General features: G+C 44.2%; 2 protein-coding genes across 12 annotated transcripts; both read right to left on the bottom strand.

The window, feature by feature from the left end:
- Nucleotides 1-1,131: 1,131 nt before the first annotated feature.
- TCP11 (t-complex 11) lies at nt 1,132-30,365 on the bottom strand. 11 transcript variants are annotated; one of them, XM_032141620.2, is made up of 10 exons: nt 30,222-30,365; nt 29,753-29,890; nt 19,212-19,308; nt 12,186-12,306; nt 5,180-5,400; nt 3,967-4,103; nt 3,486-3,703; nt 3,216-3,397; nt 2,286-2,449; nt 1,132-1,562 (listed from the first exon to the last, which is right to left on the bottom strand). In XM_032141620.2, exons 2-10 carry the CDS (start codon nt 29,874-29,876, stop codon nt 1,330-1,332), a joined length of 1,497 nt encoding a protein of 498 aa, XP_031997511.1. In that variant the 5' UTR covers nt 29,877-29,890; nt 30,222-30,365; the 3' UTR covers nt 1,132-1,329. The 11 variants fall into 11 exon arrangements, with proteins under 11 accessions (XP_031997511.1, XP_031997510.1, XP_058288130.1 ...); XM_032141619.2 differs by having other exon boundaries at nt 19,212-19,323; XM_058432147.1 differs by having other exon boundaries at nt 1,132-1,364; nt 19,212-19,323; nt 30,222-30,346.
- An 18,224-nt stretch (nt 30,366-48,589) lies between these two features.
- On the bottom strand, nt 48,590-51,054 carry LOC131382157 (uncharacterized). Its single transcript, XM_058432610.1, has 2 exons — nt 50,952-51,054; nt 48,590-49,470 (listed from the first exon to the last, which is right to left on the bottom strand). Exons 1-2 carry the CDS (start codon nt 50,956-50,958, stop codon nt 49,184-49,186), a joined length of 294 nt encoding a protein of 97 aa, XP_058288593.1. The 5' UTR covers nt 50,959-51,054; the 3' UTR covers nt 48,590-49,183.
- Between the last annotated feature and the right edge of the window lie 21,035 nt (nt 51,055-72,089).

Here is a 72,089-nt window from a genome sequence, read left to right on the forward strand (position 1 = left end):
TTGTAAGACTAGAAAAATGCAAATCATCCAGGCCCTCCAGCTTTTCTAGTCATAGTAAAAGTCACATTGTGTTGATCTAGCTCTGTCACCTACCTAGGATCTACCCTCTAAAAAAAGAAGTCAATTAGAAGGAAACTCTGGGCCTAATGGAACTCAAATCCCCCTTCTGTTATTCTTCCTAGATTAGGTGTATAACACTCAGCAACTTCCATCACCTGAAATGATGAGAACATTGTTTTTCTTCACCTTGTCTTGAGAACACACAACTGAATTTCCACTTTCTAAATCTGAATTGAACATTTTCTTCATTTCAGCCATACTAGGTTGGAGCTGGTCTGCTGCAGTCAGCCTGAAAATGAGTTGGTCTCTACAATCTCAGGAGACAAGCCCAAATCCTTCCTAGAACACCTCTCATTTGTGATGCCAACAAGAGCTTACGACCACAACTGCCCAGAATGGAGAAGCCAGAAGGATGGAGGCTGCTCCACCTCTGAATGCCCACATCACCTCTGTCTGGAAGAACTGGGTGTTCTAAGCTTAGAGATGAGGGAAAGGAGACTTACTGGGCTAGAGAACAAGACCGGAATAAACTTGATACAAGTGAGTCACAGACCTAACTGTCCAAGTCTGAACTCTGGATAACTTGACAGGTCCCATGAACTCTGAACTTGTCCTCAACAGAATGCTTGCTTGCAGCCAATATCCATTTCATCCAACCCCGGGTTTGCATACTGCTTCAGACCATGCAACAGAAGAGGAAACTGAGGCTCTTAATATCCCTTGACTCTTGTTGCATTCTTTGAAACCTTTAGGGAAATTTGGTCCTAGAAATGAGCTAACTTCCCTAAACCATGTCCTCTCCTGAGGTGAACTGGACAAAACAAAGGCTTCCAAAGAAACCCTTATATTCACAATTTGGATAATTCCAGAGTTCTAAGAACTCCCCGGGAGTAATGCTTTACCCTTAAAGAAAATAATGCTAGCACCTGGGTGTCTTGGCTGCTCGGCTCTATATGTTGAAAGGTACACATAGCCAGAGAGGGGAAAACTGCGGGCTTGCTGGCTTCTCAGCTAGTTGAGGGCTGAAGTCATAGGGCTTGGCCTCAGCGGCAGCACAGGAAAAATGGAGGATTTCTTGCACTTAAGAAGTTTATTAGTGAATGGGTTTGGGCCAGTTGGTGTTTACATGCTTGATCCCTACAGCCTTGGTGTACTGGCTGCAGGGCCTGGGATAGAAGCTCACTGTCTGCTGGTCACTGGTGATGTTACTCCAGGAAGATGATGGGCCTCCTCTTGGGTCCAAGGTACCAGGGCTCTGAGCCAATGCTATCAAACAGACTCCACTTTTGTTTCCAGTGCCTGGGCTGGGGAAATGAGGGTTTTTAGGATCTCAGTGTAGTAGGGACCAAACACCTGCTGATTGTGATGTGTCAAGTTGACAAACTTTTGGCCCAGTTCTGCCAGTTCTGCTTCAATGAGAGTAAGGCCTCCAGGAAGGTCTAACACAGACCGCTGCACACCAAGAACCAAACAGCATTTGAAAAACAAATGGATCCGCTGATCTGTGAGCAGGAAAAGATAGGGATAAGGGAAAGGGCAAACAGATTTCAGGGAGAAAATTCCCCCTGCACTCTACTCACCCACATTCTAAGTTAATGGATACGTACCAACCTGCCCATTTACCTATAGATAAGGAAATTTGTTTAGTTTGGAAAGGGGCTGCTATCTTGCTCTCAAGGACAAATATAAAAAATTAGTGTGTTAGTAATTTTCAGACTATTCAAAGATTGTTTAAGTAGCCATCAGTTACATCCTAGTGAGTGTTTGACATAACAGGAGGAACTTAGACTGATCCTTCAGATGGCTAAGGTTAGGGGCAAGCTGGCCAAGTTCATGGCCTCCACTCCAGCATGAGGGTAGGGGATTCCCCACTATAGGAACATGTCTTCCAGCTAAATTCAGCATTAGTTTCTTGTTGGGAGATGGGAGAATGTCAGATTTCTTGGGTGCCATCAGAGAATGACCTGTAGGCCCAAGTGACTTAACCAGGTTGGTTGGACATATCCCACATCCAGAAGTCATGAATTTCTGGGTGCAAATCCTCCTGAGAACCACAGTTAGTCTTTAACTGAGATGGATATGATTTCAACCCAGCATTTTGAAAAAACTCAAGGCTAAACAATGACGTACCTAATGACCATGCTTCATGTTGTTAAAGGTTGGGGTTCCACGGTTGGGATCTATCTCTTCCCTCACCATTCTCACTATCCCACAAGGATACTCACCAATAACACTGCGGACACAGTTCTCCTTCTTGGCAATGTTCTGGAGCTGTCCCATCAGAGATGCTGTATTGTCACTACTTAGAGCAACAAGGCCCATATTCTTGAGGCTTTGATGGATTTCCTGAGATACATGTTCACTCACAGTCAGTATAGCTTCCTCAGGCCTAGACCATGAAAGAAAGTAAGCTGGCACCCACCAGGTAACCCTGGCATAGGCCCAGGACCCAGAATGCTGTATACCAGATGCCAGGCCCACTTGAGGGAGAATGTTGGCCATCCTCTCCACCCCTAAACCTCAGCCCCTGGCAGGCTATAGGGCCCAGTGGGTAGGTACAATGTCCTCACTGTAACCCTCAAGACACCAGCTATTCTCTATAAGTGGCACCGTGTTCTACTTCTTAGCAAACAAATGATAAAATCAACTCTGGAAAAGTGTTTAGTTGTGCTCTTGGATCCACTCAGCATTCTTTAGTCCCATGGACTTTATTTTTACATATACATGTTTAAGACTTTCTTAGGCATTTTCCAGAATCATCTGTCCCACCTCATCAATTATAACTACAACCTGGCCTTCTGATTACTCTTTTTCCTCTGGTGTGATGGCCTGCACACAGCGGGATGTTCAATCAATATTGCTGACCGACTGACCAAGTCCTGGATATATGTGATGATACCAGCCCATAGTCACCACTCAACTAGATAATGACCCTTTTGCAGCAAACTATCTTCCACACTACCCTTTTTGGAAGAAAGGTTTTTTTTTGTTACAAGCCTCATGACCACTTATGGAAAGAAACCAACAATCTTTGTAGATGGTTCCAAAGGGCCTTTCTGTGGTTTGTGGTAGACAGTAAGCAATCGTTCATTACCTGCCTATGTTCTAAATACCACAGATCACCTTCTACTCTAAAAAATAACTATGCAGCTCACCTGGAGTGAAAGTCTTCCAACAGGGATTTGGTTATGCGTTTCAGTTTATCTACAAATTGGGGTGAGCCAAACAAAACACTGCCAGAGAAACTACTGGCCACCAGCAAGACTGAGGCCATGATGGTTAACTGGTGCAACTGGGACTTCAGCTCCTGCAGCCGGGTTCTGTCCATCAGCAGGGTCTGGGAACCAGGGAAGAACAGGCTGTCAGGGGAAGTCCCGATGGAAGCGCTGAATACAAAACAAGGCAATGCCCCCAGACATTCCTACCTCAGGGAACTCTTCATTTTCAGGGTCCCAGAGAAGGAGGTTCAGGAAGCCCTGACACAGCACCATTGTGGGGCTGAGGGGCTCTGGGTTGTTGGCTGCCTCACTGGGAGAGGGGCCAGCCACGCTGGAGGAGTCAGAAGTGTCTGGGCAAGTCGGAGGTGACATGGTGAGGTCTGCTGCTGCTTGGGTCAGCCATTTGGTGGTGTGATTAAGAAGACCTATGACAGGTAATGGAGTGTGTAAGCATCTTTAGCATCTTCATCTCTGAGGCTTCAAGACCAAGGTTCTTTTCAAGATATACTCTTGGTCAATAAATAAATGCTTTGAGGGTCTTTCTGTCTTAGATAAATGTTCCTTCTCCCTCCCCTCACCTAATAAGCAACTTTCTATTCCTAAAAAGAGATAGAGTACTCTCTAACATTATAAAAGTCAGACCCAAGGTAATACCTTTCCCACTCCTGCCCTCACATTATATACATACTAGGCTGCTTATTGAGGAGCTCCTGGAATTTAGCCCGTTCACATTGAATGGAATGTTCCTGCAGGTGGGGTTGAAGGCTCTGGATAGTGTAGTTCACCATGTCCATTTTCATCAGGCCCAGAACCTGGAAGATCCCTCTGACACAGGGGGAAAGAGAATATTTATACTAGTAAGCTAGAAACCTACCCAAGGAGTCATTAAATCACTATATTTTAGAGTTAGGAGGGGCCTGAAGACTAACTTAGTCTTACCTCCTATATTTTCAGAAGATGACATGTGGCCCAGAACCCAATACCCAGGGTGAGTCAGTGGCAGAATTGGGAACAGCTAAGTCTCTGCACCTTGAAGCCTTCAGTCTAGATCTCCTTCGCTACGGTCATTCTGTTGCCTCTTAAAAAGGGTAGTCAGTGGAAAGAAATACACCAACATGCTAACAATTCTCTTCAGGAAGTAGGATTATAGGTGATGCTATTTCTGACCCATTGGGCCAATTGTTTTTTTTGTTTGTTTTTTTTTAACTTTCTGGGTCTTGGTTCCTAAAGCTGTGAAATATGGATGACCACCCATCACTGTCTCCTCACAGTGTGTGAACTGGAAGAGAAAACCTGGGAAAGGGCCCAAGGGCCAGGCATGGTGGCTCATGCCTGTAATCCCAGCACTTTGGGAGGCCGAGGTGGGTGAATCACCTGAGGTCAGGAGTTCGAGACCAGCCTGGCCAACATGGCAAAACTTCGTCTCTACTAAAAATACAAAAATTAGCCAGGTGTGGTGGTGTGCACCTGTAATCCCAGCTACTCGGGAGGCTGAGGCAGGAGAATCGCTTGAACCCAGGAGGGAGAGGTTGCAGGGAGCTGAGATCTCACCACTGTACCTGGGCAACAAGAGTGAAACTCCGTCTCAAAAAAAAAAGAAAAAAAAAAAAAAAAGAAAACCTGGGAAAGGGATGTTTTAACTCCTTAAAAGAAAGAAGTACGTACTGTAGTGTCTTATGGTATTATAGAGGGGGGGCCCAATCAAGCTAAGGATAACCAAAAGGCCCTGTGGGGCCATCTTTGGAAAAGAAGAGTGAATTGACCAGAGGAGAAAAAGGGTGTTAGTCAGGTCTTTAGCAGGGAAGAGCTGGTCAAGACAATGGCTATAATCTAGGTCTGGCCCAGCTTATCCTGGCTCAGGGGCTAAAGCAGGTTTTTGGGGGCAGAACCAAGTTTCATACCTCAGTAGCCAAACAGGATCTGTAATGTTTTCTAGTTTCTGCACCGCTTCATCTCGAACTGGTGCACACAGCAAAGCCATCATGTTGAGAACATACTTAGAGAGATAGAGGACTTTCAGGGCCCCAAGTTCTGCCTCCTGCCTGAGCAAGTCCATGTCCAGAGCTTCTTCAATCTCAATTCTCAGACGGTTCTGGCGTGGTAACAGCAGTGATAGCAAGATCTGCCCAGGAAAGTAAGTCAAAGGAGTTGATCTGTTTAAAGCTCCAAACTTTATCCAATGGGCAACCCCTTTAGCTAAAGACATACCAGCCTATGTTTTTTAAGGATCAAGAAGTTGGGTCCCTAAATTTCCCATGGAATATTATTTATCTTTGTTTAGAGGCCAGTGATAATTCAAGGCTCAAGGGGATCAATTACAGGAATAGTATATCATTTTCTAGGCAGAATGAGATATAGAGATGAATAAAATCAAGGAGTGTGGTAAAAAGACATACAGGGTACAACAAATATAAAATACCCACCATCACATGGTGATGAGGTCTCTTAACTTTAAAAGGGAGGCATTTTTTAGATTATTTTACTTCAAAGGGCAAGGATGAAATAGGCATAGGAGCTGTTGCAAGTCACTGAAGTAGCCTATTAACCCCCAAAACAAGTTCGTGGTAAACAGGGACTCTTATTCATCCCCATGCCTCTGTAACACACAGGACATGGTGGGGGCCTAGGGTATAGGATTCAATGAATATTTAATTGAATAGAATATGGTGTTGTCATAGCAAGATCTCAACTGTTTACCTTCATGTTAAACAAATAAAATCAGAGTTGCTCCATACTATCTATTTTAATTGCCAAGCTCTGCCAGTTACCAATTTGGAGCCTCTCAGTTCCAAATCTACCCTTCAGTGCCTACTCTGCAAAAACGGAGCTGGGCCCTTGAGTTATTTTTCCTTTGCTAGCCGGCACAATGTTAGATTTTGTCAAACAAGGGTGGTAAAAAGAAACTGCAGGAGAAAAGGGCCTTCCTTCTTGGCTCTGGTATGCTCCTCTCAGCAAGCTCCTGCATTGTGGAAGCTTCTCTTTGTTCAAATTACTGCATGGTTTCTGCCTCTTGATTGGACTCTGACTGGTAAAAAGTTGGTACCACGAGTGAGGTTTGATGACCAGCAAGTTTCAAGTACTTTAGATGCCTTAAACACATGAAAACTTGAGGATAGCAGATGATCTCCACAAAAATTCAGGGGCCTGTCACCTCAGTAAAGTTTCTAGAGTTTCAGTGGTCAGGGGCTTTTCAAGTGATACCTTCCAAGGTGAAGGACAAATTGCTGTACCTGAACCACCCACCATTAAAAAAAAAAAGGCATAACACTTAGTGGGCCTTTTAGAATTTTTTTTTTTCTTTTGAGACAGAGTCTCACTCTGTTGCTCAGGCTGAAGTGCAGTGGCATGATCATGGCCTCCAACTCCTGAGCCCAAGTGATCCTCCCATCCTCCCACCTCAGCCTCCTGAGTAGCTAGGACTACAGGCACATGTCACCATATCCAGCTTAGTTTTCTTTCTTTTTTCCTTTCTTTCTTTCTTTCCTTCCTTTCTTTCTTTCCTTTCTTCCCTTTCCCTTTCTCTCTCTCTCTCCCTCTTTCTTTCTTTTTTTGGAGAGACGGGGTCTCGCTATGTTGCCAGGCTGGCCTCAAATTCCTGATCTCAAGCTATCCTCCTGCCTTGGCCTCCCAAAGTGCTAGGATTATAGTCATAAGCCATTACACCTGGTCCTTCTTTTTGGATTCTTTTGAGACAGAGTCTCACTCTGTTGCCCAGGCTGGAGTGTAGTAGCATGATCACAGCTCACTGCAGCCTCAACTTCCTGGGCTCAAGTGATCCTCCCACCTCAACCTCCTAAGTAGCTGGGACTACAGGTATGACTACCATGCCCAGCTAATTAAAAAGATTTTTTTTTTTCTAGAGATGGAGGTCTCGCTGTGTTGTCCCTGCTGATCCTGTTGTCCCGGGCTCAAGCAACTTACCCTCCTTGGCCTCTCAAAGTGCTAGAATTATAGGCCTGAGCCACCACAGCCAGCCCCTTTTTGGATTTTTGAGGCAACATGCACCACATTTGTGTTTGCTACTTTGACATTCATTTGAGTGATTTTTATTTATTTAGAATCACTCAAGGTTACCCATATGTTGTGGGGGATGAGGGAGTGCTAACTAACTAGAGCGAGAGTAGGCTCTGCAGCAAGTTTAGACTGTAGTACAAGCCACTCTACCATTTGGGCTTTATGATCCTGCAGATCCAATGACACTTTAAGTGTCCATAGCCAATAAGGGTGCTGTATAGAATGTCTTGCAAGCACCAATAAGAGAACCACACATGGACCTTTAGGAATTGGGAGCAAATCTATTTCTTCTTTACTGATAATTATTCACCTTTTGAGAAACAACTTCTTGGGCCTTGGTAGAAAGTAAACACCTTACTATAGAACACTGGGTAACCATGTGGCCTAAGCTTCCCATCAGGAACTAGGTATTGTCTAACTTACGTAGCTACAAGACTGGACATGCGCAGCAGCAATCTATTATCAAATGAAAATGGCTTATAAGAGACCAAGCATATACTGGTAATAAGAACAGATACACAGACCAAAAGAATAGAGAGCTGATAAATAAAACCTGGATATATGGTCAAATGATTTTCAACAACAATGCCAAGAACCAATGGGGAAAGGACAGTCTTTTCAACAAATGGTGCTGGGAAAACAGGATATCCACATGCAAAAGAACAAAGTTGGACCTTTACCTTACCCCCATAGAAAAATATTAATTCAGTTGTGCACATGTACCCTAAAACTTAAAGTATAATAAAAATATATATATATTAATTCAAAATGGTAGTGACACGTCTGTAATCCCAGCACTTTGGGAGGTCGAGGCAGGCAGATCACCTGAGATCAGGAGTTTGAGACCAGCCTGGGCAAAATGGTGAAACCCCATCTCTACTAAAAATACTAAAAATTAGCCGGGCATGATAGTGCACACTTGTAATCCAGCTGCTACTCGGGAGGCTGAGGTGGGAGAATAGCTTGAACCAGGGAGGCAGAGATTGCAGTGAGCCAAGATCGCACCATTGCACTCCAGCCTGGGTGACAGAGCAAGCCTGTGTCTCAAAAAGAAAAAAAAAAAGAAAAAAAAAAAGGACCTAAACATAAGAGCTAAAACTACAAAACTCTTAGGAGAAAACATAGGTGTAAATATTCATGATCTAGGATTTGGCAGGATTTGACACCAAAAGCATCAAATTCAATAAAAGACAATCCAATTTAAAAATGGACAAAGTACCTGAGTAAACATTTCTTTGAAGAAGATGTACAAATAGCCAACAAACACATGAATAGATGCTCAATATCACTAGCCATTAAGAGAAATGAAAGTCAATGAGATATCACTTCACACCCATTAGAATGGCCATTATCAAAAATGGAAAATAGCAAATGCTGGCAAGGATGTGGAGAAATTGGAACCCTGGTACATTGCTGGTAGGAATATAAAATGGTGTGGCTACAACAGAAAACAGTTTAGCAGTTCCTCAAAAAGTTAAACATAGAATTACCATAGGATCCAGCAATTCCACCTTTAGGTATATACCCAGAAAAATTAAAAGCAGGGACTCAAATATATACTTGTACACAATGTTTACAGCAGCATTATTTACAATAGCCAAAAGGCATAAAGAACCTAAATGTCCATCAACAGATGTATGGATAAACAAACGTATTCTATCCATATAATAAGAATATTATTCAGCCATAAAAAGGAATTACATTCTGATATATGCTACAATATGGATGAACCTTTAAAACATTACACTAAGTTAAACAAGTCCAAAACTAAAAGGACAAATATTGTATTCCACTTATAAGTAACTAGAGTAGTCAAATTCATAGAGACAGAAGGTACAGGTACTAGTGGGAGAGGGGAAAGAGAAACTATTCTTTAATGAGTACAAAATTTCTGTTAGGGAAGATTCAAAGGTTCTGGAAATGGATAGTGGTGATGGTTATATTGTAAATATACTTAATGCCAGTGAATTATAACACTAAAAAAATAGTAAATTTTGTTATGAATATTTTGCCATAACAAAAATAAATCCTAAAAAAAATTAAATAAAATTTTTTAAACCCCCCAATATGGCCCATTCCCCATGATTTCACTGGACCTCTAACAGTTTAGAGAGGGAGAGATTCATCCTTACTGGGATAGACACATATTCTGGATATGGAGTTGTCTTCCCTGTTTGCCATGCTTCTGTCAGTACCAGCATCCACATAATCACAGAATGCTTTATCAGCTGTCCTGGGTCTTTGCCTACTCCACTGCATTGCATCTGCTCAAGGAACTCATTTCACAGCAAAGGAAATGCAGTGAATTCATACCTACTAAATTAACTGGTCTGACCAAAAAGCTTTCACTGAGAATCAGCTGGCCCTAACTAAAAAGCAGAATGGCTTCTTTTAGACTCAATTACAGCATTAGGTGAGCAACCATACCTGAAAGGAAGGGAATTGGTCTTATAGGATGCAATATATGCTTTGAATCAAAGACTTTTTTTTTTTTTTTTTTTTTTTTTTAGACAGAGTTTTGCTCTGTTGCCCAGGCTGGGGCACAGTGACACAATCATGGCTCACTGCAACCTCTGCCTCCCAGGCTCAAGCAATCCTTCCATGTCAGTCTCCTGAGTAGCTGGGACTACAGGCATGTACCACCACACCCGGTTAATTTTTCTATTTTTTGTAGAGATGGGTTTCACCACATTGCCCAAGCTGGCCTCAAATTCTTAGACTCAAGCATTCTGCCCACCTCAGCCTCCTAGAGTGTTGAGATTACAGGTGTGAGCCACTGTGCCTGGCTTCAAAGACCATTCTATGGTGCTGTCCCCTAATGCCAGAATACATGGGTCCAGGAATCAAGCAGTAGAAATAGGACTGCTTCCTCTTACTAGTACACCTGATAACCCACTTGCAGGATTTTTGTTTCCCACCCTGCCAACTTTGAGGTCTGCTGATTAGTATGAAATACTTGCATTGGTTCCAATGAAATAGAAGATGAAACTGTCACCTGGCCATTGGGGGCTCCTTACACCACTGAACCAAAAGGGTAAAAAAAGGAGTTACTGTACTGGATGCAGTACTTGCTCCTGAGTACCAATGAGAAATTGGATTGTGGCCACACAATGAGGGTAAGAAAGACTATGCCTGAAACTCAGGAGATTCTCTGCGTTGCCTCTTAGTACTTCCAAGCTCAATATTAAAGGTTAATGGAAAACCACAGCAAACAAATAAAGCAAAATGTCTCAGACTCTTTGGCAATGAAGGTTTGGGTCACTGCACCAGATAAAGAACCCCAACCAGCTGAAGTTCTGGCCAAGGACAAGAGAAATATGGAATGAATGAATAGTGGAAGAAGGAAGCCATAGATAACCACTATAGCCTTGTGACCAGTTATGGAAACAAGGACTACAAATTTTATCTTTGCTTATTATATGTATGTTTATTTATATATGCCAACATTTTGTCCTTCCTCTTTCTTTTCATTGTTATTTTATATACAAGTTGTTAGAAGCTAATTTTATGATTCAGCCTTTAGGTAACAGAATATTCAGTGAAACTGGCTGAATTTGAGGAGCGGCCAGTGATGGATACAATAACTATTTGGGCCATGTCTCCTCATTTGCGGAGGAGGATAAATAATAAATAGCTATCTGTCTTGTAAGAGTTCTTTTCAGGAATTCAAATGTGTATAGAAGAGTGCATGTGGAAGCTGAGTAGCCAAAGGGGTGGACTGTGCCATTTATCAATATGTTGCCTCACAGATCCAAATCCATTGTTCTTTGCTCTGTGAAAATGGAGCTAAATCCTTTCCATAGCTTTCCTTTGCCAGATGGCACATTTTAAGCTTCATCAGCAGAAGGTGTTATTTAGTTTTCTGTATAACATACTGCCATAATCCTAAGCAGCTTGTAACAACACGTTTATTATCTCAGCTTCTGCGGGTCAGAAGTACAGACGCAGTTTAGCTGGGTCCTCTGTTCAGGGTCTCACACGCCTGCAAGCAAAGTGTTAGCTGGGCTGCATTCTCATTTGGAAACATGACTGGGGAAGATTCTGCTTCCAAGCTCATTCAGATTGTTGGCAGAATTCAGTTCCTCACAACTGTACACTTGAAGGCCCCAGCTTCTTACTGGCTATTGTCTGGATGCTAACCCCAGGTCCTAGAAGCCACCTGCAGTTCCTTGCTATGCGGCCCTCTCGAAAGGCAGTTCACGACACAGCTGTTTGCTTCTTCAGGGCCGGCAGGAGAATCTCTCCCTCCAGTCTCCTAAGACAGAGTATTATATGATGAAATGTAATCATGGGAGTTATATCCCATCACTTTTGCCATACTGCTTAGAGTTGCAAATCTCATCCACTCAAGGGGAGATTATACAAGGGTGCAGAACATTGTGGGTCACCTTAAGGTATGTCTGCCACATACTAGAAAGACATTGCAAAGACAAGAGCTTTTATTCCTGGTTCTGGTATGTTCACTCGGCAGGCTCCTGCAGTACTTGGCTCCTGCAGCATAAATAGCTTCTCCAGTGCGTGGCTCCTGCAGTGCACTGTGGTCAGCAGCATACACAGGCCAGTAACTTCTCATGGCATAGCTATGCCCTCTCAAATGAGGTCCTTGGTTGGCCTCTCTCAGCCCTAAGGGTATGATAGATGCCCTTTTATCTGATATTCAAGGATTCTTTAGTTTTCCTTACTCTTACTACCCAAGCCCTCATTTCTCCTATTCTCTGTTATAATAATTTTTATATTAAACCCTCCCTGCTGAAATTACTGTATGATTTTTGTCTATTGCTTAGTCTCTGACTGATTCATGGACCATGTTCAGTTAAGATTTGCTAGCCACTGACACTCCAATGAACTGGAGATGTCTAGAAACTTTACATTTACAAATGGAAGGTCACTCACCTCTTTAATTTCTTTCAGAAGTTCAAGAGCACAACTGAAGTCAGGGGGAGTTGCTGATAGTTGCTCTTTAAGATGGTCCCAAAAGGCATTGTGCACTGTCTCCTTGACCTTGCCTTCCAGACTATAAGAGGGTTAAATGAGCAGATTACTCTATCAACCCAAAAACAGTTACAGTGTCATAACCTCCTAAACCCCAAACTGAATTTGATATGGTAAAAGGCCATTATAATAACAGGGAAAGGCCAGGAATTATGTTGGAACTGCAGCAGAGTTGAACAAACTAGGGTTAGATTTGTATTTCAAGGGCAATGGCAAAACCTCGCAGAAGGGCTCCTTGTGGTTCCAGAGCAGCCCTCCCTCTGCAGTAGAAAGAACCCTGAATGGAGAGAAGTCAGGCTGACTTTTAGCACTGACTGTGCCTCTAGCCTAGATATATAACTTGATTTCCATTTGTGTATACACATAGCATTGAGCTAAATGATCTTTCATTTTCTTATACTCCTGAAATCTAGGAAAGGATACTGCTTATTTGAAAATACCAAAGGTCCACAGATATTTCCAAATCAGCATATCTAAAACTAAATTCATTATCTTCCTCCTCCAAACCTGCTCCTCTTGTACCCAATTTCAGTGGCACTACCATCTATATAGTAATGGAAGCCAGAAAGAAGTCTTTTTTTTTTTTTTACCTTGAAAAAAATATAAGGAGCAAAGGAAATTTGTTTTATTTTATTTTTTGAGACAGGGTCTCACTCTGTTGCTCAGGTTGGAATGCAATGACACAATCAAGGCTCACTGAAGCCTCAACCTCCCAGGTGCAAGCAAACCTCTTGCCCCTGCCTCCTGAGTAGCTGGGACCACAGGCATGAGCCACCGTGCCAGCTAATTTTTTTTTTTTTTTTATGTTTAGTAGAGATGGGGGTCCCGCTATGTTGCTCAGGCTGGTCTTGAACTCCAGGGCTCAAGAAATCCACTTGCCTCTGCCTTCCAAAGTGCTGAGATTACAGACGTGAGCCACTGCACCCAGCCAAGGCAATTCAATTTAGAAATGAGAGTCTTTCAACAAATAATGTTGGAACAACTAGGAATCTACATACAAAAAAAAAAAAAAAAAAAGAATCTAAACACAAGCCTTAAACCCTTCACAAAAATTAACTCAAAATGGATCACAGACCTACTTGTAATATACAAAACTGTAAAACTTGTAGAAGATAACATAGGAGGAAATCTAGGTAACCTTGAGTTTGGTGATGACCTTTTAGATACAATACCAAAAACATAATCCACAAAAGAAAAAATTGCTAAGTTGGACTTCATTAAAATTAAAAACTTCTGCTCTGTGAAAGACGCTGTTAAGAGAACAAAAAAACAAGACACACACTACGAAACAATCTTTGAAAAACACATATCTGATAAGGATATGTATCCAAAACATACAAAGAACTCTTAAAACGCAACAAAAAGAAAATGAACAACCATTAAAAAATAGGCCAAAGACCTTAACAGACATCTCACCAAAGAGGATGTTCAGATGGCAAATAAGTATATGAGAAGACACTCAACATCATTTGTCATTTGGGAGTTGCAAATTAAAACAACAAAAAGAAGAAAAAAAAAAGACACCGCTATATGACACCTATTAGAATGGCCAAAATCAGAAAACTGACAACACTAATGGCTGACCAGGATGTAGAGAAATAGGAGCTCACATTCACTGCTGGTCAGATGTAAATGGTACAACCAGTTTGGAAGGCAGCTGGGCGGTTTCTTACAAAACTAAATATACTCTTACATATGATCTGGCTATCACGCTCCTGGGTGTATACCAAAATGAGTTGAAAGCTTATGTTCACACGAAAACCTGCACACACGTTTATAGCAGCTTTATTCATAAGTGCCAAAACTTAGAAGCAACAAAAATGTCCTTCAACTGATAAACTGTCCATAAAATGAAATATTATTCAATGATAGAAAAAGATTTGGGAGGCTGAGGCAGGTGGATCACTTGAGGTCAGGGGTTCAAGACCAGCCTGGCCAACATGGTGAAAACCCATATCTACTAAAAATACAAAAATTAGCTGGGTGTAGTGGTGTACATCTGTGATCCCAGCTACTCAGGAGGCTGAGGCAGGAGAATCGCTTGAACCCAGGAGGCAGAGGTTGCAGTGAGCCAAGATTATGCCACTACACTCCAGCCTGGGCGACAGAGCAAGACTCCATCTCAAAACAAAAAGAAGGCCGGGCGCAGTGGCTCATGCCTATAATCCCAGCACTTTGGGAGGCCGAGGTGGGCGGATCACCTGAGGCCAGGAGTTCGAGACCAGCCTGGCCAATATGGCGAAACCCCATCTCTACTAAAAATACAAATATTAGCAGGGCGTGGTCGCACACGCCTATAATCCCAGCTACTCAGGAGGCTGAGGCAGGAGAATCACTTGAAACCGAGAGGCGGAGGTTGCAGTGAGCCGAGATTGTGCCACTGCACTCCAGCCTGGGTGACACAGCAAAACTCCATCTCAAAAACAAACAAACAAACAAAAAAACCCAATGAAAAAGAAAAGAAAAATAAGCCATCAAGCCACAAAAAAACATAAAGGAAACTTAAATGAAATTACTAAGTGAAACAACTAATCGGAACAGGGTCCATACTGTATGATTCCAACAATATGACTTCCCAGAAAAGTCCTCCTGAGCAGCTGGGTTTACAGCTGGCTCACTTTTTAAGAATGTTTAGTACAGACAGAGTTTTGCCACGTTGGCCAGGCTGGTCTCCAACTCCTAGCTGCAAGTGATCCACTTGCCTCGGCCTCCCAAAGTGCTGGGATTACAGGGATGAACCACCATGCCCGGCCCCCTCCTACCATCATCTCTTACAATTAACTAGTCTCCCTGCCTCTAGTCTTGTTCCTTTATAATCTGTTTTCCACACTGCCACCAATTCACTCTAAAAACAATGCTTTTTCTAAGATGCCACATTCAACATGATGTAAGGCTTATTTAAAGTCCTTTGGGGGCTCCCCCATCACCAGCCAAGATAAATGGCTCATGTTACCTTATATCATACTGCTCCGCCCTCTCTTTCCAATGTATTTTCTTCTACCTTGTAACACCTTGTGCTCAGCCATTGCAAGCTTCTTGTAAAGAACATACCATGTTCTACCACCATTCTCTGCCTCTGACATGTTGTCACCACTACCTGGTGCAACCTTTCGCACCGAGACCACCTGGAAAGCACTTATTCAACATCCAAGACTCAAGTCTTCATAGGCCTAACCTTCCTCTGTAGGCAAATCTTCCCTGATCTTCCATAGGTAGCTGAACACTCTCATTAAACTCTATATATGCACAGCTACAAGTGAACTTATCAGTCTAATCAGTCATTTTCTATTATTCAACTGTCTCCCCTACAAAAGCTTCTTGACAGCAAAAACTGCCTTATCTATATCTCTATCCCTAGCACCCAGCATTTTGCCTGTGACATAATAAGGACTCAATAAATGCCTGGTAAATGAATATTGAGAACAAAATTTCCCTTAGGAAGCTACAATTGTAATTAACATCATCCTATGAACCTAAGGTAAAGCCAACTGCCAATAATGAGTAACCTCAAACAATTTCAGCCTTTTTCCCAACATAATTTTTTTATATCACCATACTTGGAAAACCAGTTCTGAATACTATTTCTCCGGCTTCACTTCTCCCTCTCTTGTTTCTTCTACCTGCCATACCCCTCTATCCCTTCATGCGCCTCCAACTCCCTCACCACCACCCTATCACAGACCTTATTCTCCTAGTTTCAGTTTTCTCTCCTTCCCTGTGAGCAAACAAACATATCTAAACAGTGAGAGAGAAGCTGAGAGACCTGAGTTTGGTGAAAACCTGTTCCCAGAGTTGTGCCTAGCATGGAAACTTGCTAACATCAGTCAAGAACAAATCAAAGGAGCATGAAGACCAGAGGAGCAACATGTGATGGAGAAAGGCCCTTTAATAACACCCCACAGTGGCCCTCTGACAAAAGCATTTAAGGACGCAAATGAATCACAAGTTGTTATTATTTAATTGTCTTTTGGTGGAAAATTAGAACAATTTTATTTTTCAATTGTTTTTTCTTTTCTCAGCCTCATCTGTGATACAATATTTACAATTTTTTTTTTAGAGACAGAGTCTTGCTCTGTTGCCTGGGCTGGAGTGCAGTAGCACTATCACAGCTTACTGCAGCCTTGACCTCCCAGGCTCAAGTAATCCTTTCACCCTAGTCTCCTGCACAGCTAGGACTACAGGCATGCACCATCACATCTTGCTAATTTAAAAAAAAATTTTTTTTTTGTAGAGATGAGGTCTCACTATGTTGCTCAGGTTAGTCTTGAACTCTTGACCTCAAGCGATCCTCCCACCTCAGCCTTCCAAAGTGCTCGGATTACAGGCATGAGCCACTGTGCCTGACCAAGAATTGTTTTAAAATATAAAATCTGGGCCGGGAGCAGTGGCTCATGCCTGTAATCCTAGCACTTTGGGAGGCCAAGGCGGGTGGATGACAAGGTCAAGAGATCGAGACCATCCTGGCCAACATGGTGAAACCCCACCTCTGCTAAAAATACAAAAATTAACTGGGCATGGTGGCACGCACCTGTAGTCCCAGCTACTCGGGAGGCTGAGGCAAGAGAATCACCGGGAGGCTGAGGTTGCAGTGAGCCAAGATTGCGCCACTGCACACTCCAGCTTGGCGACAGAGAGAGATTCCATCTCAGAAAAAAAAAAAAAAATCTGACACTGAAATTTACCCACTTAATTGTCAATAAACCAGCACAGCCAATTCAATTCACACGTACTGAATGGTTCTTCTTTACCACAATGTCAACATAACTAAGAATAATAAAAATAAAGCCTGGTGTGGGTGTGGAAGCATTCTTTATCAACAGAGTTCAGATTTTGATAAATAAGCTGAGTTATGAAGCCGGGGGGGAAAAAATCCCAGGAGTCAAAACACCACTAACAGAAAATCTTTATCTGTGCCTGTTTAGTGTGAAGCCACTTAAAAGGGTAGCTGATAGAAGCTATATGATAGGCAGCTGACAAGATGACCCCAAAGATCTCTGCTTCCTGATACAGTCATCCCTTGGTATCCAAGAGGGATTGGTTCCAGGATCCCCCTCAGAAATTCACGGATGCTCAAGTCCCTGATACAAAACGGCACAGTATCACATATAACCTATGCACATCCACCCATAAGCTTTTTTTGGTTTTGTTTTGTTTTGAGATGGAGTCTCGCTCTGTCACCAGGCTGGAGTGCAGTGGCGTGATCTTGGCTCACTGCAACCTCTGCCTCCTGGGTTCAAGCACTTCTCCTGCCTCAGCCTCCTAAGTAGCTGGGACTACAGGCTCGCACCACCATGCCCGGCTAATTTTTGTATTCTTAGTAAAGACAGGTTTCACCATGTTGGCCAGGATGGTCTCGATCTCTTGACCTTGTGATCCACCCGCCTTTGCCTCCCAAAGTGCTAGGATTACAGGCATGAGCCACTGCGCCTGGCCCCATAAACTTTAAATCATCTCTAGATTACTTAAATATCTAATTCAATGTAAATGCTATGTAAGTAGTTGTTATACCATATTGGTTTTTAATTTTGTATTATTTTGTATTTTTTATTATTGTGTTATTTAGTTTGTTTTTCTAATATTTTCTATACGCAGTTGGTTGAATCCACAGGATGCAGAGCCCACAGATATAAGGGCCAACTGTATTCACATCTTTGTGGAAACCTCTCCCCTTGAGGGTGGGCAGAATCTAATAACTCACTTATAGCAAACAGAATGTAGCAGAAGCAGGCCAGGAGTGGTGGCTCACGCCTGTAATCCCAGCACTCGGGGAGGCTGAGGCGGATCACCTGAGGTTGGGTGTTCGAGACCAGACTGACCAACATGGAGAAACCCCATCTCTACTAAAAATACAAAACTAGCTAGACATGGTGGTGCATGCCTGTAATCCCAGCTACTTGGTAGGCTGAGGCAGGATAATTGCTTGAACCCAGGAGGCAGAGGTTGCAGTGAGCCGAGATCGCACCATTGCACTGCAGCCTGGGCAAGAGCAAAACTCCGTATCAAAAAAAAAAAAAAAAAAAGAATGTAGCAGAAACAATGGGATGTCACTTCTGAGATTAGGTAACAAAAAGACTGGCTTCTGTCATGGGCACCATCTCTCACACACACTGTTGTTCTCTCCCTTGGAGGAAAGCCAGCTGCCATGTTTAGAGCTGCCCTATAGTAAAATCCATGTGGCAAATTGAGGGAGCCTCTGGCCAAGAGTCAGCAGACTGACTACAACCCGTGAGAGACTATAAGCCTGAGGTATAGAGTTAAACTATGCTCATATCTCTCATCCACAGAAACTGTGACATAATGAATATTATTTTGCTGGGCACAGTAGCTCATGTCTGTAATCCCAGCACTTTGGGAAGCTGAGGAGGGAGGGCTGCTTGAGCCTAGGAGTTCGAGACAACCCTGGGCAACACAGTGAGATCCCATCTCTAAAAAAAAAAAAAAAATCGAAAAATGAGGTAGGAGGATCACTTGAACCCAGGAGGTGGAGCCTGCAGTGAGCCATGACCACACTACTGCATACCTGCCTAGGTAACAGAGTGAGACCCTGCCTTTAAAAAAATAAAAACAACCAAAACAGAAAAATGAAATGTTATTTTAAGCTGCTAAATTTTGGGGTAATTTGTTAAACAGCAACAGATAAGTACTACAGGCTGCTTCCTCCAAGTTTGTCAGAGATCTGAAATCCACCCTATTTATTCCAACAAGTGTTGCTTTGGTTTATTTGTTGGCTAAGTAGCATTTGCTTCTTGAACTTCTTTGGTACTAATAATTACAACTTAGTACTCTTCTGTTTAAGTTGTTGAGACCTCTCAAGTTTACATACTGATTGTATCATTAAATAAAAATGCTTCAAGTCTGATCTGAAGCCATCAGTGCTAAGTACCTAAGCCAGGATGAGCAACATGAAGAAAGAAGAAGAGTCTATACCTGCTTGGAGGTAAAACCTTCTCTTCCATGTAGTAATCACAATTCATCCCAATCTTGTTGCTCAGCTTGGAAACTTCATTAACGGTTTCTGTCAGACCTGTGACAGAAAGAACTGATGGTGGAAAACAATGAGCCCATGCAAGTCTGAATTTCTACTTTATTCAGAGATTCACTCAATCTAGTAGGCCTCAAATTTAGATTAATCAAACTGGTCTTACACAGACTCACCCAACTATTCTAGTGATTTATGTTTTCTGCACTCTATGCCCCACGACAGTGCTAGAAACTTTCAGAATAGTAGTCTAACACTGGGGGAAGGTAGGACAAATAGCTAGTTTATAAAAAAAGCAGGAAGTGAAACAGATGAAAAACTTTTCTCTTAAAAAGTAAAATCGTATTTATAGCAGCAAAGAAACAATAATTTGAAATTTACAAAAATAAACATTTATCTAAGCATTAAGGTTCCACACTCCTTTTCCTGCCTCTGATGCTATACATGATGAAAGCTAAACTCTCGGGGAGCCAAGATGGCCGAATAGGAACAGCTCCGGTCTCCAGCTCCCAGCCTGAGTGACACAGAAGACGGGTGATTTCTGCATTTCTGTTTGAGGTACCGGTTTCATCTCACTAGGGAGTGCCAAACAGTGGGTGCAGGACAGTCGGTGAAGCGCACTGTGCGTGAGCCAAAGCAGGGCAAGGCATTGCCTCACTCGGGAAGCGCAAGGGGTCAGGGAGTTCCCTTTCCTAGTCAAAGAAAGGGGTAACAGACGGCACCTGGAATATCGGGTCAGTCCCACCCTAATACTGCGTTTTTCCAACAGGCCTGGAAAACGGCACACTAGGAGATTGTGTCCCACACCTGGCTCGGAGGGTCCTATGCCCACGGAGTCTCGCTGATTGCTAGCACAGCAGTCTGAGATCAAGCTGCAAGGCGGCAGCGAGGCTGGGGGAGGGGCGCCCGCCATTGCCCAGGCTTGCTTAGGTAAACAAAGCAGCCAGGAAGCTCGAACTGGGTGGAGCCCACCACAGCTCAAGGAGGCCTGCCTGCCTCTGTAGGCTCCACCTCTGGGGGCAGGGCACAGACAAACAAAAAGTCAGCAGGAACCTCCACAGACTTAAATGTCCCTGTCTGACTGACAGCTTTGAAGAGAGTAGTGGTTCTCCCAGCACGCAGCTGGAGATCTGAGAACGGACAGACTGCCTCCTAAAGTGGGTCCCTCACCCCTGAGCAGCCTAACTGGGAGGCACCCCCCCAGTAGGGACAGACTGACACCTCACTCGGCCAGGTACTCCTCTGAGACAAAACTTCCAGAGGAACTATCAGACAGCTGAATTTGTGGTCTCACGAAAATCCGCTGTTCTGCAGCCACCGCTGCTGACACCCAGCCAAACAGGGTCTGGAGTAGACCTCTAGTAAACTCCAACAGACCTGCAGCCGAGGGTCCTGTCTGGTAGAAGGAAAACTAACAAACAGAAAGGACATCCACACCAAAAACCCATCTGTACATCACCATCATCAAAGACCAAAAGTAGATAAAACCACAAAGATGGGGAAAAAACAGAGCAGAAAAACTGGAAACTCTAAAAAGCAGAGCACCTCTCCTCCTCCAAAGGAATGCAGTTCCTCACTAGCAACGGAACAAAGCTGGATGGAGGATGACTTTGACGAGTTGAGAGAAGAAGGCTTCAGATGATCAAACTACTCGGAGCTACAGGAGGAAATTCAAAACAACAGCAAAGAAGTTAAAAACTTTGAAAAAAAATTAGAAGAATGGATAACTAGAATAACCAATGGAGAGAAGGGCTTAAAGGAGCTGATGGAGCTGAAAGCCAAGTTTCGAGAACTACGCGAAGATTGCAGAAGCCTCAGTAGCAGATGCGATCAACTGGAAGAAAGGGTATCGCTGATGGAAGACGAAATGAATGAAATGAAGTGAGAAGGGAAGTTTAGAGAAAAAAGAATAAAAAGAAATGAACAAAGCCTCCAAGAAATTTGGGACTATGTGAAAAGACCAAACCTACGTCTGATTGGTGTACCTGAAAATAACGAGGAGAATGGAACCAAGCTGGAAAACACTCTGCAAGATATTATCCAGGAGAACTTCCCCAATCTAGCAAGGCAGGCCAACATTCAGATTCAGGAAATACAGAGAACACCACAAAGATACTCCTTGAGAAGAGCAACTCCAAGCCACATAATTGTCAGATTCACCAAAGTTGAAATGAAGGAAAAAATGTTAAGGGCAGCCAGAGAGAAAGGTCGGGTTACCCACAAAGGGAAGCCCATCAGACTAACAGCTGATCTCTTGGCAGAAACTCTACAAGCCAGAAGAGAGTGGGGGCCGATATTCAACATTCTTAAAGAAAAGAATTTTCAACCCAGAATTTCCTATCCAGCCAAACTAAGCTTCATAAGTGAAGGAGAAATAAAATACTTTACAGACAAGCAAATGCTGAGTGATTTTGTCACCACCAGGCCTGCCCTAAAAGAGCTCCTGAAGGAAGCACTAAACATGGAAAGGAACAACCGGTACCAGCCACTGCAAAAACATGCCAAATTGTAAAGACCATCGAAGCTAAAGAAACTACATCAACCAACGAGCAAAATAACCAACTAACATCATAATGACAGGATCAGATTCACACATAACAATATTAACGTTAAATGTAAATGCACTAAACGCTCCAATTAAAAGACACAGACTGGCAAACTGGATAAGGAGTCAGGACCCATCAGTGTGCTGTATTCAGGAAACCCATCTCATGTGCAGAGACACACATAGACTCAAAATAAAGGGATGGAGGAATATCTATAAAGCAAATGGAAAACAAAAAAAGGCAGGGCTTGCAATCCTAGTCTCTGATAAAATAGACTTTAAACCAACAAAGATCAAAAGAGACAAAGAAGGCCATTACATAATGGTAAAGGGATCAATTCAACAAGAAGAGCTAACTATCCTAAATATATATGCACCCAACACAGGAACACCCAGATTCATAAAGCAAGTCCTGAGTGACCTACAAAGGGACTTAAACTCCCACACAATAATAATGGGAGATTTTAACATCCCACTGTCAACATTAGACAGATCAACGAGACAGGAAGTTAACAAGGATATCCAGGAATTGAACTCAGCTCTGCACAAAGTGGACCTAATAGACATCTACAGAACTCTCCACCCCAAATCCACAGAATATACATTTTTTTCAGCACCACACCACACCTATTCCAAAATTGACCACATAGTTGGAAGTAAAGCTCTCCTCAGCAAATGTAAAACAACAGAAATTATAACAAACTGTCTCTCAGACCACAGTGCAATCAAACTAGAACTCAGGATTAAGAAACTCACTCAAAACCGCTCAACTACATGGAAACTAAACAACCTGCTCCTGAATGACTATTGGGTACATAATGAAATGAAGGCAGAAATAAAGATGTTCTTTGAAACCAACGAGAACAAAGACACAACATACCAGAATCTCTGGGACACGTTCAAAGCAGTGTGTAGAGGGAAATTTATAGCACTAAATGCCCACAAGAGAAAGCAGGAAAGATCCAAAATTGACACCCTAACATCACAATTAAAAGAACTAGAAAAGCAAGAGCAAACACATTCAAAAGCTAGCAGAAGGCTAGAAATAACTAAAATCAGAGCAGAACTGAAGGAAATAGAGACACAAAAAACCCTTCAAAAAATTAATGAATCCAGGAGCTGGTTTTTTGAAAAGATCAACAAAATTGATAGACCGCTAGCAAGACTAATAAAGAAGAAAAGAGAGAAGAATCAAATAGATGCAATAAAAAATGAAAAAGGGGATATCACCACCGATCCCACAGAAATACAATCTACCATCAGAGAATACTACAAACACCTCTACGCAAATAAACTAGAAAATCTAGAAGAAATGGATAAATTCCTTGACAAATACACCCTCCCAAGACTAAACCAGGAAGAAGTTGAATCTCTGAATAGACCAATAACAGGTTCTGAAATTGTGGCAATAATCAATAGCTTACCAACCAAAAAGAGTCCAGGACCTGATGGATTCACAGCGGAATTCTACCAGAGGTACAAGGAGGAACTGGTACCATTCCTTCTGAAACTATTCCAATCGATAGAAAAAGAGGGAATCCTCCCTAACACATTTTATGAAGCCAGCATTGTCCTGATACCAAAACCTGGCAGAGACATAACCAAAAAAGAGAATTGCAGACCAATATCCTTGATGAACATTGATGCAAAAATCCTCAATAAAATACTGGCAAACCGAATCCAGCAGCACATCAAAAAGCTTATCCACCATAATCAAGTGGGCTTCATCCCTGGGATGCAAGGCTGGTTCAACATATGCAAATCAATAAATGTAATCCAGCATATAAACAGAACCAAAGACAAAAACCACATGATTATCTCAATAGATGCAGAAAAAGCCTTTGACAAAATTCAACAACCCTTCATGCTAAAAACTCTCAATAAATTAGGTATTGATGGGACGTATCTCAAAATAATAAGAGCTATCTATGACAAACCCACAGCCAATATCATACTGAATGGGCAAAAACTGGAAGCATTCCCTCTGAAAACTGGCACAAGACAGGGATGCCCTCTCTCACCGCTCCTATTCAACATAGTGCTGGAAGTTCTGGCCAGAGCAAACAGGCAGGAGAAGGAAATAAAGGGTATTCAATTAGGAAAAGAGGAAGTCAAATTGTCCCTGTTTGCAGATGACAGGATTGTATATCTAGAAAACCCCATTGTCTCAGCCCAAAATCTCCTTAAGCTGATTAGCAACTTCAGCAAAGTCTCAGGATACAAAATCAATGTACAAAAATCACAAGTATTCTTGTACATCAATCACAGACAAACAGAGAGCCAAATCATGAGTGAACTCCCATTCACAATTGCTTCAAAGAGAATAAAATACCTAGGAATCCAACTTACAAGGGATGTGAAGGACCTCTTCAAGGAGAACTACAAACCACTGCTCAATGAAATAAAAGAGGATACAAACAAATGGAAGAACATTCCATGCTCATGGGTTGGAAGAATCAATATTGTGAAAACGGCCATACTGCCCAAGGTAATTTATAGATTCAATGCCATCTCCATCAAGCTACCAATGACTTTCTTCACAGAATTGGAAAAAACTACTTTAAAGTTCATATGGAACCAAAAAAGAGCCCGCATCGCCAAGTCAATCCTAAGCCAAAAGAACAAAGCTGGAGGCATCACGCTACCTGACTTCAAACTATACTACAAGGCTACAGTAACCAAAACAGCATGGTACTGGTACCACAACAGAGACATAGATCAATGGAACAGAACAGAGCCCTCAGAAATGACGCCGCATATCTACAACTATCTGATCTTTGACAAACCTGACAAAAACAAGAAATGGGGAAAGGATTCCCTATTTAATAAATGGTGCTGGGAAAACTGGCTAGCCATATGTAGAAAGCTGCAACTGGATCCCTTCCTTACACCTTATACAAAAATTAATTCAAGATGGATTAAAGACTTATATGTTAGACCTAAAACCATTAAAATCCTACAAGAAAACCTAGGCAATACCATTCAGGACATAGGCGTGGGCAAGGACTTCATGTCTAAAACACCAAAAGCAATGGCAACAAAAGCCAAAATTGACAAATGGGATCTAATTAAACTAAAGAGCTTCTACACAGCAAAAGAAACATCAGAGTGAACAGGCAACCTACAACATGGGAGAAAATTTTTGCAACCTACTCATCTGACAGAGGGCTAATATCCAGAATCTACAATGAACTCAAACAAATTTACAAGAACAAAACAAACAACCCCATCAAAAAGTGGGCAAAGGCCATGAACAGACACTTCTCAAAAGAAGACATTTATGCAGCCAAAAAACACATGAAGAAATGCTCATCATCACTGGCCATCAGAGAAATGCAAATCAAAACCACAGTGAGATACCATCTCACACCAGTTAGAATGGCCATCATTAAAAAATCAGGAAACAACAGGTGCTGGAGAGGATGTGGAGAAATAGGAACACTTTTACACTGTTGGTGGGACTGTAAACTAGTTCAACCATTGTGGAAGTCAGTGTGGCGATTCCTCAGGGATCTAGAACTAGAAATACCATTTGACCCAGCCATCCCATTACTGGGTATATACCCAAAGGACTATAAATCATGTTGCTATAAAGACACATGCACACGTATGTTTATTGCGGCACTATTCACAATAGCAAGGAGTTGGAACCAACCCAAATGTCCGACAACGACAGACTGGATTAAGAAAATGTGGCACATATACACCATGGAATACTATGCAGCCATAAAAAATGATGAGTTCATGTCCTTTGTAGGGACATGGATGAAATTGGAAAACATCATTCTCAGTAAACTATCACAAGGACAAAAAACCAAACACCGCATGTTCTCACTCATAGGTGGGAACTGAACAATGAGAACTCATGGACACGGGAAGAGGAACATCACACTCTGGGGACTGTTGTGGGGTTGGGGGAGCGGGGAGGGACAGCATTAGGAGATATACCTAATGCTAAATGACGAGTTGGTGGGTGCAGGAAATCAACATGGCACATGGATGCATATGTAACAAACCTGCGTATTGTGCACATGTACCCTAAAACCTAAAGTATAATAATAAAAATAAAAAAATTAAAAAGTTAAAAAATTAAAAAAAAAAAAGAAAGCTAAACTCTCCCTATAGATAATACTCAGATGTTCCTGAATAGTGCTAAAGTCATTTGGTCTTCTAAAGCAGTAGTTCTCAGATTTTAGGAATTCACAGACTAATAAAATTTCTGAAAATATTTTAAGCAACTGAAAACAACTTGCCAACTTTTTGTTTTGCCTAGTATGGACAGTGAAATAAGCAAATAAAAATCCATCTACCACCAACAAAATCATCATTTCATCAAAGAAAAGATACCTTAACCTCCGAAAAAATACAGAAAGGAAATATTGTCAAAATAAACAGCAGTCTCTTACATCGAATTAACTTTAGGAAAACTCATTACAGTATCTTTATGATTTCATTTCACTAAATACTGCTAAGAATTTTGTCACAGACCAGCATGGGCATTTGGCAACCACTGTTCTAAGTTTTTGGTGCAGACCTAGAGTACAGCTGATAGCATTCACACATAATAGGTATATATGGTAGTTACAATGATTACTTGGTGTATAAAATGAAGCTGTATACAATAAATCATATTTTATCACTCTCTTTTGATGAAGCATCATGATTTTTCACAGAAAATTATTTGGCTCCAAGATGTGGAGGAGATGTAGATGAACAAAGATTGGCCACGAGTTGATCATTGTTGAAGCTGGATGATGGATAAATGGGGGTTCACTGTATTAGTCACTCTATTTCATAAATGTGTAATTTTTCTATAGTAAAAATATTCGAAAACGTAAAAAGGAAAAATAAGGTTACTGTAGCAAATTTACATAGGAGAATGCCCCTGTTCTTAGATACATGATGAAATATTTAGAGGTAAAGTCATGACTTTGTATCTCACCCCAGATAAAATGGCTTTTATCCAAAACTCAGGCAATAACAAATGCTGGTGAGGACGTGGAGGAAAGGGAACCTCGTACACTGTTGGTGGGAATATAAATTAGTACAACCACTATGGAGAATAGTTTGGAGGTTCCTCAAAAACCTAAAAATAGAGCTACCATATGATCCAGCAATCCCACTGTTGGGTATGTACCCAAAAGAAAGGAAATCAATCTATCGAAGAGATATCTGCACTCCCATGTTTATTTAAGCACTATTTATTTGTTTGTTTGTTTGTTTGTTTGTTTGTTTGTTTTTTTTTTGAGACGGAGTCTCGCTCTATCGCCCAGGCTGGAGTGCAGTGGCGCAATCTCGGCTCACTGCAACCTCCGCCTCCCGGGTTCATGCCATTCTCCTGCCTCAGCCTCTCCCAGTAGCTGGGACTACAGGCGCCCGCCACCACGCCCGGCTAATTTTTTGTATTTTTAGTAGAGACGGGGTTTCACCGTGGTCTCGATCTCCCGACCTCGTGATCCGCCCGCCTCGGCCTCCCAAAGTGTTGGGATTACAAGCGTGAGCCACCGCGCCCGGCCATTTAAGCACTATTTATGACAGCCAAGATTTGGAAGCAACCTGTGTCCATCAACAGACAAATGGTAGATATACACGATGGAGTGCTATTCAGCCAAAAACAAAAAAACAACACGAGATCCTGTTATCTGCAACAACACAGATGGAACGGGAGGTCATTATGTTAAGTGAATTAAGCCAGGCACAGAAAGACAAACTTCACATGTTCTCACTTATTTGTGGGAGCTAAAAATTAAAACAATTGAACTCATGTAGATAGAGAATAGAATGATAGATAACCAGAGGCTGGGAAGGGTAGTTGGGTGGGGGGCTGGGGAGTTGCAGGGAAGCACAGGTGGTTAATGGGTACAAAAAATAGAATGAATAAGATCTAGTATTTGAGAGAACAGAATGACTGTAGTCAACAATAATTTAGTTGCACATTTTAAAATAACTAAAAGAGTGTAATTGGATTGTTTGTAACACAAAGGATAAATCCTTGAGATGATGTACACCGCATTTACCCTGATGTGATTATTACACATTGTATGCCTATATCGAAATATCCCTTATACGTGATAAATATACATACCTACTGTGTACTCTCAAAAATTTAAAAATTAAAAGAAGTCAAGGCCAGGTGCTGTGGATCTTGCCTATAATCCCAGCACTTTGGGAGGCTGAGGCAGGCGGATCACCTGAGGTCAGGAGTTCGAGACCAGCCTGGCCGACATGGTGAAACACCGTCTCTCCTAAAAATACAAAAATTAGCTGGGCATGATGGCACATGCTTATAATCCCGGCTACTCAGGAGGCTGAGGCAGGAGAATCACTTGAACCCAGGAGGTGGAGGTTGCAGTGAGCCGAGATCGCACCGTTGCACTCCAGCCTGGGTGACAGCGACTCCGTCTCAAAAAACAGACAAAAAAACCCATCAACAACAACAAAAATTAAAAGAAGTCATGACGTTGTAATTTTAAAAGGCAGGAGGGGGAAATACAGGGAGACAGAAAAAGCAACATGGCAGAATATTAACACTGTGGGCATTCACTGTATTATTTTTTACTTTTCAGCAGACTTAGGATATTTAAAAATAAAAAGTTAAGGGGATTGTAGACCTTTACCAAAAACCCACTGAGTCCCTGCTTAGGTAAACATGAAGGTGAACCGGACCTTAAGTGGATGCTTGAGGTTCCCTTTATTTCTGCAGCCTCTCTTAAGTCTTTAGTTCCAGCCAAAATGGCAAAACATAATCAAATATGTAAACAGACTCACTGCTAATTCACTAATGCTAAATGAGAGCTAAGAGAAAATCTTCAGAAGGGGATTGAACTACAGCAGCTTATTGAGGGACAGAGGGAAATATACACAGAAACACTTTCCAACTACAACAAATCAAAGTTCATAGCCTGCCTTGATAAGCTCAAAAGTTACAAAGCACTAAGCAATTCCAAAACAGCTCTAAAATTCAGGAATGAGGAGAGCTCAAAGAGAAATTAGAGATAAAATTTAACCGAAATAGATTTTAAAAATCCAGATCCCAAGGACAAAGACATTTTCAAGTAATGTAACAACCAAGTCAACCTAATACACAAAATTTCCAATTTTTTAAAAAGGAATTTGATTATTCATTTTACTGAGAGTTGTTTCATATATGGACTCATTTAAATAGACACCTTAAAAACTTATATTGTATGTACAAAAAAATGGACTTTTCATCCTACATCAGGTTCACAGCTGTTGAAAATGCCCCCAATATGCCTTTTGGTGCCATTCGGTTAACAAGCAGCGACCCCATGTGGCCACAAGAGAAACCAATCTAATTCAGCCGCAAAGCCTCAATCTAATTTTTCGCATTTCAATAGTCAAGAATTTTATCTCGAGTTGTTGCACGCGGACGGCTCTTCAGTTTGAGGACTACTTACGTTCTCTGGAGATTAAGAGAAATACAGCATGAGTCCCAGAGAGATTGGACCTACCACGAAGCGCGGAGAAGACCTTGTTCCCCAATAAGAACACAAAAGAACATCCATTACAGAACCAAGCTAGAGACTGGGCCCGGGACACTACTATTTCTTGAGTCAGTAAAGCGCTGAAAAAACCCAATTCCCGTCTGGGATCATCTGGGTTCTTTAAAATCAATCCCAGATCTATCTGCCAATCCCCCCTGCATATTCAAAATACAATACAAAGGAGGGCTTTGAACCGACTCAGTCTCAAATCTTGTCAGATTCAAGTAATCACGCTTGGGTCACTTCTTTCTCTAGAACCAAAAACTCTTTGAAGACCTCTGCCCTCGGGCCTGTAAGTAAAGGCAGGTGGGGGAGAAACGGAGAAGGACAAACAAGAGAGGAATAGTGAAGAGAGAAAACTTGGGGGATGGGGGGGCCTGCGGACCCCCCACACTAAGCACCCCCTAGGGGGCCACAGGGACTGCCGAGCTGGACCTACAAGGAGGGGGGTCCTCGGGGCCGCTCTTGTCTTCCTGGGGGGGTCCTGAGGTTTCAGGCTTACAGGACCTGCCCTCTGAGTCGCCAGGGTCCTTCAGGGGCACACTCTCCTCGACGTCTGGCATTTTGCTGACGGTATCTGGGTGAGGGAAAAAGGCGTGTTGTTGGCGTCGGGGAAGGGGCCTCCCCAATTGCCAAGGGGGTCCCTGGGGGCGGCGGGAAGGGGGGTAGCAGCCTCAGGGTCTTGGGGGTGCTCAGGGGCAGACACGGGCAAAGGAGCGTGGAGGAGCGGAAGTCGAGAGTGAGACAGAAGTGGAGCGTTGGGCGGCAACGAGGAAACTAAGGCCACAGAAGCCCGGCGCAGGGCGGGCCGCGTGGGAAGGCCCCTTCCTTCGCGGCGAGGTGCCCCCCTCGCCCGAAACGCCGCCCCAGGCCCGCCTCCGGCTCCCAGGCCGTCACCTCCTCCTCACCTCCTCCTCCCGCGCCGCGGGTCGTCCACTGGCGTCCGCTCGGGGGCCCTCGCGGCCTGGCGGCCTGGACCGTACCACCGCGGCGGAGCGGCGGGTTGGGGCGGCGCGCGGTGGGAGAGGCCGGGGTCTGAGAACAAACCGCCGCGGTCGCCGGGGCAACGGGGCGCCCAGGTCCGGAAGCGGCAGGCTCGTGCGTCCCTCCTGAGCTCGAAGCCAACCAGGCCTCGAGCGGCTCGCTGCGGCCGGTTAATGCCGGTCAGCTCCCGCCTCTCGAGAAGAATGGCTGCAACTGCTGAGACGAGGCCAGAGCATGCATGGGGCTTTTCTTCAGGCTGTTCGGACAGCCGAGAAGCCGAGCCACACCCAGGAGGGTTGTTGTTTCACAGCGTGTCCTCCGCAACCGCCGCAGGGGCGCAGGGGCCGCGCTCTTTCCTCACATGTGGGAGAAGCAGAGGAGCCGCCAGGGCTAGGGCCAGGCTCTGCCCACTAGGGTCTCCGCCCGTGGTCGCCCTCCGCCTCCTGGGCTCTAGCCCTTGCCTTTCTTGACTCTAAGTCTACTCTGTCGCCCTTGCAGTGTTGTGAAGACCTGGAGTGCCCCCGCCTGAGAAACTAGAAAGGAAGCGTTTCCTCTTCTTCTGCTCCCGTCCCTCTTTATTACTTTGTCATGACTTCTTACCATAAAAGTGTACAGTAACAAAACAAAAGATGAAAATATTACGGTAAGAATCCGGGCGCGGTGGCTGACACCTGAGTCCAACGGATCTCCTGTCAGGAGTTCGAGTCCAGTCTGGCCAACATGGTGAAACCCCGACTGTACTAAAAATACAAAAATTAGCTGGGCGTGGTGGCGGGAGCCTGCATTCCCAGCTATTCGGGAAGCAGAGGCAGAGAATTGCTTGAACCCGGGAGGCACAGTTTGCAGTAAGCGAGATCGCGCCACTGCACTCCAGCCTGGGCGGCAGAGCGAGACTCTGTCTCCAAAAAAAAAAAAAGAAAGAAAGAAACTCTGCCTGGAATGAGTTCTTAACTTTGCCTTGGCCGGGCTCAGTGGCTCACACTTGTAATCCTAGCATTTTGGGAGGCCAAGGCAGGTGCATCACCTGAGGTCAAGGAGTTCGAGACCAGCCTGGCCAACATGGCGACACCCCATCTCTACTAAAAACGACAAAAAATTAGCTGGGCCTGGTTGCAGACGCCTGTAATCCCAGCGACTCAGGAGGCCGAGGCAGGAGAATCTCTTGAATCTGGGAGGCCGTGGTTGCAGTGAGCTGAGATTGTGCCACTGCACTCCAGCCTGGGCAACAGAGCGAGACTCTGTCTCAAAAAAACAAAACAAGGCCGGGCGCGGTGGCTCAAGCCTGTAATCCCAGGGCTTTGGGAGGCCGAGGCGGGTGGATCACCTGAGGTCGGAGCTTGAGACCAGCCTGACCAACATGGAGAAAACCCGTCTCTACTAAAAATACAAAATTAGCTGGGCGTGGTGGCTCATGCCTGTAATCTTAGCTACTCAGGAGGCTGCGGCAGGAGAACCACTTAAACCTGGGAGGCAGAGGTTGTGGTGACCCGAGATCACGCCATTGCACTCCAGACTGGGCAACAAGAGCGAAACTCCGTCTCAAAAAAAACAAAACAAAACAAAACAAAATCAAAAAACAAAAACGACCTTTGCCTTGTTAGTGTGGAGTGTGGATGTTTCTTGCACAACTCTTGGGTTTGGAGGGGTAAATTATAAAGACGCCCAAGAGCATTTGTGCTTAAAAAAAGTCCATTCCACCTTGAGGCCCAGGCATATGCCAGGGGAGTGGCCTAGCCAAGTTAATGTTTATCCAGAGCATCTCAGACACATCCATACCACACCCACCCCTTCCTCCTCCTCGCCCTCTCCTGCTGTTTCCCTTAGGGATGCCAACTGTGAAGCAGGCCAGCCTTCACCCTAAAACCACCAGAAGTGGGGGGAAGTTGCATGATGACTTCAGCAAAGAGTTCAATGAAATATGATGCTTCCTTACTACATAGGGACATATTTAGGCTGGGTTATTGATTTCTCTTTAAAAATGCAAATCGAGAATTCCATTTGGCATTTTTACTTCTGGGAGAAAGTTTCCAGAATAACACCAGTTCGTTTCCCCCACAAAAATTGCATTGCTGTAAAACTCCCTACTGATGTCTGAAATTCCTCTAACAATTCTTTCATATATGTTAAATTGTCTATTTAAGTATTCTCTTAATATTCAAATTGTCTGGGAGGGTCAGTGGGAAGAAATAGCAGTCCAGGAGCACATGGTAGTGTGTGGGGGCGGGGGGAGGGTGGAGAGTGGGGAGGGGACCGAAGCCAGAAGAGGAGGGAAAGGAGGTAGCAGAGAAAGACAAAATTAGTTTTCCCAGGGTCAGCCCAGGTACAGCATTTCATGATCTTTATCATTAATAGTCATCAGAACCAACCAAGCAAAAGTTAGAGGTTGAGGGGAGTAGAAAGATCAAGTAAGAGATATGCACTTCTTCCCTTTGGGGTCTTAGTTAATAACTGATTTCGGTGTAATAATTTACAGAATGCTTTTACATCGCAGATCTATATGCTCTGCACACAATCTCATTCGGTAGGCAAGGCAGGTGTTATATTGGACTGTTTGAAAGGTGAACAAGCTGGGGATCAAAGAGGTTTCAGAGAGTAACCAAAAGTCACACAGTAAGCAAGGTCTTGAATCTTGATCAGATACTTTTTCTTAATTCACACCACCTCCTTGACTCTGGTATCTATTATGTACACAATAAAATATAACATATAATGGCATGGTAAGTACCAGGGCCGGGACTATGAACAAGAAGTGCTGCCTGAGGACTGAGAAAGGGTGAAAGATCTTGCTGGTGTTTGGGTCCGTTCAAGCCTAGCCTTTAGCCAGGGTCCTCAGTAAGATACTCTAACTCAGACGGGCTCAGTGGCTCACGCCTGTAATCCTAGCACTTTGGGAGGCCGAGGCGGGCAGATCACCTGAGGTCAGGAGTTCAAGACCAGCCTGGCCAACATGGTGAAACCCCTTCTCTGTTAAAATACAAGAATTAGCTGGGCATGGTGGCGGGCGCCTGTAATCCAAGCTACTCAGGAGGCTGAGGCAGAAGAATCACTTAAACCCAGGAGGCAGAGGTTTCAGTGAGCTGAGATCGTGCCACTGCACTCCAGCCTGGGCAGCTGAACGAGACTCTGTCTAAAAAAACCGCTTTTGGAAGCGAAGGCGGGTGGGGATCACTTGACGCCAAGAGTTTGAGGCCAGGAGTTTGAGACCATCAAAGACCCTGGTCTTTGCTGTGGCAACACAGCAAGACCCTGTAAAAAACAAAAAAAATTCTCTAACTCATTTGGTCTTTGGCTTATGTTAGGCCTGGCTCTCCCTCAACCTCAGGACCCTCTTTAAACTCTCCTAATGGGTGAAACTGAAGTTTCTACCTATGTCCATTATTTAGCAGGAATGCCCCCTCCTGGATAACTTCACATCTTTGCCCTATTAAAGTGCACATACCTCAAATGACCCATAATGCAAGTATTTCCAAGCAACCCAAGAACAGAAGAGAAGCCGTTTCCTCTTACACTGAAGTATGACCAAAGTTGTCCAGCCCAGGGTTCCTTTTTTCTACCAAGATGTTGTATGACTTTTCTATTCATAATATATCCATTTGTTTTAATGCTAAAGTCTATTTCCCTTCCGCAATTTTTTTTTTGAGATAGGGGCTCACTTTGTCCCCCAGGCTGGAGTGCAGTGGAACAATCTCGGTTCACTGCAGCCTCGACCGTCTGGGTTCAAGCAATCCTCCTGCCTCAGCCCTTCAAGTAGCTGGGACTACAGATGTGTGCCACCACACCCTGTTCATTTTTGCATTTTTTGTTGAGACGGGGTTTCATCATGTTGCCCAGGCTGGTCTCAAACTCCTGAGCTCAAGCAATCTGCCCACCTTGGCTTCCCAAAGTGCTGGAATTACAGGCGTGAGCCACTGCACCTGGCCCCTCCCTCAAATCTTTGAATAGATTCCAGGAGGAAGGGCTTCCTATACTTGTTGGTACACCTCTGTATATCCCTGTGGGTGCCTACAACCCAGTTTGAGAAGCAGTTCATGGTAATTTCAGGCCTGCAACTAAAATTTTCCTATTCCTCAACCATGTTCTCACATATGAGAGCTTTAACTCAAGCCCAGTAGGTGACCTGTTCTCATTATTAAATACTATTCTGTGTACACTACCCCACAAAAGCACATTATGTAGAAAGTCAGTCCTATCCACAAAGACATTCTGAAAGAGGGGTGTATAAAGACAAAGATACAAGCGACATACCTGGAGGTGGCTGTAAGAGGTACAGAATCACAGAATTTAAGAGGAATCCTGGATACTTATCTGCTAACTAAAAACAAAAATGAAAAACCCCCCACTTTTCAAAGAAACATTTTAGGCTCAGTGAGGTTAAATGACTTGGCTAAGGTCACCACCAGTTTATGGAAAATTCAGGACTAGAACCCATATCACCATCTGTTTACTCTGTAATGTATAGAGGTATGCAAGAGTAAAAGCTAATACTGTAAATAAATATTTACATTTCCTAAAGAAAAATGTAAATGATAGGGCATGGAATGGAGAAAGTAAGGGATTGAAGTTAAATAAAGGCCAAGATGCAAGTACAGTCGAGTATACTGGAAGATAAACAGTCAACTAAAGTGGTAGGGACACATAAATACAGGGTGGGACTTTTAAATGGAACCATTTGGAGTCATGTAAACTCGGACTGACTTCATTATAGCCTCCCTTAGGATACAGAACCGCACGTCAAAACTATTTGTTTTAGTCTTTTGACAAATGTGTTTTCTCCACAGAACCCAAGAGTAGGAGAAGGGTTGAGGGAATCTGGGGGCAGTCTGGAGGTGGTCCTTTGAAGCTGAATGTGAAGTGTGATGGATGGGAAAACCATTACAAATCTCTAAGGGAGGAGGCTCAAAGCGGAAGACAAGATTCTGGGAGCAATGTTTACTGCCTCCTTTTCTACCACATCTCACTCCGTTAGCAACACCTCACAGGCTCTGCTCTTCCGACCTCAGGGTCTTTGCATGTGCTGTTCCTTCCACCTAGCATGCTTCTCCCTGCTCTAAAAGCCCCTGTCACCCTCCTGACTCTCATCCTTCAGAACTAGCTTACAAGGCCTAACTTCCTCAGAGGAACTTCCATGGCCCTCCATTAGCTTCTCTCAACACCCTGCATGTTTTCTCCATAGCACTCATCACATTTTGTAATCATATGTTTGTTGGCATACTTAACCTTTATTGAAATGTGACTCTCCCATGAGACTAAGCTTTCTGGGAGCAGGGACTGTGTGTATTTTATTCACTGCTGTGCCTGGGACATAATAGGTGTCCAATCAATAATTATGGAATGAATGAACAGGGGAGACTGCATTATAAGGGGAGTGACAGAGAATGGGCCACTGCTCCCCTCACACACCCAAGAGGTCAAGCAAAGTGTCTCTCTCTGGATCCAGTCTCGGTTACCAGGGTCTTTCTCTTTTTATCTCATAAACATATAGGCATGTTTTCTCTCTTTCTGTGTCTCCTCTGTCCTTAGCTTCCTGAGAGAGCCTTTTAAACCAGCAAAGACAATGTCTGAGAGAAAAGGACTTTTGAGGCCCTGTGACACTGGAGTGCCTCCCACCCCAATCAGAAGGTGGCAGCAGGGGGCAGTGGCACCACGGGAGTAACTTAGAGCCTGGCTCCTAGATGAAGTAGTTTTTCTCTCTCTCTCTCTGCAGAGTAACCCAGGGTCAGCAGCAGCCGAAAGCCACAAAAACTGACTTTAAAAGTCCTCCTAAGAGCTGCATCTTTTGAGTCCCCAAAACAATCATGCCTTGTGCCCTAGGACACGGCGCGAGTTACACACTTAAAGCAGTTTCCACAGAACCGCATTCAGTTGGTTTTAAACTCTGGGGAAAGCTGGCAGCCTCTTTGTGGGTTTTTTAAAAAACTAGTTAGAGGGACAATTAAACCTTTATGGGCCCCAGAATGTACCTATGCAGGCATAAATAAGGATCATTCTTCATCACTGGAGAATCCACTTTCTGGCAACAGATATATTTTTCTGCCATTGCAGGACAGAGTTGAGCTCACGTCTGAGAACCTTTATGATTAAATGGGCAGGTGATGGGGGTTAGCATGAGCAGCGTTAGAACTTTGACCCTAAATTTGGCACAGGCCCTTTCTCAAAATGGATGTATCACAGGCCTTGGGCTTAGCTGGTCTTAAATAAATCACATAAACTCCCAAAGCCTTTCCAGAAAGCCGCCAGGATTTTAAGCCAAGAAAACTCATCTTGCTCTCTCTTTGTGTTACTTTGGGACAAAATGCTCCATTTGTCAAAGAATCCTGACTCTTTTATTCCCACTCTTACAACACAATACAATGTATTCATATATTTACAGTGCAGTGCCCTTCAATAGTCCAGATGATTTTTTTAATCCAATAATATCATTAAATGCACCGGGGGCTCTCTTCTTAAAGAACTTTTGAGTAAACTCTTTTGTTAAGGGAAGCAATCTTTCATAAGGCAAATCATCAGTCTCCAATTTGTTTTCCAAATCTGAGATTTTCTTAAACCAGGGTCCACTTTAGATGACGGCTTGTGCATTTTCTTTTATTTTTCTGACTTTGGTTAAGACAAGCTTTTCCTGACTAGACATTATTGGGTAGGGATGAAGGAACCTCAAACACTTGAGAAATAAATCAGTTTCAGTCATTTGTGTCATCCGTAATTCTTTAGAACCACCAGCTTAAAGCAAAGTATAATGATCTCCTGACAAAGAACCCAGCCTCACAGATTTGAGGGCCAGCCTATTTGAAGTCCATCTCAAAAGAAATGTGGGGGGAGGGTGTTTAGGACATTATTGTAGTTTTTTGTGTGTGTGGCCAAGTACATGGCATAATATTTATCATGTTAATCATTTGTAAGTGTGTACAATTCAGTGGCATTAAATAAATTCACAATGGTATGTAATCATCACCACTATCTATACCCAAAACATTTTCATTGTCCCCAACAAAAACTCTGTAACCATTAAACAATAATTCCCCGTCCCTTGCTCCCTCCAGACCCTGGTAACCTCTATTTTATTTTCTGTCTCCATAAAGAGAGAACAGTTTTATATTGCAGTTTTTCTCTGGGACTTTTTTTCTTCCCACAACGGTGTGGCAGGGGAACGGGGAAAGTCGTGGCCATCCTTTTTCACCTTGTAAGTCCTTCCCAGTGCCGCCTCTCCACTCCCCTTTCCTTCACCGATAGCGTCTCTAAGATGAAGCTGGAGCTCATTTGAACAGTTTAAACTTGCAGAGGGGCTGCAGTCCCCAACGGGAACAAAAGGAGGTCACTGGGTCTGAGTCTCTGTTACAAGCTCAGGAATGGCAGGAATTTTGTGACTTCAATAGTCTGAGGAAGTGCAACGCGATGAGCTAGATGGCTGTTTTGGTGTCTGAAGCCTATGTGGCCCCCCCCCCCGTTTAGCACCAATCAGTAGCAGAGTTACTCACCTGAGATCTGTCAGGGCTAACAGAGATGGGATTGCAGTAAGAGGCATAGAGGGCTCCCTTGGGCACCCTCAAATTCCATGCTGTGGAATTTCTCACTGAAAAACACTGGCTAAGCCACTCACAACCTCTGCAGAACTTACATCTCTTGTACCCATTTGTGGCCAACAGAGGCACACTCAGAATGACTCATATCCTTCAGTTTGGGTTTTACTTTGCTCATAATGCTTGGAAACTCTCAAAGGAGCTAACCTCCCCCGTCTCCCCCACCCTCACACAACTCAGGATAAACAAGAGATTCAGCTTATGAAAAATCTGATTTTTGGTTGCTTCAAGAACTACTTGGGCACCCCCAGTCGCCCCTCCCCAACTTCCCGGACTGTGAGCCTGCTGAGGGGGCCCTTAGGACAACCATGGCAGGGTGATTCAATGGCTAGAGAAACTGCAAACCATGGGATGGTGGAAGGATAGTCACCTTGAAGACAGGAGGCATGGATTTCTTCTGCTTCCCACTTGCTAGTGACCCTAGGCAAGTCACGTCACAGCTCTGGCCTCATTTCCCTTATGTTGAGTGGAAGTGCCCTGCAACTCTGAGAATCTGGGGGTGCGGGGGTGGGGGAGCAAGGCTTTCTAATGTCTGGAACTCTTAAAACAGGGAACAAAGCCTTTTGTTTCCCATAGGTGCTGACCTTAATGGAAAGAATGGTTGTAAGGAGGAGGAGGAGATTTGGGGAATGAGGAGAGTGGATGGGTGTTTTTTAGGTGTATTTTAGGATAGATTGAGAATTAAGTTTTGGCTGGATCTTTATGAGGAATTGTTCAGCAGGCATCTGGAAATAAGCACCTGGAGTTAAGCAGAGGGATTGGGACTGACAACAGGAATAGAGTCAGGAGTCGTGGTTGATAAATGAAATGGTAATAATACAAGAGACATGTATCAAGTGCTTACCATAATGCCAGGATCTTGGGGAGCCCTTCATGTAGACATGTTCCTGCCATACACACAACAACCCTATGACAAATATGTTGTTTTTACACCACTTTACAGATGAGGAGAACTTAAATATCCCCCCAAGGCCATAGAGTGAGTAAGTGGTAAGCCAGGGGCTTGAACCCAGGGAGTCTGACTTCAGAACCCTTAACCTGACTTTTCTATCACCTTCTGAAGCTACAGCGGTGGAGAAGCATGGGAGAAAAGAAATACTAGTGGATAGAATCTTGACAAATACCTGTAATAAAGTACTCCTATACTTGATCAACTGCGACCTAAAATCAGATTCTGAGAAGATGAAGGTGTGGGTCAGAAACAGAGAACTGTCCACTTCTATCTAGTGATGTTGGCAATTGGGATGACTCTGCACAAGTTAAATAATAATGACACTCAAAATATATTAAACACTCATTATATGCTAGGCACTGTACTGAAAGGACTTCATGTATAGTATCTCATTTAGTCATCTTACAAATCCTACATAAAAGCTATTATAGTGCCCATTTAACAGGAGAGGAAACTGAAGCTTCCAGAACTTAAGGGACTTAACCAGCTGGGAAATCTCAGGGCTGGGAACTCAAAGCCAAGCTGTGTGCTTCCAGAGACAGCTCAAGATTTGCCTCCCGAAAGCAGCGTTTCCTGACCGCCTCTCATAACAGACATGAAGTGAAACCTCTTGACATTCCTGATTTGTTTCGTGTTAAGATACTCCCTGGTTTGCAGTTAACGCCAATATTTGAAGTCAGTACTTCTGGAAGTTGTTAAAGCGTTATCAGCTGTCTTGAACTACTGTTTAAGTTTATTACGTGCACCTTCGAGTTAATTTAAGCCAACTAGAATAAGCAGTAGCTAATTTTTGGTCCCCCCCAGGCACGCCCAGCTGATTCCAACCACACCCAGTTCCATGGAGAAGCTTGATTGGTCCACAGGTCCTGTCTCCTTTACAGTGATTGGTTCAAGTAAAAGCACGTGACACAAGTCAGGCCAACGAGGCACAAGGAGAGGTCAGCTATAGCGGCTTCCGGCAAAGTCCCTCCTCTTTGTACTTCATCAGGCGTTTTTTGGAAAGTGAGAATCCTTCCTGCTCCAGACTTTGTCCTGCTGGAGTGGGAGGCCGCCTGACTACCAGCTTCACTAAGCGTGGAGAGGCAGAGAGCCCCTGAAGCCCACCCTCCTGCCCGAGATTCCCCAACATCCAACCAGTACATTCTTGTTGAAGCTGGCTTGTTTTGGGATGCTTGCCGCTCCCCACCTGCGCTGGAATGTGAGCACCATGAGGGTACACACCCTGTCCGTCTCCACTGCTGCACCCCCAGCCCTTATACATAGCTGGGCACAGAGAGATACCTTATCATATAGCTGAATGATGAACGAGTGAAGTCATGAATGAACCTAATATAAGCTCCCAGCGGGGCGGGGCGGGGGTGGGGATAGCTGGAAAACACCTTAAAATAATCTAATCCACATCTCTCTTTTCTACTCTATAGTAAGAAAAGAAACATGAGCTGCAGTGTTAGAAAGTAGTTATCCTAACTAGGGCAGACACTCTCTAGTGCCATAATGAGAATCTTTGGTTACTGTAAGTCAAGCATCCCAGAGGGGCTCTGATGCCACGCCCGGTTCAAGTCGGAGAACAGGACACCCAGAAGGATCCAGCTAAATAAAACTTCAGCGTCAGTTGATGATAGAAATGGAGGGTTGGTAAGAAAGATAACAAGATTTTGTATTCAGCTTTTTTTTTTTTTTGAGACGGAGTCTCGCTCTGTCGCCCAGGCTGGAGTGCAGTGGCACAATCTCCGCTCACTGCAAGCTCCGCCTCCCGGGTTCACGCCATTCTCCTGCCTCAGCCTCCCGAGTAGCTGGGACTACAGGCGCCGGCCACCACGCCCGGCTAATTTTGTATTTTTAGTAGAGACGGAGTTTCACCGTGTTAGCCAGAATGGTCTCGATCTCTTGACCTCGTGATCCGCCCGCCTCTGCCTCCCAAAGTGCTGGGATTACAGGCATGAGCCACCGAGCCCAGCTTTTTTTTTTTTTAAAGAACATACAATTTTTGTGCTAGTTGATTAATGTTTAATGTTGGCTGTTGTGATGAATAAAGTTTAGGAAATACACGGTTATGATTCCAGGGGCCTTTAGCATATAGAGCTCCATCTACATCCCACTTTGGACTTAGGAGTGAGACTATGCAAAGCCTTGTTTGCTGGGAATGCACCTCTCTAAACATTCAAAATTGCAGAATGAAAGTTATGAAGCACTGGCAGACTTCACGACTCCCTTACATTCCATTCCATAGTTTGTATATGCTTTTTACCAAATATTTTGTTTCTTTTTCTGAATTTCAGACATCCACATTCCAGAGAAATATTTTCTTTTAAAATCAACTTTATTGAGGTATAATTTTCATAAATGTGCCAATTTTAAGTGTACATTTTGATGAGCTTTACAAATACATATATCCATGCAGCCACCACCACAGTCAAACAGAATATTTCCATCATCCCCAAAGGTTTCCTTGTCCCCATTTGTAGTCAGTATCTGTCTCCTTATCCCAGGGCCCAAGCAAGCACTGATCTGCTTTACCTGTTCTAAAACTTCATATAAACAGAATTGTACAATATGTAGTTGTATTTGGCAGGTAGAGCTGCCAAAAAATACCACAGACTGGGTGGCTTAAGCAATGGAAATTTATTTTTTACAGTTTTAAAGACTGGAAGTCCAAGATGAAGATGTCGGCAGGTTTGGTTTCTCCTGAGGCCTCTCTCTTTGGCTTGCAGATGGCTGTCTTCTGGCTGTGTCCTCACATGGCCTTTTCTCAGGATACACACATCCTTGGTGTCTCTTCCTCTTTTTATAAGGACACTAGTCCTATTGGGTTAGAGCCCCAATTCAATAGGTCCCTATTGGATTTGACTTATTGGCCCTTTGACTTCATTTAACTTTAATTACCTCTTTAAAGGCCCCATCTCCAAATACAGTCACATTGTAGGAAAGGATTTCAACTTACGAATTTTGCCAGGGACACAATCAGTTCATAATAGTAGTCTTTTGTGTCTGACTTCTATGACTCAGCATGTCTATGTGATTTATCCATGCCATGGCATCTATCAGTAGTTTGTTCCTTTTAATTGCTGAGTAGAAGTCCATTGTATGAATATATCACAGTTTATTTGTCCTCTTATCTGTTGATGGACTTTGGGCTATTTCTAGTTTTTTACTATTATGAATAAAACTCCTGTAAACATCCTAGTATATCTTTTTGTGGACATGTATCTTAGTTTATCTTGGGTAAATATCCAGGAGTAGGATTACTGGATGAAATGGTGTTTAATTTTGTAAGAAACTGTCAAACATTTCTCCAAAGTGGGTGTACAATTTTATATTTCCACCAGCAGTGTATGAAAGTTTCAGTTGTTCCACATCCTTACCAATACTTGGAACCGTCAATTTAAAAAAAAAGTCATTCTAGTAAGTGCGTAATGGTTCCTTGTTGTGGTTTTAACTTGCATTTCCCTGATGACCAATTGTTGAGCATTTCTTCATGTACTTATTTATCATCCAGTTGTCTCATTTGGTGGTGTCTGTGCAAGCCTTTTGGGCTTTTTTTTTTTTTTAAAAAGGACTTTAGGCCAGGTGTGGTGGCTCATGCCTGTAATCCCAGCACTTTGGGAGGCTCAGACAGGAGGACCACTTGAGCCCAGTAGTTTGAGACCAGCCTGGGCAACATTGCAAGACCTCATCTCTATGAAAAAAATATATATTTTTAAATAATTTAAAAGGACTTTATTTTTTAAGAGCAGTTTTAGGTTTACAGCAAAACGGAAAGGAAGATACAGATTTCTCATCTACTCCCTCCCCCAACATGTGTAGACCTCCCCCATTATCAATATCCCCTACTAGTGTGGTGCAGTTGTTGCCATTGATGAACCAACACTGACACATCACAATCACCCAAAGTACATCATTTACATGAGGGTTCTCTCTTGGTGTTGTACATTCTGTGAGTTTGGACAAATGTATAATGATGTGTATCCATCATTATAGTGTCCTACAGAGTTTTCACTGCCCTAAAAATCCTCTGTGCTCTGCCTATTCATCACCCTTCCCCACTCCATCTTTAAATTGGCATTGGCAAAGTTTTTAAAAAATTTTTTTTTACTTTTCTGTATATTTTTTTGAGATGGAGTCTTGCTCTGTCACCCAGGCTGGAGTGCAGTGGTGCAATCTCAGCTCAATGCAGCCCCTGTCTCCCGGGTTCCAGTGATTCTCCTGCCTCAGCCTCTCGAGTAGCTGGGATTACAGGCGCCCACCACCATGCCTGGCTAATTTTTATATTTTTAGTAAAGACGGGGGTCTCACCATGTTGGCCAGGCTGGTCTCGAACTCCTGACTTCAAATCATCCACCCACCTCAGCCTCTCAAAGTGCTGAGATTACAGGCATGAGCCACAGCATCCGGCCAGGCAAAGTTTTTTATAATAATCCATTACAATATCCTCCTATTACTTGCAAAATCTGTCATTAAGTCACTTCTCTTATTTCTGATATTCTTAATTTGTGTTTTTTCTCTTTTCTCCTGATCCATGCCTAGAGGTTGATCAATATGATCTTTTCGAAGAACTAGCTTCTGGTGTCATTGATTTTCTCCATTGTTTTTCAGTATTCTATTTCATTAATTTCTGTTTTGATCTTCATTATTTCCTTTCCTCTGCTTACTTTGGGTTTCATTTGCTCTTCTTTTTCTCATTTCTTAAGGTAGAGGCTGAAGTCATTGACTTGAAACCTTTCAATTGCTGATTTAGTGGCACCCACAAATTTGGATATGTTGGGTTTCCATTTTCATTCCATTCAAAATACATTCTGATCCCTCCTGCCTTTTTGACTGATAGGTTATTAAGAAGTGCCTTATCTAGTTTCCAAATATTTGGAGATTTTTCTAAGACTCCTTCTATTATTCACTATTTATAATTTAATTCCATTGTGGTGAGATAACCTTTTTATTATGACTTGAATCCTTTCAAATGTTTGAGACTTGTTTTATGGCCCAGAATATGGCCTATTTTGTTAAATATTCCTTGTGCATGTGAAAAGAATGTGCATTCTGCTGTTGTTGGATGGAGTGTTCTATAAGTGTCAACTAGGTCAAGTCGATTGATGGGGTTATTCAAATCCTCTATACACTTGCTTATTTTCTACCTAATTATCTATCGGTTATTAAGAGGGAGCAGTGAAATCTCTGATTATAATTATGATTTTTCTATTTGTCTTCGCAGCTCTATCCATTTTTGCTTCATGTATTTTGAAGCTCTGTTATTAGGTGCATAAACTTTTAGAATTTTGATGTATTGACTTATAATTATGAAATGATATTTATACTTGGTAATATTCTTTGATCTAAAATCTTCATCTGATACTCATATAGCCATTCTATCTTTTGATTAATGTTAGCTTGGCATATCTTTTTCTATCCTCCTTTTACATTTTAACATATTGTGTCTCTATATTGTGTTTCTTATAAGCATTATGTAATGTCTTGCTTTTTAATCCAATCTGACAATCTCCGCCTATTAATTAAAACATTTAGACCACTTACTTTTGTTTCTCACCTCAAAGAAATATGTGGATTGTTTTGTTTTAATTGTGTTAAAATATATATAACATAAAATTTATCATCGTAACCATTTTAAGTACTCAGTACAGTAATGTTAAGTATATTCACATTGTTGTGCAACCAATCGCTAGAACTTTTTCATCTTGCAAAATTGAGACTCTTTGCCCATTAAACAACAACTCCCCATTTCCCTCCTCTCCAACTCCTGGCAACCACCATTCTACTTTCTGTTTCTATGAGTTTGGCTGCTCTAGATACCTTGTATAAGTGGAATCCTACAGTATAGACCATTTACTTATAATGTGATTATTGACAGATTAAGTTTAAGCCTATCAGCTTCTTTTTGTTCTATATTTGTTCCATTTCTTTTTTGTTTCTTTCTTTTCTCTTTTTCTCCCTTCTTTTGGATTGATTTTTTTTTATAATTTCACTTTATTTTCTTTGTTGGGTTAGTAGCTATAATTCTTTGTTTTGTCATTTTAGTGGTTGCTTCAGGGTTTATGGCTTGTATATCTTATCACAGTCTGCCTTCACCACTTTACATATAAGAATTTTAATATACTTCTATTTCTCCTCTCCTGACCTTTCTGCTTCCATTATCATACTTTTTACTTATTCATATGTCATAAACCATACAATACATCATTTTTTTTATTTAAGCAGTCAATTATCATTGAAAGAGATATAGTTTTTTATAAATCTTACATATTCGCCCATGTATTTACCTTTATTCCTTTGGGTAGATCCATATTTCAATCTGGTATCATTTTCCTTCCACCTTAAGGATTTTCTTTAACATTTCTTGTCTGTTTGTTTGAGACGGGCTCGCTGTGTCACCCAGGCTGGAGTGCAGTGACGTGATCACGGCTAACTGCAGCCTTCACCTCTTGGGCTCAGGCAATCTTCCTGCCTCAGCCTCCTGAGTAGCTGGGACTACAGGTCAGTGCCACCACACCCAGCTAATTTTTAAAATTTTTGTAGTGATGGGGTCTAATCTTGTGGCCCAGGCTGGTCTTGAACTCCTGGGCTCAAAAGATCCTTCCATCTCAGCCTCCCAAGGTGTTGGGATTGCAGGTGTGAGCTACCACGTCCAGCCTAACATTTTTTATAGTACAGTTTTGCCATGGATGAATTTTTTCAGCTTTTGCATATCTAAAAAGGTCTCTATTATAGCTTCATTTTTGAAGATACTTCTGCTGATATAGGATTCAGATTGACAGATTTTTTTTTTTTCTTTCAGCACTTAAAATATCTTGCTGAACTGTTTTCTCACTTGCCCTGTTTCCAGTGGGAAATCTCCTGCTATGCTTATATTTGTGCCTTTATATGTAATATGTCTTTTTTTCTCTGGCTGCTTCTAAGATTTTCTCTTTATTACATATATTGAGCAATTTGATTATATGTGCATTGGTGTAATTTTCTTCAGATTTCTTTTGCTGGGGCTCATTGAGCTTCTTGGATTTGTGGGTTTATAGTTTTCATAAAATGTAGAAAATTTTTGAGCGTTACTTCTTCAAATATTTTTTCTGTACTCCCTGTTTTTCAGGGACTCCAATTACATGTATATGAGGCTGCTTGAAATTGTCCTGTAGCTCACTGATGCTCTTTTTATTTTTTAAGCTTCTTTTTCTCTGTATGTTTAATTTGGAATAGCTTCTATTGTTATGTCTTTCCAATAACTAAAATTTTCCTCTGCTACATCTAGTCTGCCATCAACCTTAGCCAATGTAATTTTTGTCTTACTCATTGTAGTTTTCATGTTACTAATTGTAGTTTTCATCTCAAAAGTTCATTTTGCATTATTTAAATATTATGCATGTTTTTGAACATATGGAATACAGCCATAATAATTGTTTTAACATACTCGTCTGTTAATTCTAACATCTTTGTCAGTTTTGGGTCAATTTTTTATTTTATTTTATTTTTATTTATTATTATTTTTTGAGACAGAGTCTCACTCTGTCCCCCAGGCTGGAGTACAGTGGTGCGACGTCGGCTCACTGCAACCTCTACCTCCCGAGTTCAAGCATTCTCTTGCCTCAGCCTCCCTAGTAGCTGGGACTACAGGCATGTGCCACCACGCCCAGCTAATTTTTCGTAATTTTAGTAGAGACAGGGTTTTACCATGTTAGCCAGGATGGTCTCGATCTCCTGACCTCGTGATCCGCCCATCTCGGCCTCCCAAACTGCTGGGATTAGAGGCGTGAGCCACCATGCCCAGCCAGTTCTGGGTCAATTTTAATTGACTGGTCTTTCTTCTCATTATAGGTTATATTTTGCATGCCTGGTATTCTTTCATTAGATGCCTGACGTGAATTTTACCTGTTAAGTACAGGATATTTTGGTATTTCTATAATTTTCTTGAGCTTTGTTATAGGATTGTTATAGGATTCGATTAGGTTACTTGGCAACAGTTTGATCTTTTGGTCTTTCTTTTAAGAGTTACTAGGTGGGAGCCGGGTGCGGTGGCTCACACCTGTAATCTCAGCACTTTGGGAGGCCGAGGAGGGCGGATCACGAGGTCAGGAGATCGAGACCATTCTGTCTAACATGGTGAAACCCCGTCTCTACTAAAAATACAAAAAAATTAGCTGGGCGTGGTGGCGGGTGCCTGTAGTCTCAGCTACTCAGGAGGCTGAGGCAGGAGAATGGCATGAACCTGGGAGGTGGAGGTTGCAGTGAGCCGAGATCGTGCCATTGCACTCCGTCTCAAAAAAAAAAAAAAAAAACTTATTAGGTGGGAGCCAGGCGAGTTGGATCATGCCTATAATCCCATCACTTTGAACATTTTGGGAGGATGAGGCGGGAGGATCACTTGAGCCCAGGAGTTCAAGACTAGCCTGGGTAACATAGTGAGACTCCATCTCTATTTAAAAATATAAAAATCAGCCAGGCAAGGTGGTGTGGGCCTATAGTCTTAGCTACTCAGGAGCCTGAGGTGGGATGATTGCTTGAGCACAGGAGGTTGAGGCTGCAGTGAGCCAAGATTGTGCCACTACACCCCAGCCTGGATGACAGAGTGAGACCCTGTTTCCAAAAAAATTAAAACGCGTTATTAGGTGGGACCAAAGCAGTGTTTTGTGTTGGGGTAATTATTCCTCAATACCAAGGCAATACCCTTTTGAGTATTTTACCCACGCCTCATGAATTATGAAGTTTTCCAGTCTAGCTGTGGAAACACTCTTCCCACCTCTGTGTGAACACATAACGTTGCTCTCTCGTCCTCTTAGAAGGTTCTCTCCCAGCCTTGGGTAGTTTTCTCACCCTATGGGTCAAAAATGCCAAATACTTGGGGGAGACCCTCTGCACATCTCCAGGCCTCTGTGTAGCTCTTTCCTGTCTAGTAGTCTGTCCTGAAAACTCTAGCTACCTTGGTATACTTTTTGCTCTGTCTCTTCAACTCAGAATTGGCTGAGATGTGCCTGGTTTTCTCTCCCTCTACCACAGCCTGGAAGCCTTCATAAAGCAGTAAGCTGTAGGGCAGTTGTGGGGCTTACCTTGTTTTTCCATCCCTCAGTAAATGTCCTTTCTTTTGAAACAGTCTTGAAAGCCAACTTACCTTCTTTCCTTCCTTCCCCCTTTCTTCCCATTCTGTCCCTCTCTCATCTCTCTCATTCTTTCCTTATCTCCCTCCCTCACTTCCTCCTTTCCTCCATCCTTCTTTGTTTCATTTCAAGAAGGAGAGGAAATCCAATCACTATCGCTCCATCTTGGCTGGGAGCAAAATTCCTTTCTGTTCAAATTCTTTCTTATCCTTTGTTACAACTATAATAGTGCTGGGCACATGGTTGGTTCATTGATTGAATGCTTCTTGAGTGCATTCATCTTTTAAGTAATAATATCCAAGTAAAAATTGGTTTAGAAATTCCATTGTAGGGCCAGGTGCTGTGGCTCACGCCTATAATCCCAGCGCTTTGGGAGGCTGAGGTGGGTGGATCATTTGAGGTCAGGAGTTCGAGACCAGCCTGGCCAACATGGTGAAACCCTATCTCTATTAAAAATACAAAAATTAGCCAGGCATGGTGGCGGGTGCCTGTAGTCCCAGCTACTTGGGAGGCTGAGGCAGGAGAATTGCTTGAATGCGGAAGGCGGAGGTTGCAGTGAACCGAGATCATGCCACTGCACTCCAGCCTGGGTGACAGAGTGAGACTCCATCTCAAAACACACACACACACACACACACACACACACACACACACACAAAGAATGATTGAATGGGTAGGATACTTTTTTTTTATTATTATTTTTTTAAGATGGCATCTCCCTCTGTTACCCAGGCTAGAATGCAATGATGTGATCTTGGCTCACTGCAACCTCCGCCTCCCAGGTTCAAGCAGTTCTGCCTCAGCCTCCAGAGTAGCTGGGACTACAGGTGCCCGCCTCCATGCTTGGCTAACTTTTAATAGAGACAAGGTTTCACTATGTTGGCCAGGCTGGTCTCGAACTCCTGACTTCAAGAGATCTGCCCGCCTCAGCCTCCCAAAGTGCTGGGATTATAGGCGTAAGCCACCGCACCTGGCCTAGAATACTTTTTGTTTCACCAAACAATGTAATTTTATTTCAATAACATCTCTATCTGATGTTCCTCTTTCCATTTTATAAATTAAAGCTCTAGTTCTAATAGACTCATGTCCCTTCTGGTCTCTTTACAGTGTGCACTGTTGGCCCTCACTTTAACATTTTTTGTCAGATGAAGTTAACACAAATCAATATTTCTTCCTCTACAAGAGAGGCTGACATTCTGATTTGGAAATCTTCATTGAAGAAATTTGGCTTATACTCTTGGAAACTTCAGGCTTGCATAACACTTTGACTTCTAGCTTAATTCTTGTGGAGTCTTGGGGTTCAGGCCCTTCTCCTCAAGTTCTTTCTGTGGCCCAGCCAAATCTTGCGCATCCTTCCAGCCGAGCGCAAGCCTTCCTTCCTCTGTGACGCCTACTGCCACAGTGATCTTGTCCTTCTGCCTGCTCCTTGGATCTTCATTGTCTTTTCCATTCACTTGGTGCCTAATCGAGCGTACTGCCTTGTCGTACCCTTTGTGTTTAGTCAGAGCATCTGTTTCAACCAGCTTGTAACCACCTTCAGATGGGAGGCCCACGATGCCTAAAACAGTAATAATAAAAATAATAGTAATAACCAGCATTTATTGAGTATTTACCATGTGCCAGGCCCTATTCTAAGAGCTTGTTATGGATGACTTCAGTTAACCTTCACCCCATTCAAAGGGGTTAGTGCTGTTAAAATCCCACTTTCCAGATAAGGAAGCAGAAGACCAGGGGAGCTGGGTCACTTGCCCAGGGTACCTAGCAGAGCCAGGATTTAAACTCAAGCACTCTGAGACCAGAGCCTGAGCCACCCTTAACCCTTACACTCTGCCGTGGCACTGGGGGTGCAGTAGTTGCTCAATACAGCTTTGCTGAATGAATGAAAACATGGAGGCTTGGCCTGTGCAGGAGAGAAACCTCCAGAGGAGGCCCTGTTCTGTTACTCTTACAGCTTTGCTGTTTGCCATCACTACTTGCACATCATTGCTGTTGTTTCAGGAGCAAGATCCTGTGTGGTCCAGGAGGGAAAAGAGGTTAGGAAGTGAGATACCCACACCCCTCTCCTGCCTTCCTCCCTTGCAGGTTGGGCAGAGAGCAAGTTGGGGCAGCTCTTCTTCCTGCCACCCCTTGCTCTCAGAGCTAGCCAGCAACCTGAAGCAGGGAGAGGTGGAAAGGAAGGCATGGGGGGCAGCAACAGTCTCAGGATCACTGGTTCCTGGGGCCCTTGCCTCTCGAGGCTCAGTCAACCGGATGTTCCTTTAGCTTTGCCGGAATTTGGCCGGATTTACAGAGATAAGATCAATCTGACCCTTAATTCCTTAAATGTAATTTATGGGCTTGCCTCCTGTGTGCTACAACACGTCTGGCTATCCAAAATCTGGTAATTATTTATGTAAACACAGGATCCTGCCTTTGTGGATTATAATTGGACTTGAACAGCAAGAAGCAGGGACTTACACAGTTGGGGCTGCACTGAAACTCTTCTTTTGAAAACACTCACCTGAGCCTTTGAAATCTTCCCTGTGGCTCATGGATGGCTTTAACCAGACCAAAAAAAAACTTTTTTCCTCCTCCTCCTGCAGGCCTGGGCAAATTTGTTCCCAAACACCAGCAGACTTTCTAGGTCCTCTCAGATGATGGGCTGAAGATACCCCGTCATCTGGGCTGGACTGAGAGGACAGGTGCCCTGGGAGGGAGCCGCCATGGATCTCCTCATTGTCTGTTGGGACATGAATTTTTATACCCCCTCTAAGAAGAAACAGGATTAGGAATTTTATGCTGTTTGGAAAAGAGGAGAGGTGGCTGGCACAAGAGAAAGATCTTTGTTTTTTATTCATGCTGTGAGTTCCCCAGGAGCCTTTGCTGTACATACACACACAAGAGCCAGGAGGATTAGAGGAAAGAAAATGAGCTGATTTAACCAGATGGTTCAGGAAGCACTCCCAGGAGGCTGCTGGGATGGATGAATCTGCATCTTTAAATAACATTAATTTCTGAAAGGCCCAAATTGTTTCCTAAATTACTACACTGAACTCTTACCTTTCATCTATTTTTATAGCACCTCTCTGGTTGAAGGCAGGAGCTACTGCTTTCTGACAAACCAGCTTTGGAGAAATCCCTCATCCTTGGTGCAGCTGGTAAGGAATTGTTTTCCTGAAGGAAAAAGGAATCCTTAAGAATCAAAGTGCTTTGAAAAACAGATTTAGGCAGAAACAACCACCCCTGGGTGATCTAAACAAGCTACCAAGTTCTAATGCCAGCTGAGACACTCATTTCCTTAGTGGCTGGGGGCAAACCACTTAACCTCAGTTTCCCCATCTGTAAAATGGGGTTAATAATGCTTACCTGCTGCAGGAGTGCTGTGAGGTTTTAATTGGGTAATGTCTGTGGAGCGCTTTGATGTAGTAAGTTTTATTAACTTGCAAGGGATTCCCTGAGGCCAGAAAAAGCAGTGAAACCGAAGAGAGAGAAGAAAGGCACTGAAATGAAAGCAAAGCTCAGCTAAGCGTTTCACCTCCAGCTCCAATTTCAGAAGTGCAGAGTCCAGCTGCTCCACTGTGAGTGGAAAGCAGTGGCCGGGGCTGGGGACTGTCTGAATAGCATCTGGGGAGGGAAAGCTTCAGGGTCATCTCAAAGGGAGCTTGGCTTTCAGACTGTGAAGGGTAAAGGTAAGCAAGTAGTCTTGCTTGATCAAGCCAGGATCATTCTCTGGACCCACTGAGGTTCTTTGCGAAGAACTTTCTCCAGTAAGAGAATTATTTTGCTATTAATCCAAGGTCCTTGTAATTGAATTTAGAAAACCCTAGCCTCTGGCCTCCCGTTTCCCAACAATTAAATAGAGAACTGGCCTCTAGCCAGGGTTGCTGACCAGAGAAGAATTGGAAGGACAGCACCAACCAAAGGTCAGAAAACTGGGGCATTTTCCAAGCTCCACCATTCACAGCTAGGCAGACCAACCTAGACTGCTTGGCCAGCTCTGTGCTTCAGTTTCCCACTCCATAAAATTGATTGCCGTTAAGGCCCAAGTAATTAAGATTTGGAATGTGAAATGCACTAAAATGATGAAGAACAAACCCATACTCGCCCTTCAGTAAGTTAAAAAAATCAAGTATTTGAATAATTTTACTCCAAGCCAACTCATTCAGCATAAGAGAACCCATGCTCCTCTTCCTCCTTTCTAACTTTTGTTGGGTGCCCACCACACAGCCATGGTCATTCAGCATCAGCCACATGAACACAGCCCAGGAGGGTGATCAACTTGTCCTGATTTGCCTAGACTATCCTTGTTTTAGCTCTGAAATTCTCATGTTCCAGGAGCCCCTACTAATCTCAGGCAAACTAGGATGGTTGGTCACCCTAACATGTCCTTGGGCTGGTTGGAAAGTGCTGGGTACAGTTCCTGTCAAGCAGCTGTTGACCTACCATGGGCATATCTTAGGAAAAGGGGCACTGTGGTGTGGCAGAGGTGAGGGAGTCCTATGATCCAGACTGTCATTCCTGGCTCTGCCTCTCTCTACTGACTTCAGATCAGACCCGTGGCCTCAGTTTCTTCACCTGCAAAGGGAGGTTGTGTGACATGATGCCTTTTCACCTTTCCTCCAGGAAACATGGCTGCAAAGACATGCCCATCAACTTGCCCAGCTCCAGGGGGGATGCTGTGTGCTTTGCAATGAGTGGCAAAACACACAGCGTGGGGACACACTGGGGACCAAAGTCCATCCCTGCTTGTGGGATTTAGCTCCTTGGTGCCCACTGACTCCTTTAATGCCCTTTCTTTGTGAGAAGGAAGCACATGGCTGGGAACGTGTTAGCCCTCAACTAACCAGTCGAGTGTTGTACATATCTCTTTAGATCACTTTCCTTCCTAAAATGAGCACATCATGTTCCTGAGATCTGAAACTTGACTTTTCCAAGACTGTGTTCAAGTTTGGCAAAATGAGGGCTGAGTCCAAAAATTAAAGCAATTTAAAAGACCCACTATTTCCCTTATCATAATTTAGGCTACACATTTTTAGTATGGTTTTCTACTCCTGTGTTTTATTTTACAATATAAAGAAAAACACCTGCTGTAAAGGAAGTAAAATTCTATAAATTATACATATGTTTTGTCTTCATTGTCCAGATTCTCCAGCCAGCCCATTGCTTGGATATACCCTTTGTTTGATCCATGTAGACAGAGGAAATAATCAGGGTTGGGATTGTTTTGATGGAGGTGGCTTTCTTTTTGGGGATTGATTCTTTTAAAAATGCCCTTGATAGGCGCTTATCTTGATGAAAACGGTCTTCTCATGACAGACTGGAACCTGGCTTTTATAGCATTAAAAAAAGTAATTTACATTAAGAAATGGGAAACAATGATTGAATCAAAGCCACCCTGAGCAGCTTCCCCCTGCTCTGCCCCATCTGAAAACAGCCCTGTTTCCATTTCACCGCTGAGCTCAGCCTGCCTGCTCCAGACGTCCAGACCTCGCACTCTATAAATTGTCTCTGCCCTTGCCCCGGAGTTGCTGACTATATGTATTTTTGGGCCCAGCATTAATTCCCTCATCCTTGGCTGGTGACATTAAGATTTGTAACTGATAGAATGTGTTTTTAATGTATTTCCTGCAGGTTACTATTAAAGAAATCTAATTCTTCTGAACTTGCAAAAGGTTCTGCTGCCATTAAAAAAAAAAAAAAAAAGGTATTACGGGAAGAATTTCCCCGAAGCCTCCAGATGGACTGGGCAGCCAGAGGGGTCTGGGGCTCCGGAATTCTCTGCTTAGCTCTGCCACTCACTCTTCCTCCTCCTGCCCGGTCTGTTCTCTCTCTGCACCTTAGTATTCCTGGGTATGAAATGAGGATAAATATTTGTCTATGAGATGAGGGTGTTGTAAGGATTAATTGGTTAGTGCTTTGGGAAGCCTTTGAAGATGAAAGATGCTCTCTGCAGATGCTAAGTAAACTCATAACGTGTCTGGTTTTAATGAGCCAGGTGAAGCCAGTGGGGATGGCTGGAGATTAATTGTGCCTAGTCCAGAGCCTGCCTGCATGGGCTGGACTGAAAACGGGGTGGAGCTCCCTGCTAGTCCCCTGCGTTTGATCCCATCACTGTTTCCCCTGACTCCTGGCACAGAGCCTGGCACATTGGTTCTCTAGAAATATATGCAGAAGGTAGTGAGTTAGAATTAAACCTAGCCTCTCATGTCGCAGAGAGCAGGGCTCCAGACTTCATAAATTATGCTTATTTCCTCTCATTCTAGCACATGGCTTGGGCAAGTTACTTAACCTCTAAATCTCAGTACCTCATTTGCCAGTGGGGATAGTCAGAGTCCCCATCTTGAAGGTCTGTGGTGAGGATTTGTCATAAACATGGCTAACAGCAATTGAGCACTTGCTTTACGTCAAACACAGGTTCTAAGCATTTTACGCTCATGAACTCAATAAACTCTCACGCAGCAATCCCACCGGGGAGGGACTGTTATCCCCATTCTACAAATGGCAAAACTGAGGCACAGAGAGATTACTTGGTAGCTTACCCAAGGCCTGAGTTCTTCAGTGTTAGCTAGACCACTGCTCACAAAGTGGAATACTGCCTGTTATGCTTAACAGAGTGCTAGACACATCATAAGTGCACAACAAACAAGTTGCTTGAGGGGTTCTCAGACTGCCTGATTTGCCCAGCCAGGAATATAGGAGCTAGGAAAGAAGGGACCAGAGTAGACAGAGACAGAGGCCCCAAGCTGGGGGAAGTCACCAGGTCCGTGTGCAACAAGCCAATGTGCAGGTTTCAGAAAGGTGTTAAGTCTGGGCCTGCTCAGGGTGACCACATTTGGGACCTATGATACTTTGTCAAAAAATTTTCCTACCAAATCATGGTAACTCAAAGACAATCTGAGCTATGAGGTTTGAATGCTGACCTATGGGAACTCCTGGGATTGTGCCATGGCTTATGGGGGAGGATCGTGCTGTATGCAGTGTCGCTATTCCAGGCAATTAACAAACCAAGGGTCAGAATGAATCAACATACATTAAGACTCTGGCCCAAGCAGTCCTCTGCATCCACTTGAAGAGCCAGAAGGGAGACTGAGACCCACAGAAGAATGATTTCATACTCCAGCACTGTGACATCACAACCCAGGCTCTGATATAGGAAGGGAACCAGCTGAAACATGGGTTGGGGAAGCCTCTGGTCAGAACAGAAATATCTTCAGTAACTGCTGCTGGTGATAGAAGGGGAAATGGAATTTTGTTTAAATATTATGTTGTTTTGAAAAGTCTGACTAATGTGAAAGTCCCTATTTAAAAAGGAGTTGACTCTACATTGAAATTGGTTGGTGTTTCCACACCCACATGTTGACTAAGGCCTTGAAAAACAAACTTCCTGGTAGATCCTGATGCAAATCACCTGGGAGCAAACGCGTCAAGGTACAATCTGTGAGCTGTGAGAAGAAGGGCCTAGCCAAGAAAAATCCTGGGTCTGTGTTTATGAAAAGGCAAACAGATCCCAAAAGGAGGCCCAAGCCCTAGCTGGCTTTGGGCACTGGCCCTCCAGGAAAGAACACACAGATTGGAAGGAGGCCCTAGCACACATCTCTGGGACCCCAGTGAGCCCCCGTTTCAGACCCCCTCTCAGAAACACAGAGAATGGGGGAAGAGGGAGGGCCACATGGAGCCTTCTCTCTTACTGAGCATAAATGTGTGTCATTCACTGAATCTTTAGCACAGCCCCATGAAGCATGTGCATATTACTATCACAATGTCCATTTTCCTGATGTAGAAATAGGCTTAGGGAGTTTTAAGCAGTGTGACCTATGTCCCAGTTTGCCCCAAAGAGTTTTGATTTATGCTGTTGTCTCAGCATAACTGGTAATAGCCTTTCCCTTCATTCTCATAAGGGCCCCATTTGGACATTCTAGGTTAAGTGACTTGCCCAAATTCACCCCACTAGTGAGTGGCAGAATTGGGATTCAAATCCTGGTTTTCCTCTGCTCAGAAAGCAGACCGCAGGGCAATTTCTCCTCATTCACAATAACAAAGGTGGTTCAGGGGCATGATTTCCAAAGTCTCAGCAGCCCTTTGGGAGCTGAGTGCCTGCTCTCCTCGTCTCTTTCACTGAGGGCCTCTCCAAGCCTGTCTGATTGTCTCTCTGTGCAGGAAGGAGCCTACTGGGTGGTGTCAGTGCTCAGCAGACAAACCACACATGTTCACCAGCACCCCACCTTGCTATGTTTGTTTTGTCTGCTGAGCACGTTTCTACCAGCTCCTCCACAATAAAAATGCAAGATGGGGCTTCCCCATTTGGGCCACCAGCCCAGCTCCCGAGCCCTAGCCTCGGCCAGCAGCACTTCACCCGACTGAGAAGACCCCTTTCCTTGGAAGACTGCCCTGGGGCCGGTCCTCAGCTGTCCGGACTTCCATGGCCTCTGTTTCTCTAACACTTGCCTTGAGACACAGGATTTGTCTGTTGTCCCAAGTTCCTCTGCAACTATTTATGTTTTAGGACCACAGAACTGGTCCAATCCAAGCTCATTTTTCTGGTGAAGAAACTCAGGTCCAGAGACATTAAATGACTTTCCCAAGAGCACACAGCTGAAAGTTGAAGCCAAAAGACCAGGTCTCCTGACTCTGAAGCTAGTTTCAAGCTGTGTTAGTTCTCACTTTGGCCTGAGACCGCTTGGTAGGGGGAGACCTCCAGTATACACCTGGAGAAGGCCTTTATGTGATGATGCTTGGATGCCAGAGGCCAGATTTGTCTGCGTGAAATGTCCCTCAGCCCAATTGCTAATATCTCAGGATCAGCAGCAGGGCCTTCATTCAACCATCCACTGAATCCACGCACCTGCCTCCGTGCCAGGTGGTTATGCACAAACACCTCCAAGCAAAAGAAATCACTACTCCTGAGGTGGCCCTCTGTCTTCAGACAACTGGCTGCTAGAGATCCTTTCTGATCATTGAGTGGGAGATGCTTTCCTTTCACCCAATCCCGGGCAAGTCTGGGGCCCCTTTTTCACACCCTTAAAGTTGAAGATTCATAACTACCACTCTTTTGATTGTTCCTCACGTGATGTTGTTTTGGAATATGCATTTGGAGTGCAGACTAGGTGGTCAGACCTGAGATTGAAGCCTACCTCTGCCTTTTATCTGCTGTGTGGCTTTAAGCAAGTGACTTAACCTCTCTGAACTTCAGTTTACTCATCAGAAATATGATGAGATCATGCTTAGTGTTTACTTCATTGGGTTTTGTGAGGATCACAAAATGATGAGATTATCTACATTACTGGCTAGCTCCAGGATCTGGCACAGTAAGCACTTATAAAGGGGAACAATTAATATTCTTACTTTTTTTTTTACATAGCCTCTGTCACCCAGGCTGGAGTGCAGTGGTGCAATCATGGCTCACTGCGGCCTCGCCTTCCCAGGTTCAACAAAGCAGAGGCTCCCACCTCAGCTTCCTGAGTAGCTGGGATCACAGGCATATGCCACCATGCTGGGCTAATATTGTTTATTTTTTGTAGAGATGTTTATTTTTTGTAGAGCCTGTATCGCCCAGGCTGATCTCAAACTCCTGGGCTTAAGTGATCCTCCTTTCTTGGCCTCTAAAGTGCTGGGATTACAGGTGTGAGCCATCATGCCAGGCCAATATTCTCATTTTTCCTCAACTTCATACTGTATTTCTCTAAATGCAGCACAAAAGTTTTTGTTTCTCTGGAAGCCATATCACATGAACAACTTTTATCATGAACTAAAACTTGTGTCCCTTTTTCACACACACAATTGCTAACACATTTCACCCCTAACATGTCCTCTCACAATTTTGTTTTGCTTCATTCTCCTCCTCGAGCTTGCAGTCCTTGGACTCTTTTCATCCTTTTAGAGGCTATCTTTCTGGCCCATCAAGACTCTCTTCTGGATCGGAGATCTGGTGACCAGGGGAAGACGATAACCATGTGAAAACCACAAAGGCTCAGCCGTGTGAGGCTCTTGCCTGCATCTTTCTGCTTTCCCCCCTTGTGGGTCCTTAAAAGCCTGCGCAGCTGCCCAATGAGGTGACCCCTTCAAGCCTGCCTGGCTGTGTTGACGTTCCACAAGCAATTGTCTGCAGAGGAGCTCTTGTGCTTCTTTTGAAGTTCAGTGGAGTGAAGTGTAATCTAAGTGAGCTGGAACACATTTCGATAAAACAGCTTCCATGGCCAGGGCCTCCTTTAGGCAAAGCCATTAACGTGGGAACTGGAGCCGAGCTCAGCTGAGCTTTCCAGCTTTCCCCAGGCCTTCCACTGGCTTTTGACCACAGGACATTAGGATTTTGGTGCTTGGAGGGATAGCTCAGTGTAACCCCCTTATACACAGATGAGGAAACTGAGGCCCAGGGAGGGGAAGTAACTTGCCTGAGGTCACATAGCTGGTGAGGCGCAGAACCAGTGTTGGGACATTTGTCCACACTGGCTAGACCCTCCCTGTGCTATACAGAATGGCAGATGGGCAGGGAGGAAAAAGACAGAAAGGACGATTCAAACATGGAAGGGTCAGGTTCCCTCCCTGGAGGATGCCTGGTGGGCCTTGGTGTCCACACACAGGCCAGACTGGCTGAGGAGGGGAGGATAACAGCATAAGTCTGATGAGTCCTTACAACTTTTTCAAAGCACATTTGCATTGTTGGTCTCAACTGAGTCCCATAACACCAGGAGGAACTCATCAGGGCTGGTGTCTTGCTGATGGGGAGTCTACCAGAAAGGTGAATTGACCCATCCAAGGTCTCAAAGAGCAGGTGGGATGCTTCCATGGGAGTGTTTTGCCCTGGAAAATGGCTTTAAAATCACTTGGGTAATATATGGGAAGTAACAGAATCAATTTGGTAAGGTTGTTGTGAGGATTAAATAAGTGCTTAGAATTGTGGCTCAGTAGGGCTGGCTTCTGTCACCACCACCATCACCACCATCACTATCACCACTATCATTATCACCACCACCACCACCACAACCACCATCACAATCACCATCACTACTACCACTATCATTACCACTACCACCACCATCACCATCACCACCATCCAACCATCATCAACATCAGCAATACCATCACCACCATCACAACCACCACCACCACCATCACAACCACCACCACCACCACTACCACCACCATTATCATCACCATCACCACCACCACCATCACCAACACATCACAACCACCACCACCACCATCACAACCATCACCACTACCACCACCATTACCATCACCATCACCAGGACAGCTGTTGTTCTCACCCACCCTCAGGACTGATCCAGCCAGCAAGGCCTACCCTCCCTCCCTTCCGCTGGGAGAAAGGAAAGCTGCTCTAGCAAAAGGTGGCCTCATTGCTGAACTTCTTGCCCAGACTTCTAATCCGCTGATCAGAGAACCTTAAGAGTACCCTATGGAAACTCTGGATCCATGGTGGCCCCCATAGTAGGGGAGGTCAGGCTGACATTCTGAGGTGCCCAGCCTGTGTTCTGGCTCTCTAGATACCCCTCTGAGCTTCCAGAGCCTCTGAGAAAGGGAAGCCATCCTGTCTTACATGTTCCCCCATCCTTGTTCTCCAGGGAGGCTTCTCAAGAGTAGAGGGTTGGAGAAGGGCTTTCCCTACTGCTGAATGCCAGCAGGTCCCCCAGAACAAGACATACAGCCAGTCCCCCACCACCTGGGGATTGAGTGGGGGCAGGAAGGCAGGGGGGCCCTGAACTTTCTCTTCAGCCTGGGAATCTCTGTGTGCTGCTCTCTGGCAGCGGATGATTCTTCCTAACTATGTCTGACGCAGGTTGATGTTAGAATGAGTTGGCCTTCCTAGGAATTGACGGGGTGAAGAGAGCCAGGGCCTGCTGGGGGCCCCAGGGGACCCTTTCCATAGACAGAAGCAGAACCTTCACAGTTCATCTTTTTGTGTGTACTGTATTTGAATTCTTCTCAGCTTCGTTCTAGTATCTTAGCTTTTTGAGGACAAAATTCAAGGACATTTTCTCTCTGTGAAACTCTTCATGGCAATGGTCAGCTGACTTTTCATTATGTATGCAAATGGATGGATCAGTTCTGAGCTGGTCCCTCGCTTTGCTGCATCCTAGCATCTCTCCCTCCACCCCTCCATCCTTGAGTGAGCACCACGTTTCAGACCTCATGCTGATCAGCAAAGGTACAGACAGAGAAGACAGAATCCCTCCCTCAAGGAACTCTCTCACAGTAAACATCACACCTCAGACCATGTGGTGGGTGCCACCAGAGGATGGTACAGGTGTGTGGAGGGAGCAAGAGGAGAGGGACCTCGTCTGACTGAGAAGTTTATAGTCAGGGAAGGCTTCCTGGAGCAGGGGATGTCTGAGCAGAATCCTGCTGCAGGGCTCTGAGCCAGCAGGTATAGGGGGTAGGGATTTGGAAGGATATTAAAGGCATCCCAGGCCACAGGGTCACCTAAGCCAAGATACAGAGGCACCAAAGAACAGACAAGCCGGGGCCACGAGGAGATGAGCAAGCAGAACATGGGGTGTGAGGGGGTAGAGACAGTGATGGGTGGAGATGGGAGCAAGGCTTCATGTGACAACTCATCCTGATGGCAGCAGCATCCTTAGTGGAGGCTCATGTTTGTTCAGTCTCTCAATCAAAGGAACAACATGGTAGGGGTGGGTGGGGGGTGGCGGTCTTTCAAGCCTAGGGCTGAATCCTGGCTCTGTCCCTTGGGGGCTGTATGATGTGGACAAGGCCCTTAACCTCTGTGAGCGTTGGCCTCCTCTTCTGGAAACACAGGGATAATGGTCCCTCCCTTGGAGAATTCACAAAAGGCCCCAGCACAGTGTCTAAAACTTAGGAGGGGCTCCATAGAGGCTAGTTAGTCATTCCTTCCTTTATTCATTCTGGTTCTCCCTGCTGCTTGTGTCAACTCTACAGTCAGGTAAGGAAGCAAAAAACTCATTATGTTAATTAGGACATAGGTTTGGCTGCTGTGACGAAGGCCAAAGTAGCATTGGCTCCAACGAGACAGCAGGTTATTACTCTCTCACACAGCAGCTTGAGCATGAGCAACAGGCTGGATATGGTAGATCCACATGGTTGGGCACCACGGCTCCTTCTCTGTAGCTGCTCTGCCACCTTAACACCCAGCTTCTATCTCAGGGCCTAAGATGGCTGCCCCAGCTCTTGCCACTGACTTCAATCACAACCAGTGGGAAGGAGACACAGGAAGTAGAGGGCTTAATCTTCCCATTAAAGGCCTGACCTGGCATCGGTACACGTCAACCTGAGTATTCCAGGTCACATGCCATTGGCGAGAACTTGGTGACATGACTATATCTGACTGCAAGGGAGGTTCGGAAATGTATCTCTAACTCAGGGACGCTCAACTGAGGAGACTTTTTTTTTTTTGAGACAGGGTCTCACTCTGTTGCCCAGGCTGGAGTGCAGTGGCGCAATCTCAACTCACTGCAACCTCTGCCTCCCAGTTTCAAGCGATTCTCCTGCCTCAGCCTCTCGAGTAGCTGACACTACAGGCATGCACCACCATGTCCAGCTAATTTTTGTGTTTTTGGTAGAGATGGGGTTTCACCATGTTGGCCAGGCTGGTCTCGAACTCCCGAGCTCAAGTGGCCCGCCTTGGCCTCTCAAAATGCTGGGATTACAGGTGTGAGCCAAGCGCCCGACCTGAGGCATTTTTTGGTCACAACTGGGAGAGTGTTTGGTGGTAGGTAGAGCCCAGGCATGCTGCTAAACATTCTACAATGCACAGGACAGCCCCCCACAAGAAAGAATTATCCAGCCCAAGATATTAAGAGTGCCGAGGCTGTGGAACCCTACTCTAACTGGGTAGCCAGAACTTCTATTACAAAATGAAGGAGAGAAATGGTACAGTGGATAACCAGCAATTTCTGCCATAGTTACATACACTAATGGTTACATGATTGAAGAGGATTAAAATGATATATTTTCCCAGGGGTATCTCTCTCCAGCAGGGATCAGAACTTTAAGTCAATGGAGCTTCATGGACTATCAAGAATTAGCCTGCAAGACAGTGAGGACTGTGGTTGGCCAGTCCTGAAATCTCACCCCGTGGGTGGTCCACCAGAGCCACCAGGGAGGCCAGAACCCACAAAGCCTCCCAGGGAGACAGTGCTCCACAGGCAGGGTTCAAAGCCTGGCCCTACAGCGGTTCACCTTCCAAAAGGTTCTCCTTGCAATAACTTGGGACTTTTTCAAACACATTTCTGATTGGTTCTGTTTTCCAAGGAGGTGAAATCTGGGCTGGCTGCAAAGGAGAGTGAGAGATAAGGGGGCCTTAATTTTCAGGAAAAATACAACAGTAAAATTTTGGGGGTATTCATTTGGCAACAGTAAATTACTTGTCTTAAATCTCTGCATGAGAAAAGCCAACACAGAGGAGTGAGGATTTTAATATATTTTGTAAAACGATCCCTATTCAGCTTGGCTTTCTCAATATCTATGGTTATTGGGCATCTACAACATTCCAGAAACTGTACTTAGCACTTTATAGATGTTACCTCCTTTAACCTCTCTATCAACCCCACAAAAAAGCTGTAACTGTTATTCCCCTTATACAAAGAATCAGAGAGATGAAGCAATTTGCCCGAGGCCACACAGCTAGTAAGATACAATGAGACAAGTTTTTGCCTCAGGAATGTCTAGCCCTAAAGCTCATTTTCTTCCCACAACCACCTCTTTATCTGCCAGGATGGCCACAGGGGATCTAACCTATTGTTAAATGTCTAACCGTCCTGGGAAGGAGGTTCACCCCATCTCGGTTACTTGCTCCACTGTCTCACCCGTAAATAAACCTCAGTCGGTGGATAAATGCTGCAAAGAATGGAGTCACCCATCCTCTAATTGCCAGCTGGGAAACTGGAGCACAGAGTGGTCAAGTGGCTTATTCAAAGCCACACAGCAAGTGAGAAAGTAACTCAAAAGCCCTGTCCCTCAGCTCTAACGAATAAACAAACAGCTGTGATGCCACAGTCCCCACCACCCTGCAGGTCTTGCCAGGAAAGCTGAGCTATTCATCTGGGGAAGAGGTCCATGAGGGAAGAGACTCTAGATTTTCACAGCAGTGGGACTCCTAGGGGCTGCACAGAGAAAACCAGCCAGAAAGAAAAGTTGTTTTTGTCAGCGGGAAGTAAATAGCAGTGACTCAAAGACACACGTGCTCTGAATCCTTTGAGCAGCCAGGACCCATTTTTAGATAGATGCTCTTTTGAGCCATAACCACACCCAGTGCCACAAGCCGGCATTTGTCAACAGGAAGCCCATCCCTGTGATGCATCTTCTCTCCCTCCTGCTCTCTGCCAGGAGTGATTTCTGGGGGCCAGTGGGAACCAGAAACAAGGGGCTAAGCCACCAGACTGAAGGAGCCAAGCCAGGTAATGACCTTCATGCCTCTGAGGAAGGCAGTTGTGTCCAGCAGCCAGACCTCAGATTTTCCCAGGCCAGGTCTACCACGAAGGGACCTGAAATAGCTCTGAGGTTCTATGCCCACGAGGCAAGGAAGGCAGGGGCAGGGACTGTGGGCAGTGGGAATGAGCACAGTGCCACTTTGTTGGGGAGGTGAGAAGCTCTGCCTCCACCAGACTGTAGCACCTGCCAGAGACATAGCTGAGCAGAGATGCTTGCCCATAGCTGGGCTCAGCTGAAAGAGGAAGTCATTTGTTAGGTTACGAAAAATGGTACCATGAACCTGAAACTAATCACAAGAAAAACAATCAGACAATCTGAACAGAGGGACATTCTCAACTAACAGCCTGGACTCAAAAAGTCAGTGTCATAGCAGCATTATTCACAGTAGCCAAAAAGTAGAAACAACCCAAAAGTCCATCAACAGATGTATGGATAAACATAAAATAATATTCCACTGTATGGATATGCATAGAGTGTAATATTATTCAGCCACAAAAAAGAATAAAGTTCTGATTCATGTTACAACATGAATGAACTTTGAAAACATTATGCTACGTAAAAAAGCAAGTCGCTAAAGGCCACATATTGTATGATTCCCTTTATATGAAATGTTCAGAATATACAAATACATAGAAACAAAGAAGTAGATAAGTGGTTGCTATGGGCTTAAATGGGAATGGAAAGTGACTGATAATGGGCATGGGGTTTCTTTTGAGCATAAAAACTTTCTGAAATTATTTAGTGGTGATAGTTGCACAACTTTGGGAATATATTTTTTAAAAACCACTGAATTACACACTTTAGAGGAAATTTTATGGAATGTGAATTATATCTCAATTTTTAAAAGTTTAAAAGACGTTACAACTAAATACAATGTGTAGTCCTTAATTGGACTCTATACTGAACAAGAAAAAAAAAAGCTATAAAGAACATTACTGAGGCTGGGTGCAGTGGCTCATGCCTGTAATCCCAGCACTTTGGGAGGCCGAGGCAGATGGATCACTTGAAGTCAGGTGTTTGAGACCAGCCTGGCCAACATGGTAAAGCCCTGTTTCTACTAAAAATACCAAAAAAGTAGCCAGGCATGGTAGTGCGCACCTGTAGTCCCAGCTATCTGGGAGGCTGAGGCAGGAGAATCGCTTGAACCCAGGAAGTGGAGGTTGCAGTGAGCCGAGATCATGCCAGTACACTCCAGCCTGGGCAACAGAGTGAGATTCGAGACAGTTAGAGACATCTGAAAATAAACAGTGTATTAGATGATAGTATCAGTGATGATAGTGCTCAGGTCATATAGGACAGTGTCTCTGTTCTTGGTAGATATATACAGAAATATTTAGAGTGAAATGTCATGATGTCTGCCACATACTCTCAAATGGTTCAGCATTTACAGCTATGACAAGTTTAAATAACTTGCCCAAGTTATTTAGCAAAATAATAACCAATTTCTTAACTTTGTCCTTTCTCACAACTGAGACTGTTATTATTTTGTGCAGTGCTGTAGAGGCCGGGTGCAGTGGCTCATGCTTGTAATCCCAGTGCTTTGGGAGGCCAAGGCGGGTGGATCACGAGGTCAGGAGGTCAAGACCAGCCTGGCCAGCATGGTGAAACCCCATCTCTACCAAAAATACAAAAATTAGCCAGGTGTGATGGTGTGTGCCTGTAATCCCAGCTACTTGGGAGGCTGAGGTAGAGAACTGCTTGAGTCCGGGAGGTGGAGCCGAGGTCACATCACTGCACTCCAGCCTGGGTGACAGAGCAAGACTCCGTCTCAAAAAAAAAAAAAAAGAAAAAAAAAGAGCATGGGCTGTAAAGCCAGACTGCCTGGAAAAACATGCATCTCTGCCCCTTACCAGCTGTGTGACTTAGGGCAAATTACTTAACCTCTCTGTGCCCCATTCTTCTCCTTTTGAAGATGAGGATGATGATGATGATAACAATAGCAGTATCTACTTCCTGGTGTTACGTGAGTTAAAATGTAAAGCCCTTTGGACAAGATCTGGCACACTGAAAGTGATCTGAATGTGTTTAGGGAAAACATCTAAAACCAGGCCGATCTGTAGCAGAGACCAGAACTTCATGCTTCTTCCTCCCTAGGGAGATCATGGACTCTCATAGGATACCAGGATAGACAGCACTTTCAAAAGGGCCAAACTACGGGAGGAAGAATAATAGGTGAACACGTTAGAGAAAGGGAAAGCCAGCCACAAGGGGCAGGACCTCAGAAATCAAGTCTAGGGGGTGGAATGGGATGGGAGTGGGGAGAGAGTAGATGTTGCATAGGTAGGGGCTGACAATAGGATGCCTTGAACTGAAGGAGGGGAGACAGGCTTAGGAGCTCCCATGTTCTAGCTCAGGAAACTGGGCCCCAGAGAGGGGAGTAATGAAGGATCTGGGGCTCATAACTCGTAGTGGCAGAGTTGGGGAAGTATTGGCAAGACTCCTGGTCCCATGCTGTACCCTGAGAGGAATCCTCAGGATGTGGCTTCTGTTGCTATATAAATGAAAAACACCTGGATACTTAAATGATGGGCATTATTAAAGTGTTCTTTGAGGGATTACCATTGCTTTCAATACTTTATCTCTTTCCCACACCATCTCTTGCCCCATAAATGGAAAGCTGTTATTGAAATGAGACATATTACCTAATATTTATTGTTTCTTACAAGGCTGAGTGCCATGCTAGGAAATTTACAAAAACCAGTCAGGTAGGTTCTATTCCTATTCCCATTTTGCAGATGAGAAAAATGAGGCTTAACAAGATAAAGGAGTTTGACCAGCGCTACAGCTAGTAAATAACAGGACAAGATTTATACTAGGTCCTTCTGTGCAGAGGTTGTACTGTTTATGCTGTACCAGTGGTTTCCAGAGTGGGTGCCTGTGCCCCAGGAGCTGAGTGGGAAGTAACATTAGAATGTCTATTTTTTATTTATCCTTTTAAAATCCCTATATTTTAAAAAGATTTTTATTTTATTTTTTAGAGATAGGGTCTCACTGTATTGCCCAGGCTGGAGTATAGTAGCTATTCACAGGTGCAATCATACATCACTGTAGCCTTGAACTCCTGGGCTCAAGCAATCCTCCTGCCTCAGCTTCCCAAGTTGCTGGGATTTCAAGTGTGTGCCATCCTGCCCGACTAAATCCCTATTTTTTGTGTAGGTCTTATAATGTACCCAAAACATTAGCCCACTAGTTCATGTGTATGCAGACTCTACAAGGTGGCCACACAACAGCCCACCCCAGCCCCACTTCCCTTGTTGCCTAATACTCACCCAGAGTCCTTTGTGGCCAATGAAGCCATGTGACCAACATAGCCAATGAGACATCAGGGCACATTCATCATGGGACAGACATTTTGCTTCCTAGGAAGGGGACAAGTGTCAGAGCATGACTAGCTGGCACTGCTGCCACCACCATTTTCCTGCTGAAAAGGCAGATGCAGTATTAACGTGTGATTTTGAAGGGACAGACTTAAGAACAAAAGTCAACACACTAAGGATGGAGGAACTTCGGAAAGCTGGAGAGAGAGCACAGTCCTTAATGATATCCTTGATCTGATGAAGCGACCTCAGACCATCTTCTCTTTGATCTCTTTTTAGGTCCCAGTAAAGGTCCTCAGAGATCTAACAATTACTGCCTGGGCTTTCAGTTATTTGCAGTTTCATGCATCCGGACTAACTAATAAGAAGGAGTCTATAAATGTGCATCTATTAGGGATGTATGGCCAAATTTTTTTACTGGGATGGATTCATGTGATAGGGATCACAAAAATTTGAACTCTACCATTTTCTGCTGTGCTCTGGCGTATAGGGGGCTGATGAATGGGCCCAAAGTGATGAACTCTGTCTCAATCTCTGGAATGTTGGGGGAGTGACAGGGGGATTGGAAGTGTGGGTTTGTAAACTGGCTCTCAGAAGAATCCAATCTGTGCAAAGTGCTAAGTGCTTGGAATTCTCTTGTTTTCCCCCATTAGTTTTGCTTGGCTATAGAAACTCACAGAAGAAAGTGTGCCCTATGTCAATTCTCATTCTCCAGAACTCTCAGCAGGTTTAAGGGACCCAGGAAGGCACCTTCCTGGGATAACCCTTATGACCTGAGTCCAGCAGGTAGAAACTATGAGAGCTGAGAACTATGAGGAGAGGGCCCTTTGCATTCCATGCAGGTGAGTAGAAGGGGAACAGGAGACTGTGTGTCACCAGAAACAAGGTCCCTGCATCTGGAGAGATTAAACTGGGCTGCAAACGACAGAAAATCACATTGCAGTGGCTTAAACTAGATAGAAGTTTACCCTTCTGTCATGTAAAAGAAGTCTGAGAGTAGGGAATCCGGACAGATATGGTGGCTTTCTGGTCATCTGAGACACCGACTCATCTATATTTCTGCTGTACCATCCTAGTGGCTTTTATCCTCAAAGTCACCACATTGTCCAAGACAGTTGCTGAGCTCTAGCTCTTACATCTGAATTCTAGGCAATGAGGAAAGGTAAAAAGGGTCCATCCTTTCTATCCCTTTAAGAAGTTTTCCTGAGGTCTCTGCTTACATATTACTGACTGCAAGTAAGTCTGGGAATTTTTCGTTTGCCTGGGCACAGTGCTGCCTTGAATATGATTGAGGTTCTGTTGCTAAGGAAGAAGTGGATTTGAAGTGGCAACTAGTACCTTCTGCCCTGGTCTCCAAAAGCAAGAGGCATCTTGGGTCAGAAGAGAGAAGATGGGACCAGAAATCAAAGGACATGCTCTAAGCCTGATGACGAGTCTGTGACTTTGAGTGGGTCTCAGAACCTCACTGAGCCTCAGCCTCAGAGTGCCATGGGAGAGTCAAATGAAACGAAGCTGTGGAAGGGCTTCCTAAACCATTAAGCACTTTTCACATGTAAGGAATTACTGTTTTTGCTACTGCTGTCATGAATAGTAAGAGTAGCTGGCTATGCTTTGCAGGGAGAAAGGCAGAGGAGCCTGGAGGAAGAAGGAGGATGGCATTTACTGGGACACATAAAAGAAGGAAGGAGATGCTGCTGCTTTAGCTGTGCATGAGGAACACCTCTGCAACAGGGGTCTGTTCCCCCAGCGCCACACGCCCACGTCATGTAAACACCTACAGTCTGGCAAAGGCCCGTGCTGCCTGCTTCAGTCCTCAGGGCCCCAGACAGGCAGGCAAACAAACCCAACACTGTGGGGGAAGCCTAAACACCCTGGGGAGAGGGGAAAGGCTCCAGGAGCAGAAACCAAGGCCTGGGTCCCCACAGGGCCAAAATAACCTGCTGATTGAGTCAATCAGAAAACACGTTGGTCAAGCTGGTGGGGAAGAAACTGAAACCCCAGCCAGATCTATTATTTAGCAGTTTGCCACCAAGCAAAAATAAAAATTATCCCCTGCCCCCGACCCCAACCACGGGGTTGTTTGGTGTCAGGCCTCACCTTGGGTCAGCCCAGGCCAAGTCAATGTTTCAGACTGGCTTTCTCCACAGCATCCAGGATGGTGTCTGGGAGGTGGATTCCTGATGTCAGGGGAAGGGGCAACTTCTCCTCTAGGCCTCCAGGCCCTATGTCCTTGACAGCAGCACCCCCAAGGGGCTGCAAACAGCCCATTTCTGAATGAAGGTAGTGAGAGAGATCAGTGAGAGCCCAGGGGAGCACTTGAAGACCTTTTATGACACAATCCACCAACAAGTATGCTGAATGCCTACTCCCTGTCTGCAAGCCCAGGGTGACGGTGGGTTTCTGTTCCAGGGGCTGTGAGCTTGGGATCAGGGCCTCTCTTGATGCCAGTGTACCCCATTTCCCCATGCCCCCCAGTGTGAGCTGTAGAAAGTCTGCTGTTTGGAGTCAAAAAACTAATTGGTTACAGCTCATGGAGGCCTGGGGAGAGGGGAGTATGAATTACAAGCAGTGTAGAGAATAAGTCTTGTTTCATAGTCCCTTTGGCTTGGCACAGGTTAAGTGTGTATAAATCAGGGTTCTGTAGCTTTACTTTCTAGTTTGCCATTCCCTCCACTCAAGACTCAAACCAGAACTTTAAAAAAATGTTTTCTGGAAGTAAACATGTACAGAGAAGAACATACATTAGTGTAAAACAGTTGGAGAATTTCCCCAAAGTGCACACACCCAGGTCACAGCATCTAAATCAGGAAGCAGAACGTTGCCAACCCCAGAAGCCCCTTAGTGCCCCTTTCCAATAATTATTCCCCAAGGGTAACCCTGTCCTGACCTCTAGCACCATAGATTAGTTTTGTCTGTTTTGGAACTTTGTATAAATGGAAGCATACAGGATGCCTTTTGTGTCTGGCTTCTTTCACTCACATTATGTCCATAAGATTCACTCAGCTTGTTGTGTGTGGTTGTCATTTATTCTCACAACTGGATAACATTCCAGAAGACATTTCATCCATTCTGCTATAGATGGACATCTGGGCTATTTCCATTTGGGAGCTACCACAAATGTGCTGCCAAAAGCAGAACTTTCTTTTCACAATCAGATTCCATAGTCTTCCTTGAAAAGTGTTTTATTGTGGTGAAATATGTATAATATATTCCGCCATTTTAACCATCTTTAAAGTATACAATTCGGTGGCATAATTACATTCACAGTGTGTGCAGCCATCACCAAATCTGTTTCCAAAACTCTTTCATCATCCCAAATAGAAATTCGATATCCATTAAGTAATGACTCCCTATTTCTTGGTAACCTCTAATCTACTTTCTATCTCTATGAATTTGCCTATTCTAGATACTTTATATAAGTGGAATCATACCATATATGTACTTTTGTGTCTTCTTTCACTTAGCATAATGTTTTGAAGTTTCATCTGTGTGTTAGCATGGATCAGAACTTGATGCCTTTTTATGGCTGAAAAACATTCCATTGTATGGATGTACCACATTTTATTTATCTATACATTTGGGTTGTGTCTACGTTTTGGCTGTTGTGAATAATGCTGCAGTAAGCACTGTTGTATGCTTATCTGTTTGACCCACAGACTTCTACTGAGGACTTGCTGTGTGTCATGAGCTGAGATAGGTACTCACCCATCCACCAGTAGAATGTCATGTGAATGAAGTGGCATTATTATCCCCAGGCTACAGATGAGGAAACGGAGGCTCAGAGAAGCCAAAGAACTTTCCTAGAGTCATGGGGCTGATCTAAGAGGCTGAGGCCATGGCTCAAATCGAGACCTTTTGACTTCAAGTCCCTTATTCTTTCCATTACTCCCATTTCTCTCTTGCAACCCTGGTCATGGAGGAAGTTAGAAGATTTTGGTTTACGACCTAGTTCTTGCTTTAGTTCCATGTAGAAAAATCTTTCCCTTGGAGCCACTAAACCTGGACTTGGACTTTCTGGAAGCATTTTCCTCTCCCCTGGCAAACAGCCCAGGACTAGGGAACAAGAGACACGTCTTGGCCCTCTTGACTCAGCCCTTAAACTAGTGCTCTAATTTGGTTGTTGTTTTTTTAAGCTACAAAGTTATGCCATACTCCTGCCCTCCTGCCACCAGCCTCCTGAGTGGCCCAGAGCTCAGGCTACATTTCTTAGTTTCTCTCTTGGTACAAAAAAAACAAAACAAAACAAAACAAAACAGAATTTCTGAGACCTAATTGGATTTTTACTCAGGGACACAGAGAGAACCACTGGACCCAAAGCATCCTCTTTCTCTTCCCTGTCACAATGTTTTCCTGAAAGACACCTACTGTGTGTGGGGTCGCCTGCAGTTTTGCTCTGGGAAGTGGTCACATGTGTGATACAGTCCGTGCTCTCAGGGCCTCCCTGTCGGCTGAGGAGGCTGGACACAGCTATGGAAGCCTAATGATCAAGCCCGTCAAGTGAGTGGGATTCTAATAGTACAGGAAGGCTGCACAGGGTTCTGGAGAGAGGGTGTGGCTGTGGAGCCCAGAGGTCAGGATGGTGTTCCCTGGCAACTTCTGCCAAAGGCCCTTGTGATTCACCATGCAAATGTTTCTTGAGCGCTCGCAACGTGCCAGGCTCCTTGCTGGGCCCCAAGGAGGGAGCCACAAACACAGACAAATTCCAGGACCTGCTGGAGCTGTTCTCGGGCTCTAAAGTGAGGCAAAACTGTACACAAATCCTGGGACAATCTGGGCACTGAGCTCCGGACCCCATGCAGGCGGTAGTCGCCTCTGCGCGGAGTAGGAGCTTTGTGGGCCTCCCACCCAGCATCAGGAGAATCAGGACCCACGTGGCGGGCCAGGGATCTGAGACGCGGCCACCGGGCGCCCAGCCCCACCCCCAGCCTTGCTGTCCCGCTGTCCCCGCGCCGCGCTGCCTCCCCAGGCTGACAATGCGCCTTTCAGGAGCCTCTGCCCCCGCTGGAAAACCCCCGCGCGGTCTGTCTCCCGGGCGGCGGGCGTCTGCTTTCCTCGAGGTGAGGGATTCCGCGCCCCCGACGAGGTTCAGCTGCAGCGCGCCCGCAGGCGCCGGCCAAGCCGGGCCTGTCTGTGACTCACCGCCCGGATCGCGAGTCTCCGGCCCGCGGACCCCAGGGGACCCCGGGGGCCCGCACCTCCTCCCCAGCTCTGGTCCAACACACTTTTAGCAGTTGCATAAATACATACATTCCATATCATATATACATATATATCATATATATATATATATATATTTTTTTTTTTTTTTGAGACGGAATCTTGCTCTGTTGCCAGGCTGGAGCGCAGTGGCATATCTCGGCTCGCTGCAACCTCCGCCTCCCGGGTTCAAGCAATTCTCCTGCCTCAGCCTCCCAAGTAGCTGGGACTACAGGTGTACACCACCACGCCCAGCTAATTT

The sequence above is a fragment of the Hylobates moloch genome, unplaced genomic scaffold (genome assembly GCF_009828535.3).
Source record: "Hylobates moloch isolate HMO894 unplaced genomic scaffold, HMol_V3 SCAFFOLD_20, whole genome shotgun sequence".
NCBI classification, from domain to species: Eukaryota; Metazoa; Chordata; class Mammalia; order Primates; family Hylobatidae; genus Hylobates; species Hylobates moloch.

Bases quoted from the DNA above. Each gene is read 5' to 3' on its own strand.
- TCP11 (XM_032141619.2), bottom strand. From the start codon at position 29,876: ATGCCAGACGTCGAGGAGAGTGTGCCCCTGAAGGACCCTGGCGACTCA. The intron at 3,704-3,966 runs GTATGTATATAA...TACCTGTCATAG, and splicing joins GCTCCTCAATAAGCAGCCTA to GTCTTCTTAATCACACCACC. The intron at 2,450-3,215 runs GTGAGCTGCATA...TTCATGGTCTAG, and splicing joins TTGGAAGACTTTCACTCCAG to GCCTGAGGAAGCTATACTGA.